Here is a 72089-nt window from a genome sequence, read left to right as displayed (position 1 = left end):
CTGCTCAACTTGCTGGTGGGTCAGCTCAGCCCAACCTACGCATGCACTGCGTTTACACCTCCAATGTGCATCTGGGTCGCTGGGCGGAAGTGGCGCATAACCGGCTGCGACACAATAGTCGAGTGCAAGAAACAACACAAAACCAAAACACAGAAGCCATCGAGGACGACTGTTTTTTTGTGGTGCTTCAGAGCTCACAACGCAAGGAGGATCGCCGCGGCGAAGAAAAGGACAATGTTTTGTCATCAGAAAGCCCTCGAGGCTATACAAGCTGATAGCTTATAGATAGATTTCTGAGGAAACTTTCACTTACATCTGCAACAGACTTTGGCCTGCGATGGAGCTACAGAACACAAACTTCCGTCGCTGTGTGCCCTTGAATCAAAGAGTTGCTATTCCGCCCTGGAAGCTTGCCACAGGGTCAGAATATTGAACTATTGGACATCTCTTTGGCGTCAGCACAACTACCGTGTGTAGATGTGTGAATGACTTTTGTGCAGCTGCAGAGACCCACTTGGTGCCAGAGCAAATCACGGTGCCTGATGCCGACAGGTACAAGGACATGTCCACTTTTGTTGAGAACAAATGGGGATTGCTAGAGTGTGTAGGTTTTAATGACGGCTCCCACATACCCATCCTCGCGCCACACAAATTCCACAATGATTACTTCAACCGCAAAGGGTACCACTCCATAATTCTACAGGCAGTTGTTGATGGACACGGCGTCTTCTGAAATGTGTTTGCTGGAATGGCCGGTTTCTTTACTGTGGGAGCTGGCCAGTGAGGGTCGCCTCTTTCCCCCAATTACTAGGGACATTTCGGGGGTTAGGACTGGGTATTATCTTTTGAACCGGCCTCTTTACCAACGGAACAAACAAATCCACAACATACTCACAGCAACACGTAAGTGGCCGTTTATGTCATAAACTAGCATCACAGACAATATTAAAGCCTCCAAACAACATCAAGGCGGCTGGCAACCCACGAACTGAGCCGCATAAGTTGCGAGGCAATACAAGCTAAGAAAGGATACGAAATAACCTTACCATCACTAGCTAGTTGTATTAAAAACAAAATCAAAGCAACCGTAGGCAAGACGGCAACAATTGCTGACTTACACCCAACGTACTCACGAACTTGATGCTGCACTCAACGATGAGGCGCAGAAAACATGGAAAGGTGGAAGGGGAGCTCCAGCGTCCGTTAATTTATTCCAAAAGCTATAAAATACGCCGAGCTTTCCTCCACACGCATGCGTCACTCGAGAAAGAATTCATAAAAGGACATTTCCAGGGTTCCGGCTGACGTGATCCTCATGTATAAAAGAGGATCGCAACCGGAGCCTAGTCTCTCAGAACCTTCTCGCACAAACCAACACGAGGGCTCTGAGTGACAAGCAATGCTGGCGGTCGTTCGGGACTCTATTTGAAGGAAGGACAGACGAAGCCGAGTGAGATCCACAGACACCAGCCTCCACCGATTCAATGACCTGAGGAGCAAGCAGATTGTGTCTGAGTTTCAATAGATGCTGGTGTGGTGGATCTGGCATGCATGAAAATCTCCACCAAAGAGGGGAGCCGTCAACCCCTGCCAGGACAGAGCAAGCGCAACACCTCAGGGCCCCCCAGGCCGCGGCAGCGCCAAAGGACGACCCCCGGAGAGCAAACCCAGGAGCAGGAGCGCCCCCCAGTCCAACACGGCCCGCGCCCCCGACCCAACGCAGCAGGACGGGGCACTGCAGGCCCGCCAGGCACCCCACCGGCCCACAACCCTCGCACTACCCCCCCACCCCCCATCCACCCCCGCCGTCCACCCCAACCCAGCCCCAGCCGCCCCCAGACACCCCCCACCCCAGCACCCCCCGCCACCCCCCCAACAAAGCCGACCCCACCCCGACCAACCGGCAGCCCCCCAACCCCCGACCCCCAGCCCCCGGGGACCCCCCGCACCCAGGCACCGGCGCTGAAGAGGGGCCGGACAGCGGAGCGGAGAGGGCAGCCGCGCCCACCCCACCCCCCGCCGCGTGGAGGGACGGAACACCGGGGGCAGAAGGGGAAATGGGGGCACCGGAGGACGGCCGACACCCCCGAACCCCAGGCCCAGCGGGGAAAGGCCCCGGTCGTCACCCCAGCGTTCTTTGTGAAAGTTAACCCCTGTTACTGAGTCCGCCAGCTCGCCGACTGGCGAACTCTACCCCTAAACCGTGAATGTGACCCCACCCAGTGTATATACAAGTGTGTGTGTGTGTGTGTGTGTGTGTGTGTGTGGTGCATTAAAATTAGGAGCAGGTGAACCGGAGCTGAGGGAAATGATATTCCCACGCTCCGATCCACCCGCCTCCCAAGCATGTCACTGAGTGCATGTGGTGCATTAAAAAAAAAAAATAGGGGGGGGGGGGCGGCGGGGACACGGACAGGGGACTGCAGCACTGCTCTATACCGCGGTCCCCAACCGATGGCACCCCCACAAGCCACCCCCCCCCCCCAGTTGTGTGGTGCATTAAAATTGGAGGGGAGTTGGAGGGTGAAGATGGTGTTTCCACCCTACCCCACCCCCCCCAAAGTGTGTTATGTGCCCTATATGTCTATAAAAGTGTATTGTGCAAACCTAGTGTAGTGAGTTAAGAGGAGCGACCAGCGGGGCGCCCCCCAACCGGGTGGTGGCAGGAGGCGCAACCGCCCACCAAGCCCTCACCCACCCCACCGGGACCCTGGCGGGCATATAGGACCAGCCCAGCGGGGCGATAGGGCTCGCCCCCCGGATACTGGGGCCCGCCCGAGGCGCCAGGACGCCCACCGGAGCGGGGCGGGCACAACACCAAACCCCAGCCACCCCCGCCGGCCCCCGGAGCACCGAGACCCGGGCCATGGATGGAGCCCCCGGCCCAGGGGAGGGGAAGGAAGGCGTACCGGGTAGGGGGAAGGGAGGGGGGAAGGAGACGACAAGAAGGGCAGGGGGCAGCGGCAGGGCCGCAGAGAGAGGGGGAGAGGAGGAGGAAGGGTGACGAGGGAGAAGGGACAAGGAGGCGGAGGACGGGCGGGGAGAGGCGAGGAGGGAGAGGCAGCAAGGGGGAGGAAGGGGGAGGGGAGAGGGAACCACGGGGCACCCCGGCTGCCCCAGACACCAGGGAGAGCCCCGCAACGCAGCACCCCCCAAGAGACCCAGGGAACGGCCAAGACGCAACCGCCACCCAGCAGCCTACAGAGGGGCAGACCCGCCCACGCCCAGCCAGGGGGGGACAGCACCCACAGAATTAACCCACTGGCATGCCGTGAATCCGAATATCAACCCCTGGTGCCCATCGGAAGTGAATCCGCTCGATCCCGCTGGCAGCAGCCGGGTTCCTGACAAAAAAACACAACCATTAGTTACAAATTGCCAAATACAGAAACATCAATGCAAGTTATCACGCTGCTGTGGCTCTCGCTAACAGGCAGAATTAAGTAACCAGGTTTAGGTTAAAAAATTCTATATACGTAGACCATGTTTCTTTAAATTTTGACATTTGGTTTTTATTTGAGGCTAATATTTTTTCCATTAAAATGTGATTTATGAGGAGGTTAGACCATTGGTCGATATTCAGAGTTTGTTTATTTTTCCAGTTAACAAGAATTGTTTTTTTTTGCAATAGTAAGGGCTACAAGTATAGATTGAAATTGTTTATGTGGTAAGTCAGTTGTTGTTAAGTCACCTAGCAAACACAAGTTTGGAGAGAACGGTGTCCTACAGTCCAAGACAGCGCAAAGTTTTTCTAAGACTTAAGTCCAGAAACACATAACCATAAAGCATGAAAATAAGTGTCTGTAGTGTTTTGTAAACACTGGAGACAAATGTCGGAGTCTGAGAGTCCCATTTTCTTCATCATATATTGAGTAATGTATGTTCTATGAATTATTTTATATTGGATAAGTTGTAAATTTGTGTGTTTTGTCATTTTAAAAACGTTTTCACAAACTTGAATCCAAAAGTCAGATTCCGGAGCTATATCTGTTTCCCATTTCGAGATGGGTAAAGACGTTTTATCAGTATATGAAAGTAATTTATATATTTTTGAGAGTTTTTTTGTTGTTGTCGGAGAAAGCTTGGTAATATCTTTAGCTAAAACAGGCGGTTGGAGCGTACCCTGAAGTGTTGGAATTTGTTTCTTTATCATACTTTTAACTTGCAAATAATGTAAAAAAATTCCGTTTTTTATTTTGTATTTTTGGAGCAAGGATGTATATGATATAAACATATTATCTGAGAAGAGATGGTGGAGATGTGTAATTCCTTTCTGCTCCCACACACCCAAATAAAACAATTGGTTGTTAATTTGAAAGTCGGGGTTATGCCATATGGGAGAAAGCCCACAGGGCTCCACTTGGGCTTTTGTAATTTCTAGTGCCTTACACCAGGCAGTCAGGGTGGCGGAAATCATTGGATTTTTAAAACAGTTATGTCGCTTAATCGATGTTGTAATAAAGAGTAAATCTAGGAGTCTGAGGTTATTACAATCCTTCTGTTCTAGTTCCAGCCAACAGTTAGTATCTGTGTTGGGTTGTGCCCATAAAATAATATATTGTAGCTGGTTGGCTATATAGTAGTGCATAAAATTTGGTGCCTCTAGACCTCCTTTGGATTTATTTTTCTGAAGAGTAGATAGACTAATCTTTGCTTTTTTTTATTCCAGTAAAATTTTGTAACGGCTGAGTCCAACAACTGGAACCAGTTAGCCGTAGGTTTAAATGGAATCATTGAGAAAAAGTAGTTTATTTTGGGTAAAACTTTCATTTTAATAGTGGCTATTCGTCCTATTAGAGAAATAGGAAGATTATTCCAGCGCTCCAAGTCACTATAAATGCTATCCAGAAGTGGAGTAAAGTTTAAATGAATTAAATCAGTTAATTTAGGTGAGATTTTTATGCCTAAGTATTTTAAATTACCTATAGGAAATGAGTAGTGTGGGTCCTGGCTTGCAGGGTTCCATGAATTTTCTGTAATAGGTAGAAGTGTTGATTTTGTCCAGTTAATAGAATAATCTGATAACTGTGACAATTTAGTTATTAAGTTGAATACTTCCCCTAACGAAATAGCAGGCTTTTCTAAATAAAGTAAAATATCATCGGCATATAGATTAATTTTATGTTCTGTTACCCCAGAGTGAATTCCTTGAATCCTTCTTTCCTGGCGTATGGCTAATGCAAGCGGTTCAATAAATATTGCAAATAATAAAGGCGACAGTGGGCATCCCTGTCTTGTGCCTCTCTGTAGAGTAAAACTCTAGTAACAGTAGCTTTAGGAGAATCATATAATACTGACACCCAGTGAATAAATGACTTCCCAAAGCCAAATTTATTTAAAACAGCAAAGAGGAAGGACCAGTTAACTTTGTCAAAAGCTTTTTCTGCATCCAATGATATAATAACTGCCTTTTTATCATGCCGCTGTGACATACTAATAAGGTTAAAGAGCCTTCTAATATTATTAGTAGAGTGACGCTCTTTAATAAAGCCTGTTTGGTTGCTATGAATGATTGTCGGGATTACTGTTTCTAATCTAGATGTAAAAGCCTTAGTGATAATTTTAATATCAGTGTTAATTATTGAAATCGGACGGTAACTTGATGGAAGGGTGGAGTCATTTTCTGGCTTTAATAAAAGTTTAATTGCTGCTGTATTCATGTGTGGGCGTATGTGACCATTAGTTTTAATTTCTGTTACTACTCTTAAGAATAGTGGAGCAAGCATTGACCAGAAGTGCTTTAAAAATATAGCCGGATAACCATCCGGGCCAGGTGCTTTGCCATTTGGCATACTATCTAGAGCACTGTACAACTCGTTTATAGTAAGTGGTGCATCTAACATATCTTTATATTCAGTAGTTAACTGAGGTATATTTAAGCTACTGAGGAATGCCTCAATATGCTCTGGGTTAGGCTTATTAGTTTCTGAGTATAGGTTGTGATAATAATTATAAAAAATGTGATTAATTTCTTCTGGTGGTTGTGTACATTCACCAGTTGTCCCTTTAATAGCCGTTATAAGCGAATTTTCCCGATTACGTTGAAGTTGGTTTGCAAGAAATTTACCTGATTTGTTATTATATTCAAAGTTGTTGTATCTCAATTGTTGTATTATAAACTCTGTCTTTTTAGTTAACATATCGTCTAACTGTATTTTTGTATTTTGTAAGTCAGTCCATATTTGGTTATTTGGGTTTATTGCGTACTCATCCGTCAGTTGTTTAATTTTATCTTCCAAGTCTTTTTCTAATTTTTGATCCTGTTTCTTTTTATAAGATGAATATGATATAATTTTACCTCTAATTACTGCTTTCCCAGCTTCTCAGAGAAGAGATGGAGATAGGTCTGGAGAGTCATTTATTTGCAAAAAGTCTGCCCATTCTTTTCTTATAATTTTGTCAAATTCTGTGTCGTTTAGCAGTGAGATGTTAAAACGCCATGTCGGTGGTGGTTTAAAGGTATAATCAACTTGTAGGGAAAGGGAGACTGGTGCATGGTTGCTAATAATAATAGGATGTATTTTTGTAACAGTTTTATCAGCAATAGAGTTATTTGTAAGAAAAAAATCAATTCTTGAAAAGGACCGGTGCACAGCGGAAAATAAGGTAAATTCCTTCTTATTTGGGTTTTTAAGTCTCCAGCTGTCGACGAGGCCAAAGTCAACCATATATTCCCCTATTACTTTTGTAGATTGTAATCGCCTTATACATGTTGTTTTATTAGAACGATCTATTAATGTATTTAAGACTGTGTTAAAGTCTCCTCCAATAATAATAGTAGAGTTCGCTGCTAATTCAAACAGCTTAGAGAAAAATTCATGGAAAAAAGGCCGGATCATCATCATTATTAGGGGCATATAAATTACCAAATGTATATATTTTATTAAATATAGTCACCTGAATAATAATGTATCGGCCCTCTGGGTCTGTTATTGTATTATTTAGAGTAAAGAGTAAATTCTTATGTATGAGTATACAGACTCCCCTTTGTCTACTGTTATAAGGGGCAGAGCACGCTTGGCTAACATTCTTATCAATAAGTAATTTTTCTTCAGATTTTTGTAGGTGGGTTTCTTGTAGGAGGCAAATATCTGCTTTTAATTTTAAGAGATGGTCTAAAGTTTTTATTATTTTTGCCTGTGAGCGAGCGCCACAAACATTCCAGGAAACCAGAACTAATTTATGCATACAAACAATATAAACTCAGTCCTGTGTATATATCTGTATAGGCCATTTGCCACCACTGGCATGTTATAGGATAGAATCAAAGTGGTTAGGTGATTTATGTAATTTGTGTAAAATATGAGGTAACGTGTAAGTAAATAAAACAGTGCAAAAACGAGTAGGGAGTGAAATGATCATTCTTAACACTTGTAAACATACACATTGTCAAATAAAAATAATGCAAAAGGGGTCGAGGTATTTTTGGTGCATTCACAATTCACCATGATGTATAAAGATAGTATGGAGGTAAATATGGTACAAAAGTAACTTGAAAATAAAAATAATCTAAAAAGACCCCATGAACTGCTGCTTCGTGCTTAAATGTGAAAATTACTATAGAGCTACAGAACCCTATTGAATGTTTTACAAGATAACCTAAACCTATAACGAAAAGTGGACAGTACTCAGCTACTTGTATTTGAGTAACTTTTGAAAAAAATAGTCTTTATTTTTTCTTGTACTTGAGTAATATTATTTTCAAGTATCTGTACTCTTACTATCATAATAAAATAAAAACAAAATGTTTTTACTGCGAGTGAATCTTTAAGCTGCTACAGGTATTTTAACCGCAACCCTTCTGTATTTAATCATTTTATTTTAAATATTCCAATTTCTTGATCAATGTCAGTATTTTTGCAATGTATGCTTTGCAAATACAGTAAAAAATAAAATAAAATAAAAAGCTCCTACACTCTTAGTTTACTCATCACTCACAGTACTCAAAGATTTGTGCAAGTATTTTTTCTGCGCTTTTAATTTCTACTTGAGTTTAATTTTCCAATGTAACATGACTCTTATTTGAATATAAATATTGGCTATTCTGCTTTTGAAATGCTAGTCTATCTGTGTCACTAAGATGTGAGCAGTGTCACTGTCACCTAGCTACTTTAACAAAAGTAACTAGGTCAAATGTTAGTTTATTTATTTTTAATTAAATGAGAATAATCTCATAAATTTCAAATGCTTGCTCAAAAGGTGGAGACAACTGCTGGAGACACTGCTGAAGCATCAGTGAAAAGGATGACCCACTTCATCAGCAAGCAGCCAAGAGACAGGAGATGACACCTGGGGAGATTCCATCAAGCCTATCTTATTTCGCTGAACCCGGCTTATTATTTATCAGAGTTCCGTTCCATCAAGGTGGGTTATATAAATTCCCACTCAGTAACCATGGTAATTTATGCTGCGGAAAAGGCTGGGCCATTTAAATAAACCTGGCTCATTTTAAGTCAGTGTTCCATTCCATCAATGTGGTTTATGTGAATGCCAACTCAGTAACCATGGAAATTTATGCTGCAGACCTAACCTTCTCCGGAGCAGGTTAACTGTCAAGCTTAGTTTAGCTGTGTGTCAAAAAAACGCCAAAAGACTGTTCCGTAACGTGGATTTTTGCGCTTGTTTAGCACCTAAAATGGTATATTTGCTTTTGTATGACATTGTATTTGATTAATGACATTTCGGCACATTTAGTTATTTATAGGATGTAATTTAGCACACTACCCTAAAGGGTAGGCTTGCATCACTTATTTCACGTGATAAAAATAAAAATAAAAAGTCCATGAAAATCATATCTCACCACTTTCACTGTTTACAAAATAAATCGCTTTAATTAAACTAATTCATATAGAAGTCTTCAAGTCACACATCAAATGTAACTCCAAGATGCCTTATAATTATTATCATCATTATAAGTGCTCTACATGAATAGAGGGAAATAAAGTCAAATAAAAAAATGCCTTCCCACCCACATGGGTCAGGGTTCCCCCCTCTATTCCCTCAATCGGTGCCCACCCCAGATTGCTGCTCAGCGCCAGATCTTCTGCTGATGTGAATGTAACAGGCAAAGGTCCCCCACCTGTGGCAGTGGCCTCAGTCTTTTTTCTGGTGGCTACAATGATGGGCAACATTTATTTACAGCTCAACACCTATTTAGTCTTATTTTTTATATATATATATATATATATATATATATATATATATATATATATATATATATTGTTATAGGCTACTTGCCGACTTGTTGCCATGATCACTTTTGGCTACTGTTGAGATGTAACAGTGAAGAATGAATATGTAGGTCAATTCAAAGTGCTTTACATTTAATCAATAATTAATAACACTATTAATGTGAAATACACATCTAACATAAAACAATTATAACTTATGCATTTACCGTGATTTGTACTCGCAGAAGAAGAGGGCGGGCTCTGGAGGATTTGGGCGGGCTAAAGCTCAACCTCACTGGTTCAGCGAACGACAGTGGGTTGATTTCAAATTACGCCACGTTTTACCCAAACAGGGTAGCCACACCAGTTTACGCGTCATTTTTGAAGAAGAGGACGTCCCTGGCGTGAACATTTCAACATGGTTCAATATACAAACACCGTGTGGAACAGCTTAAACGTTGGTTGAAGTTATAATTGTTTTATGTTAGATGTGTATTTCACATTAATAGTGTTATTAATGATGATTAAATACAGAGGATAAAGGGTTGAGGTTAAAATACCTGTAGCAGCTTAAAGATTCAAGTTTTTATTTTATTATGATAGTAAGAGTACAGATACTTGAAAATAATGTTACTCAAGTACAAGAAAAAATAAAGACTCTATTTTTTTCAAAAGTTACTCAAATACAAGTAGCTGAGTACTGTCCACTTTTCGTTATAGGTTTAGGTTATCTTGTAAAACATTCAATAGGGTTCTGTAGCTCTATAGTAATTTTCACATTTAAGCACTAAGCAGCAGTTCATGAGGTCTTTTTCGATTATTTTTATTTTCAAGTTACTTTTGTACCATATTTACCTTCATACTATCTTTATACATCATGGTGAATTGTGAATGCACCAAAAATACCTCAACCCCTTTTGCATTATTTTTATTTGCCAATGTGTATGTTTACAAGTGTTAAGAATGATCATTAGAATTTCACAGCAAAACTTGTTTTAACAACACATGGGATACTTTATGTACAGTATAGGACTTTAAAATAAAAACGGCAAATATGTCATCATAAACTTACATCATATGAAAGGGTGTCGAGTTTAATATATCTCAGTTCAAGTATACAGGTAGTTTTTGAAGACATTAAAGAAGTGCAGGGACAAGCTATTGTTTGTATGTTTACACTGTCTCAGCTATGACAATATAAATGGCCCAGGTAAAAGCAAATACATTCAGGACAGAAAGTCACAGTCCAAAGGTAGGCTTTAAATCTTTAAATGAAAATCGTGACTTCAATGTGTTCAGTTTTCGTGACAATTAACAACATAAGATGAGCTAGCTAGCACCGGATTGCGAGCTATGATCGTACAATAAATCTTACCTTCATACCAAAACTTATTTCTCTCTGCCCACTTTGCTCTGCATGTCAACCAACGTTTAAGCTGTTTGTATATTGAACCATGTTGAAATTTTCACGCCTGGGACGTCCTCTTCTTCCAAAATGACGCGTAAACTGGTGTGGCTACTCTGTTTGTTTGGAATTTCGGACTTGCATATTAATGATAAAAACGTGGCGTCATTTGAGCTCAACCCACTGTCGTTTGCTGAACCAATGAGGTTGAGCTTTAGCCTGCCCAAATCCTCCAGAGCCCGCCCTCTTCTCTACGAGTACAAATCACGGAGCTCTACAAGTACGAATCTGTTTTGCACCATCTGTAGCAAGAAATTTGGTGCAAAAGTCACGTGACTGGAGAGCAGCAAAAAAAACACTTGTGACTCCTAGTGGCGACTTATTTGACTAAAAGTTGTCGTTTCGACTTTTACAGATACAAATTTACACTTTTCTACAGGCACAATTTTTTTTGTACACGTACAAAAAAATTTTTACTGGCACATTTTTTTTTTTTTACAGGTACAAGTTACTTTTGCACCATATTTTTACCAACATACATTTGATGTCTGTCAAGTACACAGAGTTCGTTTATGTCCCGAATTATGTAGACTTTCGATTAATTACTGTACAAGCGGCAGGATTCTTTAGGGTAATATCGATGGGCACTGTTGTACTGTATAACTTCCGAGGGGTGTTTCGACCCCACTGTCTCCAGGAATGTTGAAGATAAAACGCATGGCTGATTTACCTGTCTTCGGAACAGCAATAAAAGTGGACTGGACTGATAAGCTGTTCTAATGCTGGTCTGCTTGCTAAACAAGCGTTTAGATCTCTACAGGGGTTGTAAAAACGAAATTCAGTCCCTTGCTGGAGGATTCAGTTCAAATAGTTTTTCCTTCTTGAACTGTTTCTGGTTGGTTTGAGGAAACACAGCGTATAATCCATCAAGGCACACACACACCTTCCCCGGGGGACATTTTTAAAAAGGCAAAAAAATATAATAATTGAGGGTGACGGGCAGTACTTGTCACACTGTTATTGGCCATTTATGTCAAGTCATATCAAGGAGTGGTGCAAACATGTGATGCAAGACGTCCCACACCTCAACATCGAGCTCCAATGAAAACCATCACTGCTGCTGAGCCATTCCAAAAAGTTGCAGCTGACATACTTGAACTCCCCATTACAGGCCGTGGAAACAGGTATGTGCTTGTGGTTTAAGATTATTTCTCAATGTCAACCTCTACGCCATTCCGGATCAGCGTTCCACAACAGTCAACACAACAAAAAATGTCTGTTTGAAAAGTACATCTGTGAAAATGGCATTCCAGAAATGTTGGCCACTGATCAAGGCCGCCAATTTGAGTCTGACCTTGTGAAACACCTTCGTCAGCTACTTAGCATCTAGACCAAAACTAGACTGTATCATCCACAATGTGATGGCATGATTGAAAGATTCGACAGAACTCTCATCGATCAGTTAGCCAAGTCACTTCTTCAGTAACCTGGTGAATAAGATGACTGTTTGAATCAAGTCGCCCTGGCTTCCAACACAAGCCCTCACTCTTCTACCGGATTCATTCTTTCTGACACATGGTCATAAAGTCCGGATGCCTACTAAACTGCTGTTGTTAAGCAATACACCATCTTTGTCTACATCAGGTTCTCCTGCTGACTATGTTTCACAGTTGACCCAAAAACTTCAGACCACCTTTCATTCTGCTGCCTTAAGCAGAGACTGTGCCCACAACAAGCAGAAGCAACAGTATGACAAAACTGTTAGGCACACTCTTTATGTTTCTGGAGACCGTGTGTGGTTACATTACCCCACTACATCCAAGCAAAAACTCGCTCCCCACTGGAAAGGTCCTTTTGAAGTTTTGGAGTGCCTTGGATCTGATGCGGATTCCTTTGGTGTTACATACAGGATTCATCACTTCCTTGATCCAACAACTCCAGCCCACAACTTCGCCCTTCCTTCAGTCACTGCTCCAATTACGGACTCTACCTCCACCCCAACCAGAGGCCCGATCCACGTCTCTCTCATCGCCTGCTTCATGGACTCAGTCTGCCACTGCTTCCCCTTTTGGTGATGTGTTGGAACCCCAGCCTGGTCCTGTCCCTTCTACTAGGTCAAGCCAAGGCCCTGCTTTTTCACTGCGCTCCAGATGTGTAGTGCACCCTCCTAAGTACCTCAGTGACTATGTGTTTTTTGTTAGTTTTCTCCTTATTGCCAGCTGACTGTTACTCCCTAATTTTTATGAAATGGGGACGTTTCTTTTTGTGGGAGAGGAGAGCATGCGCAGAACATACACAAATGCTCCGTTCAATGGAGGTATCCCGATACACGTTTATATGACCAAATATTCAGGTTATAAAAGCAGTAACCCAGGGATCATATTTGGGTTTTTAAAACTGGAAAATTAGCATAGTAGTATTTTTGCGGTTGTTTACATGGCCTTGCGTAACCACAATATTGCTAATAATATGGTTTTAAAAGGGTTAATGACTGCATGCAAATGTAGTCATTGTTGTGTTGAATATCTTGTAATATGTGGAATAACACAGGGTTTAAAATATCTCTAAAAGTAATTAAAAAAAAGAACACAATCATTCCTGTCTAAACACTGAAAAATTCATTTCTTATACAGAGGTCACATCCATCCATAGTTTAATTAACCTTCGCAAGGGGAAGTACATGGTTGCTGTGTCCAGCAAAGACACATTATCTCTATTGTTCATATTGTCAACACAAACGTAGACTAATCACAATATTAAAAATGCTTTTGGATGAGAAAGAAAACAAAATATTTGACACATGCACTCGTGATATGGACACCGTATGCAAATTAGTATCTTCAGGCATTTTTACAGCTCAATGTTAATAGTGATATTTTTATTAACAATAAAGAAATAATCTACCGTATATTCAGAACCCAAACCCAAACCCATCACCAGAAGGGGAAGCAGTGGCAGACTGAGTCCATTAGGTGAACATTTGTGAGCAGCAGTATGGTTTCATGCCAAAAAAAAAAAGAAGCGTACCACAGATGCAGTATTTGCTTTGAGGATGTTGATAGAGAAGTACAGAGAAGGTCAGAAGGAGCTGCATTGTGTCTTTGTAGATCTGGAGAAGGCTTACGACAGGGTGCCCAGAGAGGAACTGTGGTTTTGTATGAGGAAGTCTGGAGTAGCAAAGAAGTATGTTCAAGTGGTACAGGACATGTATGAGGACTGTAAAACAGTGGTGAGGTGTGCTGTCGGTGTGACGGAGGAGCTCAAAGTGGAGGTGGGACTACATCAGGGATCAGCTCTGAACCCCCTTCTTGTTTGCTGTGGTAATGGACAAGATGACAGATGAGGTTAGACAGGAATCTCCATGGACTATGATGTTTGCAGATGACATTGTGATCTGTAGTGAGAGCAAGGAACAGGTGGAGGAGAAGCTAGAGGCGTGGAGGTTTGCCCTGGAAAGGAGGGGAATAAAGGTTAGTCGTAGCAAGACGGAGACATTCACTGTGTGTGAATGGGAGGGACCTAAGTGGAAGAGTGAGGTTACAGGGAGAAGTGACCAAGAAGGTGGAGGAGTTTAAGTATTTAGGGTCAACAGTCCAGAGCAATGGGGAGTGTGGAAAATAAGTGATGAAGCGTGCGAAGGCAGGCTGGAACGGCAATGTTGTTTGGTCTGGAGACAGAGCCACTGAGGAAAAGACAGGAAGCAGAGCTGGTGGTGGCAGAGATGAAGATGCTGAGGTTCTCTTTGGGAGTGACCAGGATGGATAGAATCAGGAATGAGTACATCAGAGTAACAGCACATGTTAGAGGCGTTGGAGATAAAGTCAGAGAGGCCAGACTGAGATGGTTTGGACATGTCCAGGAGAGATAGCAGAAGGATGTTGAGTTTCCAAATGCCAGGCAAGAGGTCTAAAGGAAGACCAAAGAGGAGGTTTATGGATGTAGTTAAAGAAGACATGAAGGTAGTTGGTGTGAGAGCAGAGGATGCAGAGGACAGGGTTAGATGGAGGCAACTGATTCGCTGTGGCGAACCCTGAAGGGAAAAGCCAAAAGGAAAAGAAGAAGATATTCAGAACTTTTCATAAATATAAAAAACCTAAGCATCCTTTTTTTTACTACACTATTATGCTTTATTTTACTTCACTTTCTCCATGGCAATAATCCCTCAATGCATTCACTACTCCCTTCCCTGTCTCCACATAGACATTGTGCTACACACTAAACTCATTCTCGCCTCAGTTTGCGTTAACATATGACATTGCTTTCTAACATTACAACAACTTTATGCGACTTATTTCTGTTTTGCAAGATGGCATAAATGATGAATGGCAAGGACAATCACCTTAATTACTCAACACATCCACGTTGGACGCCTGTGCGTAGCCTACTGTTCATTCACAAGAAAAACCTTCTCAGGCAACTCAATAGCCTGATATGGGTGGCCAGGTGACCAAGGGCACCACATGGGCTGCCCCTCGCATAAACTATTGGCCTGAATGCATTGCCTTAAGCTGAATGAACTTTGATAGGCTCTGATGTGAAAGTAAATTTGTTAGGTTGGCACTCAATGACCACACATTAACTTGACATGCCTGAGGCTTTGTTTCTTTGTGCTCTAGTGATGTTGAAGTGGTGGAAACATTTGTGAATCTTTAAGTGTGTATGTGTGTGTGTGTGTGTGTGTGTGTGTGTTTCATGTTTAATCCCAAGGGCAACAGAACTGTGGTCTTCATGAGTCTTCTTTCAACTCTCGAAGGCTATTGACCTCTGAGCGCTACCTGTGCGGGAAATATGTTTTATGGTGACTTTTTATTTTTGATATACATCAATTGAGTTTTAATATATCAAATGTAATTAAGAACAGTTATTTTAAATTCAAAAAGTTAATTTGATTGTAAATAAACCAGTGTTTGTTTCTTTGGATCTTACATTTTTCTGACTTTGTTAATTTAGTGTTTTGATTATTCCATATGCCTTGTTTGCTTTTTTGTTTTTGAAAATAAGTAATTTTTTTAGATTGGATCTTATTCCGTCAAATTAACTTGTGAGAAGTTTCTTACAAATACATCTAGAGCAGATAATTTGTAAAAATTTGAACACATTGTGTACTTTGTTTTTGCAATTTTGCATGGTGATAGGCATGGGCAAAAGGTTTTCAAAAATCACCACATACAAGTTGGGGTCATACCTGGTGACCAATTTGCACAAAATAAAAAATGGCCACCACAGAAAAATGCATTCATTCTCTGTTAGCACCAGTGTTGGGAATAATGGAGTTTAGACTAACTGCGTTAGGTAACTCAGTTTTTTTTCCATAAACGGACTCATCTAACTATTTATTCTCCCTATATTCGAAACGCCGTTATCGTTATTGTATGAGAAATGCGTTGCATTACAATTTATTTATTAGATTCAAGGCTCGAAGTAAGCTTACAAGACATTTTGCGGTGACTCGCTCTGAAAATGTCATTTGCATTAGAGGCACTGCTGTTGTCGGACCTCGTCAAGATAAAAGTGTCTTGGCAGCTGAAATGTAGAGTAACTTTTATTTTGGAGGTGCCACAGGAAGCGTGTCACGACGTGACGGATGTGTCGTCCTTCTTCCTTCTGGACCTTAAGGCTTAGCATATTTTAGCATTTTAGCAAAGAATCCACATCCTCGCCTGGAACTGGTTTGACAACTTTGATAAGAGTGACATTAATCAAAAGCGCCAACAATTGTATTTATCTTATTTCACGAGTGCTAAACATGTGAAAAGTGTTGAAAAAAAATGAGCTCACACTCATGGAGGCGATGGAGTGACATTTGTATGTGAATGATGCATGTTAAGCCTGGAGTTAGGCAGTTTTCTGACGTAAATCAATCATTAAACACGTCTTTATACGTGTAGAATTATAAACTGAAGATATATCACCATACTCTCATATTTGAAAGTGTACAGAAGTATATGTTTTTCAGAGAGATCAAGTGGAAGTTGATGATTCTGAGGAGTAAATATAGTAGTAGTTATGGCTATGATTTTGGCCATAATAGCATTAAGCACTGTATATTTTAATATTATCTATTTTTGATTATTTTAGCCCCGCATCAATCATAAAAAATGCCCGGAAAATCCTGGAGGGACTGGCTAGGACTGTCTACAAATTACCTAAAGATGTAATATGTGCCACAAATCACCATCTATCCAGCATTTATTTTATTTATATTATTATTCTGATTGCTGTAGTAACTGGCAGGGCTACAACATACATCATGACTCCAAATTAAATGAATTATTATTATTATTATTATTTTTTTTTTTATTGTATGATGTGTCTATGTGTGTGTATGATATTATGGAGTGAGGCATTTGTGTGACATAAATACTCACACAAATAAATGAAAACACCCTATATAGCCTGGACGTAATTTGAATTCCTTGTATAATAATAATAATAATAATATATGTAAAAAAAAAAAAATAATCCTTATTGTTTGATATAAAACTTTTTTTTTAAGTAGTGAAAATAGTTACTTTGCCTGTTACTTTTATTATGAAGTAATTCAATTACTAACAGTTACTTTTTTAAGCAAGTAATGAGTATCTTTAACTAATTACTTTTTTAAAGTAATGTTCCCAACACTGATTAGCACTAATCCTTCTATCACACCCTATTTCTATGGTCTTTGGTGTCTTGGATCCATTTCTGAAGTCAAATTTCTGTTTCAAGATCCTTTTTAAGGTCAAAGACTATTTTGAAGGTAATTCTGCCAAGAACACCCGTAAATGCAGAACTACAACAATGATGATGTTTAGCTCTATACAATGTGAAATCAGCTAATAAATAAGAGTTACATTATTTTTTATTGTACTTTCATGCATTATTAGTGCAGCCCCCTTTGCATCTGCACATTAGGCTACAGCGGACTCCGGTCCAACGGCACATAGCGGACCCCTTACAAGACACTACACCGTGTTGTCATTGTCATCTGATTGGCCAACAGCAATGCAGCAAGGAACTCCGCTGCAAACAACTTTTTTTTTTTTATGTTTCTCTCCGGTTAATTGACCAGATCAACTTTGTATTTGCTCGGAATAGTGTTTTGACCTTCATGATGTTTAAACATGAACTTTGTCATTTTTCGTGAAACTCTGTTGCCATGGATTGCTCACAAACAAGAAAAGAAAAAGGACTAAATAGTTCACCAATACATCAAAATAGGTAGATTCCATTTCACAAAAAATAAGAATGCAGGAACCCCTTAAAAATTTCTCCTCCATGGATGACAAACTTTGATGGCCTTGATTTATTTTTTTTAATGTGAAATGGGTGCATTGGCTCAAGGGTTACGAAATGCTGACTTAGAGGACCATGATAATATTCATTACCATGCTGCTTGATGTGCTTGCACACGACAACAATGCTGAGTCATGCAATTATGGTTCACATTAGGCAAGTTGATAACTGCCTCATAGCAGTGGCAATAGACAGAGATGACAGAAGTCACACCTGTAATCATGTGGTAGGCTCACAGGCCATTGACACACTGATGAGTGTCCACAGATAGTCGGGCAGAACGGAGAGGGGCTGATTCCTTGTTCCTTATTTGGAAGATGGAGTTAGGTTGTCATAAATGGTGCTGTCACACAGAGTCATGCTTCAGTAAGCAAGCACCCCCAGTCACTGTGAGATGTATTTATTCACCAGGGCTTGTTCAGATGTGTTAGATGTAAAAAGGCCATCACAAAAGTCGAATGAATGAAGAGTAGCTTTAGGGGAATGTGTCAAATTGTGAAGAGCAATAAGAATAACATATATACTGTGAGATTCATTAAACTACAGTATATATGCACACATGAAGAACTGTGTGGGAGTATATTTGTGTACTGTGTACCAATTTAAATGTAATTCCGATCAGAGTTTAAATTTAATGGTTGTCAGTTGATCCTGAGACAGGTGTCAATTATATATTAATTGCGCCTTCATCAGGAAAGCCAATGAGATTGCTTGAGGCCGTATCCCACTGAGCTCCGAACGTTAAGAATGTTGAACTCACCAACTGTGACGTTGTCATCTCTGTCATTTTGCTACATTTCTGCGATGTTTTAATAACATTTTAGAACGCGCTAATTAATCTGAAATTTGAGTCAAATTGACCCACACGACAGATGAAAATGATTATATTTCGTTTTATTTCGCTTAAACATCACGTCAAACATTTTGGCTTTCTGCCGGTAGTCATTTTTAATGTCTCCTAACACAGGACAATTCATTATGCAAATGTTATACGGTATTCCTGGCAACATTGTGATTTTCATTAACATCCTGCATTTAAAAATCTAATCAGAATTGTTCTCATCAACCTAAATAAAAAAAAAGAAGAAAAAGAGATTCACGCTATCTCAAAGTCATATGTCGTTGTGTGCTTGAGCAAGCCACTCATTGTTACGGTGTGGTCACGGAGCGGCGTGGTGTCTGTCGGCGTGTGAAGTGGAGGACCCAAAATGCAGGGAGGCAGGAGAACCACAGCAGGAGTGCGGGCGAGACTGGCGTGCTTTATTTTACAGAAAACACTAACCAGGGTACTGGTTAATGCTAACTAAACAACAAACTGAAAAGATACAAAATCAAAATGACAGCCAGAACTCCGGTGTTGACCGTGACAAGCGGCAATGATCCCACGCCGACTGATCACCACCCGGGAACTAAATACACCCACACTAATTGGGTAACTAGCCACACCTGGGGCCAGGCACAAGTGGCTGAGGGCCCGGATTGGTCAACCCGCGGAAGGGCTGGAACCCACTCAGGACCAATCGGGGCCCTCAACCAAAACCAGATCTTCTCAGACATGACACTCATGTACGGAATGTGTAAATGTTTAGTTGTGTTCGGAGGGGCCGTAGGGTGAGTGTAATAAAGCAAGAGTACCATATAAATCTGAGACATTTTTATCATTATTAATTTACAAACTGGCCACTTATTTTAGGAAAATTAACAAGCCAATTGCAAAAGTAATACATTGAAAGAAATAATAAAAAAAATATTCTGCGACTAAGAATCGAAAGAACAGCAAAAAATGCCACCGGCACAATCAACAGCTAAAGTTTACCACAAAAAAAACAATGGTCGCGTATGGATGCAGAAGAGCATGTAAGTGACACTGGGCAGAGGTAGACAGTAAGAATAGTGACAAAATATTTTCTGAATTAAACTGGGCAGAAACTCAATGGAGAAGTTCAAAGAGAGGTGATAAAAATAAAAATCCTCTATTCTGATTGTAAGTGGCAAATTAATAGATGTTATTTATGATGGACATATCTAGGCAGCTCATTCAATATACTGCAGACCGACTATTAACTAAAACATTTAAACTCCAATTAACTGGTCTTCAGTGGCTCTTCATAAAACAGATAATTGATTTTAACATAGTACTTGCGTTTAAATCTTAGAATGGTTGCTCTCCCTCCCAAATTCCCTTGGTGGCTCAGTACAAACATCACAATCCTTACAAAACCTCAAAAAGGTAGCTGACGACAATCAAACACCGCAAATAAATAAAAATGAATATGCTTTTTACCTCCTTCGGCCATGATACTGGAATTTTCCCAAAATATGTCTGTCGTTGTGGTGTCATACTCATTTAAAACACTTTATTCCATGTGTAATTACATGCATTTAATATGCATGTGGACTGAAATGGAGTGTTTTACATTATCCTTGTTTTAATTTGTATTTAATTATGTGGGTCTGTTTTTACCACCAGAAACATAAATAGACAGTTAAAACAATAGCTGACCTACTTTACGGATTTAGAAAAACGTATAAGAGATCAACCAGGGTCATGTTGCAAAAAAGCTAATTTCCCCAGTGTTGTAAACAGATTTGTAAATAATGATTAAACTTAACTATATTATAATGCTAATTGTTGCAAAATGGAAACAAATAGAAATGTATTTTCCTGATGAAAGAAGAGACTCGAATCTTTCTTTTGGTAGGATCCATGTTTATAGAGCAATAGAACACAATATTCTCGCCGCTCCGCTCCGCTGTCCGGCCCCTCTTCGGCGCCGGTGCCTGGGTGCGGGGGGTCCCCGGGGGCAGGGGGTTGGGGGGCTGCCGGTTGGTCGGGGTGGGGTCGGGGGGGCGGCTTTGTTGGGGGGGGGGGGGGTTTGCGGGGTGGGGGGTGCTGGGGGTCTCCCTGATTTTTTATTTTTTGGGGGATTTGTTGGAATTTAGATGTTTCTTGGGTTGGGGAAGAATTCTGGTGGGTGACCTGGTGGGTGGTGTCTGGTCGGTGCTGGATTTCACCTTCCTTGGTTTTCTTTGGTCCCCTCGGGTCTCCTGACGGCGGTGTTCGGTTTAGGTGAACGGTATGGGATTTTTTCTAATAGGTTTTTGGTGAGCTAACAAATACACGCACGCACGCACGCACGCACGCACATACACATACTCACCCACATACAAAAAAAATAAAATTATATATATATATATATATATATGTATATATAAAAAATAAAAATAAAATAAATAAAGAGCAATGATGATGACATTTCCGAATGAACAATACTGAGCTCTTTATAAAGAGAAAAAAAAAAGAACACAATATTCTGTGGGCCTTCCAGTAAAACAACCGGGAACGAAGGGGGTTGCTTCAGTGAAAATGGCTGGGAGTGAATGAGTTAAATACTAAATATTATGGCATTAAAACTAATTTCTGTGTCAAATAGACAATACCAAAATGTATATGAAGCTATAAAATCTCAAATGTAAAACAAAAGGGAAATCAAATACTTACTCTTGCACCGCTACAAAAAATGGTGACTGCTGTTCACCTTTGAAGAACCTTTCACGGACAGGTTATTGAAACTACCCATGCGCAGACTTCGGATATTTGAGTAAATACGAACTCTGATTGTTTCAGCAGAAACTATTGACTGGATCTGAAAACAAAATTAACATAATAAAAATTAAAAACTAACATTTCCACTGTCAAATAGCAATACTATGATCGAGTGTACATAAAACAAACAAACCACAAAAAACCTCCAGAAGTAGAAAGGGAGACTATTCCACTTGGCTAATAATTGATTACCTTTTTCTGAAGTAGGTTAAACTGTATTTTCATGATATGCTATATCAATTGCTATCAAGTTTGGGGGTGAGGACCCAAATGCAGGATTCAGGGAGGCAAGGCAGGCTTGCATTTGTTCAACAAAAAGGGATTTATTTCCAAAAGAACAACCAAAAGGCAATCAAGGAATGTGGAAAAACTTCTCAATTAACAAAAGACCAAAAAGTAGATGCAAAGTGTTGACAGTCTTCTGCCCAGATTTAATTATAACTGTTTTGATTTAGTTATAACTGTTTAGATTTAGTCATAACTGCTTTAGTTTTCTCAGTAAAGCTTGGTGAGTGAATCACACTTAATTTGCCATTTGGATGGGGGAGCGAATGTGTTAAAAAAGGATTCCTTTGTAAGTTTTATTTGCTGCAAAGGTGCCATTTTGTCTGAGACCTACTATATTTCCACATCAATCGGCCATCCGTCAATGTGTATTGAGTGCTGTCTGTCTTGGGAGAGGGGGCAGGAGTGGGGCTTAAGGGCAGGGCTAGTGAAAAAGGGGAGAGGGGAGGGGTTTGGGGGGACCGCTATGCTGAAAGTATAAGACGACTGCAATTGGGAGGAATCGACACACTTGCAAGAGGAACTGCAGCGTTTTGTCTGTAAACTTGTCTGTGTCCAGAAATTTCTGTAAAATAAATCCTTCGAAGGACCTGTTCACCGAGCTCCAGTCTGTATTCAGAAATCAACATTCTCATTACCCGGAACAAAGGGAACACGCGGAAAACCAAAGGATCGTTTTCCAACAAAAGTAACAAAACACACGGGCAAGGACAGGACGACTGACATAGACTGTGGCACAAACGAATGATCCAACAGAGAATGCAGGAAAGGAGGGAACTAAGGACCCGTCCACACGAAAGCCAGTTTCAATGTATCCTCACAAGTTTCTTACCGTTCAGGCTGTTCGTCCACACGATGGCGCGGTTTCGGACCTTGAAACCGATCACTTTTGAAACCGGACTTCAGAGTGGAAAGATTTCAAAACGCGTACGCGTACGCGTCCGTCTGGACACCATATGCAGGATACTCCTCCAGTGATGACGTAATGGATGCAGCTCAATGATGACACATTGTCGCACATTGATGACGGTATGCGCCATTTCTTGCGCGAACCGTCAGTCTGTCAACAACAATGGCGGATAGCTCCTTGAAGACATTGAATGTTTTAAGACACCTTAAGGCATATTTCCTTTGACTTGAGACATGCACATCTTAAGGTGTCTTGAGACATGATATGGTTAAGCTATCTTGTTTCAATGGCAGCATTATGATGATAATGATCTATTGATATTTTGCTGTAAACCCTTATATAATGTTATTGGCGTGTCAAATAAAAATTAAATGCCCCCGCCCCCCTAAACATTTAACTTACACTATTTACAATTTAGAGCCCTGTGTAATGGAATTATTATGGTACAAACTAAGAATAATTAACTAAACAAGTTATGAACAAACAAGCAATGTTGCTTCACATGGAACAAGATATGGTGATGTAGTATGATTTTTTTCTGCAACAAATATTCTCAAAATAAGATGAAGATAAACTAGACTAGACTAGACTAAACTAGTGCTTAATGAATAAATGATTGAACTTAATGAATATCACTCAAAGAATAATCAATTTTAAATATACAATAACAATACATTAATAATGATTTCAACAATACGTCATAATAAAATGTTGTCATTTAACTTAAAATATAGATTGGAATAAATTAATCTATGTAATACCATAGAGATTTGAGAACAAAACAAAACACAATCAAACAAATTCAAAAAGTCTAACTATTAAATTATATTACATTTTAAATTTCGACACGCGCACGCACGCGTGCGAGTGAAGCCGGGGGTGCGCTTCCACAGGTGGACGTCGGACGACATCTGATGATCATCAGACGCGTCAAGGAGGCAGCAGTTTTTTCTTTTGTTTTTCATGCTGTTCGACAATCCAGACGGCAACTATACGGCGAATGGAAAGGTGAGTAAAATAATTATTTATTTGTACTGTGTATCTGTTTCAAATACCCCGGGATAACAAAGTGCAAGGTACAGCTGCCATCACTGTTGCGGCAGTGTCGTTTGTTGAAAAAAGTTTGTCAAAGCACCACCGTGGCTGTTCGCTAACTAGGTACAGTATGCTATTTCAGTGTAAAAGTGAGTATGTCTATCTCTTTACCATGGGCTACAAACAAACAAATTTCAATTATTGTCGTTAGGTACATGGTTTTTAAGCCAAGGCAGCAGCGAGGGAATCAAAAAGTGAATATCCCCCCCTCTGCCTAATAGCTAGCTAACAACGATAGCTATTGCAATATAAAGTAGAGCATTTCTGTCGTGTTACTTTGAGTTACCCTCAAACAAATGTATGTTTTGGGTGTTATTTTATCTCACATTGTACTTGTGCGCGTGTATGAGGGAGCAGGTTTAGTAAGATGTTGTGTGTTGTACTCCGGGCAATTGTCCAACTTTTTGGTGTTCACAAAATAGCAGTGCTGCTTACATTGCATAAATCTGGCCAATTTTGATGACTGTAACTTATGCCAGTAGGCTGAACTGATGTGATTATTTTTTGGTGTTGTGTTATACATGTTATTTTAAAGTTACAGTGAAGTATGAGGATGCAGTACTAGTAAGTATTTCTCAATACAGTTATGACAAAAGCCAATATTCTGAACTGTTGTTGACAAAGTAATTAATTATTTTTGTGTGTGTGTGTTGAGCTGCACACATATTTTATAGGTTTAAGTTAGAGTGAAGTTTGAAAAATCGGTATAAGTGTAAGTATTTGTACATATATTTTTGCTAAAAGCCAATACACGTAACTGTCGTTGAGTGATTGTTTTGTATGTTACAGTGAAGTGTGGAGAGTGTGAGCAATATTCAGAGAAAAAACAGTTGTCTGAACTGATGTTGACAGTACGTGATTGTTGTTTCTTATATGCAATATATGTGTATTATTTTGTACTGTGTATTTTAAGCTATTTTGTGTAATATTTTATATTTTTTCAGTTGATAATATTGTATTTTAGTTTCTCCTCTCTAATATGTTTTTTGTCTAAAATATTTATTTTTGACTAAGTTGTATTTTCTGCACATTTTTTTAATTATTTGTTGCATTTTTATATTTACAAATATCTAATATTGGTATTTTTCTCACTTTCTTTTGATCAAACTTTTGCACCATAGCTAGCTAATATTTTTGACAAAACACACATGAAGCAGTTTTGCTTTGACTCTCATTAGATATATTATTATTATTATTGTTGTTTTTGTTATTATTGTTGTCGTTGTTATTGTTATTATTGTGAATGCGTATCACAGTTTTTAGGGTTAGATCCGGTTTAACCTTGCTTTCAATGTGTCCAGTAGTTACAAGGTAGAGGAGAAAACATCTTGTTGGATTATCTGTGTTCATACCCTGTCAGGTTGAAAATGTTGCAATTAAATAAATGTTAAATTTGAATGTGTTGATCGTTAAATTTCTTTCTAGGTTTAGCCTCAATCAGAATACATTCATTCTTTTTTTTTTACATTAGTCATTAGTGTGAGGATTAAATGTATTTCATGGTATCACTATTCACTGTTCCTCTTGATCAGTTAAATTTAACATTTTATTACTTTTGTCAGTTAAGCCCATGTCTCACTCAGCAGCTCAGGCTTGCAAGGGTGCGCGCACGTAGCGAGAGTTTGTTTCCGTCAGGTTTCGTTCAAGACTGCAAAACGTTGCAAAGACGTCAAGCAGACTTTCCGAAACCATTTTTATGCTCAGTTTTTCTTGTCGCCATCAAATTTTGAACATGTTAAAAAATTTCTTTGCGACTATAAAAACGGTTTGCAAGCATAAAAATGGGTGATAAGGTCTTGGCAATGTTTTGCAGTCTTGAAAGAGACCCGACAAAATGCCATCACTTGCAATGTGCGCACCCTCGCAAGCCTTTGCTGCTCAGTGAGACATGGTCTTAACTGACAAAAGTACTGATAATAAAATGTTAAATATAAAGAGGAACAGTAAAATAGTGATACCGTAAAAGACCTCTTCAGACGTGTGAAGATCTTGAGACAGCTTAAGATAATCTTCGTATTTCCAAAACATCTCAAGACATCTCGAGACATCTCGAGACATCTTGAGACATCTCAAGACATTCATATTTCCAAGACATCTTAGGGCATCTTAAGGCATCTTAAGACTCGAGTCTATAGAGGTCTTGTAGACATCTTGATTTATCAAGACGTCTCAATACATGTCTGTAGACACATCTTATAGACGTCTTGAGTTTAGAAGACGTCTAAAGACGTCTCAAAAATACGTCTTAAGACATAACTTAAGATGTTTAGGCACATTGATGTCTGAGTATGTTTGCAGCAAAATATTTTGCTTCTTTATTCCCAAGTTCAACAAGCGGTGTTGTACTTGAATCACCCGCCATTGTCACTTCTCCTGTGTTTGTCTTTTCCATGTTGTTTTGATACATGCAAAGCTATGTTTGTTCTGTAGATTGCAATAAAGTTAGGGGGAAAAAAGTGTTCGTCTTTGAAGGGAAAAAAACTGCATGGTTTGATATGTCCTCATGTAACCTCTTATATAAGGATATGTTGTTGTCCTGAACTGTTGTACGAATCCAGGTGCCCAACAATTTGTAAATAAAGGGCGGGATCAGCCTGGGAACTCTTCCTTGTTTTACACTACATTCTAGCAAATCGAGTTGTGATTGTTGCTGTTTGCGGGGAATAAAAGGTATAATCATTCTAGCACAGCGTAGGTGTTGATTACTGTTTGCGGGGGATAAAACGTACGATTATCCAAGCACAGTATAAATGTTGATTGCTGTTTGCGGGGAATAAAAGACACAGTTGTTCTAGCAAAGCATATCAAGTCTCTGTGAATTCATTGTTACCGCCGACCACTCACGATCCTGCATAAAAATAAAAAGGTGAAGTAGTGTTTTTCACAAAACAGTCTTCTTCGCTGATTCTTCTTCTACGCTTTCCGTTAACGCCCTGTGGTTGTGCTACAGCGCCACTCCAGACTTGGCATATACATTACAGCCATTAAACGTCCTCTGCGGTTTCTTTTGGACACACGCAAGTCTTGAAATGCTTCTGTGTGTACGAGATTTGTTTGAGGAACGAAGACTGCTTTGCTTCCGTCTGGACAGGGCCTAATTAGGAGCAAACTAACGAGACAATGACAAACACCTGGACATGACACAAGGGGCAGAGGGTGCTGATTGAAAGGCACAAGGGGTATGGCGAGCACAATGACAACAAGGAAACACGACAATGAAAACCAAACCCAAACAAAACACAGATCATGACAAAAGACAAAGCAACAAAACTAACCAAACCCAAACCATAACAATTGCACATGTTGTTGTTGCATGGTGTCAATAATGTGAAATGTGCTTGTTTATAAAACCAGGGGCATGTTTGTCATGCTTTCAGGTGTTATGTTTTTTATTATGTATGCGCATGTGCGGGTGTGTGCGTGTGCATGTGTGCGTGCGTGTGAGTGTGTACTCATTAATTCACCTAAAACCTATTAAAAATCCCATACCGTTCACCTAAACCGAATACTTCAGAATCTAGCTAGTCGTGAGGTTGTCAGGAGACCCGAGGAAGGATCAAAGAAAATAAAGGAAAGTGAAATCCAGCACCGACCAGACATCACCTACAACCCACCAAGTTACCAACCAGAGTCTTTCACCAACCCCAGAAACATCTAAATTTCAACAAATTAGGGAGACCTCAAGAGACCAAAGGAAAGACTGAAGAAAGGAAGGAAAGATAGATAAAGCAGAGTGAGATCCACAGACATCAGCACTCGTTTTCTGTGTTTTTTTTGTTACTCCTTTTCTCCTTGCAGTGCACAAGCATTTTCTATTTGAACTTTGTATTGTGTGCTGTGTAAAATAATTTTTTGTGAAACTTGATTTGCTGTCCGCGTTTCTGGGATCCACTTTAAATCCTGACAACCTTTGCTGTAAGGTCCAAGTCTTAGCGTTCAGAAACTGATGGAATTTTGCCACTGGCATCACACCGCACCCCAGACACGTGCAGGGGGTGGGGGGAATGGGTAGGGGGGGTTATGGGTTGTTGGGTATGGGCCCTTTTGGCACTGATTCCCAAAGTGCCCCTTTGTCCATTTTTTTTTTTTTTATATATAAAAAATATATAATTTGGTTTGTGAAAGTAGTTTTGTTGCCGTTCAAAACAAAAATAAAGGGCGGGATCAGCCTGGGAACTCTTCCTTGTTTTATACTACATTCTAGCAAATCGAGTTGTGATTGTTGCTGTTTGCGGGGAATAAAAGGTATAATCATTCTAGCACAGCGTAGGTGTTGATTATTAAAATTCAGCAACACAAATTTCATAAAACATATTACTATTATTATTATTATGTTATCCTTGGACGACGTCATACTACAAGACGCTGATAGAGTACAAGTATTTTTGTACTCTTTTGCGTGTTCCAATAAATCAGAGTTGAGATTCTTGTGAAGAGGTTCCTTGCAAGGTTTATTCAGAAATTTCTGATAACACAATATGAAGTCACCCAAGCAGTGATCCGTCCAAATTGTGTGTGTCCCAAATCGAGCACACGGCACATTTATTGAAAAAACAGTGTTCACAGGAAATCGCCTCTCCCTTCCCTCATCAAGTTCCCGTAGGTGCAAAAATCAGATTAGACTTCGACAGCAGTATCCGAGCTCGTCCTTGGACTTTCATTGACCGAACAGAAAGTCCTCAAACTCTACTCCCTTAGATAAAGAAAATAAACTTTTCTTTAAGAAAAAAATAAATAAATAAATAAATAAATAAACTTATTAATTTTCTCTTTTCCAGGCAAGAGAAGAAAGATAAGAAAACAAAAACAAAAGCATTATGCATCAAGCTATATTGAGTTAACATAATTACACCTACATCTACACAGCTATAACTAAATTCAAATCAGTTAAAATATAAAATGAAACAGTAAAAATGTTAACAATGTTAACATTCCTTCAATTGGGCTCTAAAGAGCCCAAAATAAACATAAACTTTTTTACAGAAAGATTCCAGCGGGATCTTCATCGGATGTCGTAACAGCAGGCACGAATGGAGAAGCAACAGACTCAACCATCATATAAGAAGACGTATTTTGTACGTCCGGTTTTTCAATAGCCGTGGTAATAATTATTTGGCAAAGAGAACGAATACATGGAATACAGCAACACCCGCACGTGGTTAACAAAGCAGCAAATACAGCGACAGATATAAAAATTGAGGAAACTAAAGTTTTATAGCGCCGAAATACATCCATCCAATTATTCCAAACAGAAGTATCCACACCGGAATACTCTTTCATTTTCTTATTGAGTGTCCGCAGTCCTTCAATTGCAATGGTTAAACTTCCATCTGGTGCAGTGTTGTTAGGAATAAAAGTACAACACTAATCTCCAAACATAGAGCAAACTCCGCCCTTTTCTGCCAGCAACATATCTAGTGCAATTCGATTTTGGAATGCCATCAAAGATGTGGCAGCTAACTGGCTGTGTACAGCCTCTAAACCAGATTAAGTCCAATTTCCTAGCCTTTGTACATTATAATGTACATAATTAATTCTATCTACGTTTTTGTTAATGGTGCACCACCAACAAATTAGAGATTCAAATCCTGAGAGTACTTGATCAGCCAATTTGTACTCATCTGGCACACCTCTTGGTACTCCAATTGCATCAATGTAGGTGGGAACATTGTGCTCTTGCCAAGAAGATCGTTTGATTCTCTGAAAAGAAGGAGAAGATTTTGGTTCCCAAGTATCAATCGTTTGTAGAAGGTTATCAACAGAGGTGGGGAAAACTTGTACTGGCAGAAGGAGGGTGATGAGAGCACAATATCCTTTTATATTCAAAGGTAACTTATCAAATATTCGATTATCACCACACCACCACCAAATGCCAGCTCTAGATTGAGGTTGGAACTTTTGTCTCACATCTATTGCTGAAATGCAGTGAGTGATGTGATTTAGTTCTCCCAATTGTTCTCCAGTACCTGTCATTTTAATACATGAAAAATTACCAACCGCAACTTTATTTTAAAATATTGGTTTAGTTGTCTGCCAATTTACGAGTGGATACACCTTATCCCATTGAGAGCATTTAACATTAGGAACAGTTTTATTCATAAATTCCATTACACAGTAATCCTCTATTTTAGCAGGGATTACTCGCGATAAAGGTCGTGGTCCTACACATACCACACAATCTTCGCCAGAGGCACGCGCTGCTTCGTTCGCCAGCAGTAGCCAATTGTTACTGCTGTCGGACAATCCTGTCATAACACGAAACCACTCAACTACACCATCAATCGGTACACTTACAGCCTCTACCCCGGTCTCCATCGTGTATTTAGTAATTTTTGGTTGTTCTAACTTACTCATAGTCTTATTTACACAAACTAAAATGGGAAAATAGGGTGTGTCAAATACCACCAATATGTCAGCCCCCTTAGTCTGCTTCCCACTTCTAAATCCCTTCAAAGATTTAATGGGAATTTTGACAGAGGTGTTCGTGTTTGGGGCAACTGTCACAGCAATTGAGTCATTATAAGTCTAGGATATGATCCAGGGAATGTGTGGAGAATCAATATCTCCCTTAATACGATGTGTTGTAGTTACGTTCAAAGTTGTATCGAAGGGGCTTGCAGAAATACCAGATCGGCATAAAAATCAATATGAGAAAAAATGTCGCGATGCAGTAGCAGACAGAGATGTGTTCCCGCTTTGAAGCCATCTCGTGATGAAGTTCTTTGTTGAATGAAAAGAGTGTGTTAGTTTTTTTTTTCTTCTTCTTTATGACCCCGGGGTCGACTGCCAGAGATTCAAGGATTGGTCACCGGGATTGTCTTCCCAAAAGGTGACTCAATCGTTGTGGAATGATGCCCAGAAAAAGGGCACTTGACTCAATCTCCATTGAATGATGTCCTCAGAGGAGGCAGCTCGACACTGGACACTGGATCAGCAGTTGTGGCCCTCAGGTTGGGTCGGCAGGTGGTCCGTAGGTGGTGGGATCGCTGAGCCAGAGGCGGATCCGGCGGGCCTGGTGATGACAGGTGGTACCACGTGTCCCCCTTCTTATGCAAGCGCACTGCACAAGAAGTTGACCTTGTGGGGTCCTGTCCATCTAGGGGCAGACCATTTTCTTTTAGTCACTTTTAACCACACATATTCGCAATCATTTATTTCTAAAGGAGCAACTGGCCACTTTTTTGTTAGCTTGGAGAACGTAGATACTAATTGTTTTAGTACTGGAGGTCCTGCAATGTGCGACTCTCCCAGCGGTGCCGTAGGAGCTGGAAATGGTCTGTTTTTGTGACCTTCAAACGGAGTCCAGCCTTTGGCTGAGTTTAGTGACATTCACACATTCATTAATGCAATAGGAAGAGCTTGTAGCCAATTCAAATTTGACGAGGCCAGTGCTTTAGCTAATTTTTCTTTAATATTTCTATTCATTCGCTCAACCTGTCCTTGGGATTGGGGATGATATACTGACCCAAATGTATGTCTTAGCCTCAATGCTTTTTCTACTTCTTGGAGATGTTTGTTTTTGAAATGGGTTCCATTGTCTGATCTAATTTTTCTGGGAAACCCATGTGATGGTATGTAATGATTAATCAAATGTTTTACCACGACCTCTGCTGTTTCAGATTTACATTGATATGCCTCCGGCCACCCTGAAAAGGAATCCACTATTACCAACAAATATCGGTATCCTTCCACTGGTTTTATCATGTCGGTAAAATCCATTGAAATGACTTGTCCCGGAGCAGTCACTTCTGGATTGTGAGTGCCAGGAGGAGGTTTAGATGTCATTTTACTGTTAAATTTATTACAAACACTACAGTCCTGCAGTTCATTTTTAACAATGTGTCTCATGTAAGGATGCCACCAATTGCGTAATCGTCTCATTGTTTCCTCTGTGCCAACATGGCATAATCCATGGGCTTCAGAAATTAGATTTTTTAATTGTTTCTGCGATAGGATATATTTACCTTCTTTCCGCCATATTGCCTTTTGCCAGCCACACACTCTGTTCTTCCGGACTGGCCTTCTCCTGCCACAGCTTAATTGTTTCTGTGGTTATTTCTTGTCCGTGTCCTAATTCACCTTCGCTCACCATCAATTGAAGTGTTGGGCTGTAACCCGCCGCTTGTTTTGCCGCCTTGTCTGCCGAATCATTTCCTACTGACACAAAATCATTCTTTTTTTGAATGTCCTTTACATTTTATCACAGCTACTGCTTTAGGCAGTAGTAAGGCGTCTTTCAAATCAAAGATGTCTTGATGGTGTTTGATAGGTGTCCCTGAAGCAATCATGAAGTCATTTCTTTCCCATTCTTTTATGGCTGTATGCACAACCACATGCGCATACGCAGAGTCAGTATAAATGTTCACAGTCTTATCTTTTGCTATTTTTAATGCAGTTGCCACAGCCACTATTTCTGCTCGTTGAGCTGACTGTGGCCCTGTGAGTCTGTCTGCCACTATCAGGTCAAAAGTTATTCCAATCATCTGTGTTACAGCAAAACCTGATTGGAGTCCTTCATTTCCCTTAAAACAACATCCGTCCGTAAATAACGTCAAGTCTGGGTCGTCCAGTGGGATGTCGTAAAGGTCATTTCTCAGTGAGTTATCTTCCAAAATTCGCTGAGTGCAGCAGTGGGATTGTCCCTCCAACATGCCTTCTGCCATGTTAATTCCCTCATGTATAAACAAAATGTGAGGTTGTGTCAGGACTAATTCAATCTTTCTCTGTCGTCCCCCTGTCATAGTAAATGCTTGGCGGGTTACGTACTGCACTGTACTATGTGATGTACGTACTGTCAGCGGGTGATGTAACACAATATGAGATGTTTTCTGAATCAAGCGAGCTAGTGCCGAAGCAAAAGCTGCACAAAGAGGGTGACGCTGTTCATATTTTTCAAGAGGTGTTGATGCATAAAGGCAAACATGTCTATTACCATTCTCCCCTTTTTGAAAAAGAACAGCCGAAACACTGGTGGATTTTTCAGAAACATCTAGAAAAAACATCTTAGTGTAATCAGGGACGACAAGAGCCGCAGCTGATGACAAAAACTGTTTCAGCAGAACAAAAGAGTTCTCAGCAGCTTGAGTCCAATTAAGAACATGTGACAGGTTTCTAATTCCTTTTTCATTCACTAATTGTCTGAGAGAATGAGTCAGTTCTGCAAAATCCGGAACATGATGTCTGGAATAGTTGCACAGACCCAGAAAAGCCAACATTTGTTTTACATTTGTCGGTTTGGGATGGTGCAAGATGTCATCTTTGTGTGACGGAGAAATACCTGTTCCATGCTTCGATATAAGTCGACCCAAGAAGGAAACCTGAGGTCGGGCAATTTGGAGTTTGCCTTTGGAGCACTTCAAGCCCACCGAAGCCAGGTGGCTCAAAAGGAGCTGTGTAGCTTGTAGGCAGGACTCCTCAGATGGTGCAGCTAGGAGTAGATCGTCCACATACTGCACCAAAAGAACATCAGTAGGAAGTTGGAGAGGTGACAGCAGCTGTGGAAGGGAAGCATTAAAAACTCCAGGAGACAACACAAAACCCTGTGGTAGCCGGATATAGGAGTAACACTCATCATTCCACATAAATGCAAAATACTTCTGCATAGACAGGTCAAGAGGGATGCAGAAAAAATGCATTTGCAAGGTCAATGCAGCTAAAATGCGTATGTAATGGAGTAATTTGTGACAGCGCAGAATGCGGATTTGGCACCGGCAGTGCAGGTGTCAAAACTTTAGCATTAATAACTCTGAGATCATGCACCATACGAAATTGACCAGTATTTTTCTTTTCTACTGGGAGAATAGGAGTATTGTAGCTAGACCTATCAATTTTACAAAGAACCCCCGCTTTCAGCAAACCATCAATTGTTACTGAGATGCCAAGTCGCCTTTCATTTTTCATTGGGTATTGCGGCACCCAAACGGAGTCGGGTTTTAATTCAAAAGTTACTGGAGCAACATTACACAGGCCCACATCAGTCGGGTCAGTAGACCACAGTGCAGCAGGCAAGGTTTTTAACATGTCACCAGCAAGCTCGCTGTCAGATGTCTCCCTTCCATGATGCCGGTCCAAAAGTTGATGTTCTAAAACAGACATGGAGGCAAACAAATCAGATTTAATCCAATAGGCATCAAGAGATTTGGAATACAGTAAATCTGTGTGTATAGAGTGTTGCCAATCAGTTGCTCTTGTGCAGGCCAGGACAAATGGGCCTAAATCTTTCACCGTGTGCTGGGATGACACCATCAGTGAAATATGAGGATGACATGCCAGCACAGATTCATCAGGTGGTTCCGCCATCTCATACCACCGAGATTGTTCTTCAGTCAGATTAACAAAAAAAGCCACGCCGGGTTTTCCTGCAAACAGATCACCTACACGCAACTCCCAGGCGTTGTCAACAACTGTACGGAATGCTTCACTGTATATCTCATCACCACACCTGTCATAAAATAATGTGCAATGCATACAGTCCGATACCATATCATATGATCTGAGATTACGAACCCAAGAAGACCAAATAGTCCAAAAATTCTCAGCATCCCTCCAGCCGGAGGAATCAGTGTCAATCTTTGCCCAGTAGATGTCAGCAGTGGTACATGTCATGGCGTGTTGAGTTACCACTGGAGACTGGGTGGAGACGTTGGAGGCGGATTCACCATTGCAGTGATAAGTATGTCCATCTGGGAACTGAAGCGTGAGTCCGTCCGGCCCACACTGGATTAATGGAGCAGTTCTTATGAGAAGATCCCTTCCCAAAAGATTCACTGGACAGTTCGGGGCATACACAAATGCATGTAAAAAAGTCTGTGTGAAGCACTGCTTATGTATCGGAGATGTCAGATGCAGAATAGTTTGTTCTCCCTTGAATCCAACCAGCGAAATGCCATCCGCGGTGAGCGTACTTTCAGGTGGCAACGTCATAATGGTAGAGTGCCGAGCTCCAGTATCTACCATTAATGATAAAGTAGTTCCGCCTACCGTCATGTCAATCATCGGCTCCTGTGTGCCTTGACATGTGAATCCAGGGTCCAGTCATTGCGGAAACTGTCCACCAGGTGGCGGCAGGAACTGCTGATTTGGCACAGGCGGATATTGTTGCTGTTGTGATGACGTCGGGCGTGTGGAAGGGCCCTGTGAGCCACGTCCCCTTTGCTGGTAGTAGCCGCGTCCTCTCTGTTGTCGTCTCCCTCTGCCCCTCACACGTGGGTGTTGTCGGCAGGTATTTGCCCAGTGTCCAGAACGGCCACAGTTGAAACACTGGTCTCGGTTAGGAAAAGGCACTGACTGATACAGAACACAATCTCCTACAACATTATTAGGTGATGACATATCAGTAGAAGCCGGAAGAACAAAATCCTCCCCTTTTTTCTTCAAAGTTTGCAATTGCATAATCGCAATTTTTTTTTCAGTATTCTTATGTTTTTCAGTTTTTGATTCGATATCTTTTGCATACCTTCTCAAATTATGTTTAAGATGAGACAACCATCTGGCATGTTCGGCTCCAGGCAAATCCGGATTCGCGTCCATGGCCTGCACAACAGACTTAGGTACACCCTTTAGCACTGCAGCTCTAAAAACTTGCGAATACAGTGCAGAGTCAGTTGGCAAGTGTCCAGTTTTCAACGAATATTCCACAAGAGCACGGTCAATGAACGCCGCAGCCTCTTCGTCAGCTTTTGGAGCAAACACCAAGTCAGATATGACAATTTCCGTGATTGGAAACAATCCACCGAGCACCTCAAACAGTGTCAAATAATTATCACGTGATAGTGCCTCACTGTCACACAAAGATAGCATTCCTGAATTTGTCATCAACACTTCGAGTTGAGAGAGAGGACAAGCTTGTGTTAAGAGCGCACGCACATCCCCCGCTGTTAAAATCTGACCTATCACCTCTGTCTGCAGAAACCTCAGCCAGTTTTCACCCCCCGCCGGCAGTGGGGGAAGTTTCTGCAAAAGCACGCATAAGTCAGAAAGTAAATAAGGCTTATACACGGTAGCAGAATTCCCGGTGGCTGGATCAACTTTTGTCAACATTGGTGCTTGCAAACCTGTTTTCGAACGAGTCACAGGTTTTTTAGGAATACTGTCTGGGAGTCTGTCAGTCACGCTAATGTCACGAGTCGCCATAACAGCCCCAACGGCACATGTCGGCCAGCTTTTTCTGAATTTCTACAATTTGATAGCTGTTCGCCAATACATTAGAAGTTTCATTAGTCATCTCACGTTCACGTTGCCGAAACAATTCGTCTCGTTCAGCCTTCAATAAACGGTTCTCTTCTGTCAATTCGTCATCTGCAGCTTTTTCAAAGCGAAAAAGAATCGTACGCCATTTACTACGAACAAACTGTGGCACTTCAGCGTGTCTAGTCAATTCCAATTTGAAAGTTTCCGCCTGGTTCAATTTTTCCTGCGGGTCATCCTTCATAGTCAATACTTTGTCTAATTTTTCCTCCAATTGTTTCACAGAGGCGGTTACGCCAGTTGCCAATCCGTCAGCCGCGGCCTGCAAAACAGAGTCGCGTCAAGGATTCTTATCACAATTTTCACCATTCCAATCCACATTGAGATTACCGCCATTTACACCTGCAAATTTTGCAGCATCTAAACAGCAGTACTATATGGTAAATCCGTAAACGGGTTTATAGGCTCCGCGTACTGTGGAGCTGTTGGATTAGCATCCAAATTAGCCTCTTTGTCATCACCAGATTTTATCACAGCCATCCGAGCGATCTTTACAGAACTACCCAAAGCCAACATTCTAGCATTAATCATCATTTGATCCACTTTCTTACAATTTTGTCTGGCTTTCCTTCCATTTAAAGAAAATTCAAATGTCTCTCGTACCATTTTGTCCAGTGATCGCCGTTTCCATACACATGCAAGCTCAACCGCCTTCATCAAAGATATCAAGCAAACCGTAGATTGTAACGGTGGGAACCAACCTTTTTCACAACAAATCTGCATCCAGTCATTCAATAATACATTCTTACCACGTCTATCTTTCGAAGGCATGGCTCCAATCAATACCTCGCAAGCAGTCTTAACTTGTGCATCCAACAACATGTTCCGACTATGAACCTACTTTTAGGTCAAACCACTCAGTGTCGCGGTCAAAACCGCCCTCCATTACTTATATTAATTATTCACCTCTTTTGTTATTATTATATTCAAGTCGTATTAATATTTATCAATTCAGTGACGTCTCACTTGTAGTACCACAATTCAATTATTCGACAATATAGCTCATTACGCCCCCCCCCCAAAAAAAATAAAAATATTAATAATAAAAATAACCACAGACAAACATAAAATATCGCTTCCGCGACAAATAAATAAATATCCGGATCTATCGATTACTTAGTAGTGGTATAATAAAGCCGCTACGTCAACCTGTTCCTCTTAAAATTCATAAAATACATATCATGATCTATCGATTTCTTGGCAGTGGCGTAGTAAATCCACGGCGTCAACCTGTTCCTCTTAAAGTTCCTAAAATAAATATCATGATCTATCGATTACTTAGCAGTGGCGTAATAAATCCACGGCGTCAACCTGTTCGTCTTAAAATTCTCTTAATACTTCTTCAGCTGCGCATAAACCAACGTGACGGTACTTCTGTAAACAAAGACCCTCGTCACCACGTACGTGTATCCAAAATCAAGGACTTCACATCCCTCCGTAAACCGAACGACTTCAAACTCTACTAATATCTATTCACTCAGATCTCATATATAATTTAGTCAATTTAGAAGACGAAAACCGTCTGTAGCGCTTACAAACAGACTTTCTCTACGTGGATAAAAATGTCCACTTACCGGAATTAATATGGTGCCAGAAATTCCGCCCGTCCGGGAACGCCGCAGCTTGTAAAACGTTAAAACGTCGGGCGTCACCATTTGATAGAGTACAAGTATTTTTGTACTCTTTTGCGTGTTTCAATAAATCTGAGTTGAGATTCTTGTGAAGAGGTTCCTTGCAAGGTTTATTCAGAAATTTCTGATAACACAATATGAAGTCACCCAAGCAGTGATCCGTCCAAATTGTGTGTGTCCCAAATCGAGCACACGGCACATTTATTGAAAAAACTGTGTTCACAGGAAATCGCCTCTCCCCTCCCTCATCAAGTTCCCATAGGTGCAAAAATCAGATTAGACTTCGACAGCAGTATCCTAGCTCGTCCTTGGACTTTCATTGACCGAACAGAAAGTCCTCAAACTACTCCCTTAGATAAAGAAAATAAACTTATTAATTTTCTCTTTTCCAGGCAAGAGAAGAAAGATAAGAAAACAAAAACAAAAGCATTATGCATCAAGCTATATTGAGTTAACATAATTACACCTACATCTACACAGCTATAACTAAATTCAAAACAGTTAAAATATAAAATGAAACAGTAAAAATGTTAACAATGTTAACAACGCACTGTCATTCTGCCAGGTCGCTCGCCAGTACACCTGCGGTCGGTAAGTTGGTCGCTCCGTTTGTATTTATGTAGTCCCACTCACAATAAACAAAAGCTAAGGTCATAGAATGCAGAAAACTCAAGCAAAACAATGCCTTTATTTGATGGATCTTGTAGACATGATCACAGAGCATACTACATGCTAGTGTAGCTTCTATTGAAATGTGACACAAGTTGTAATGAGCTTAGCAATTATGATGAAGTCTGACATTTGGGCGCTGTTGGCTCTGAGGACGCGGGGAAGATGTTTCATAAAGACCACGATCTTTTCCATCCACTTTCACCACGGCAAAAATCTCCGCCTGTAAAACTAACGTTCTCTTCCATTGGGACGGGCATGGAGCTTGTGTAGTGTTTACAGCTTTTGCTCCAACTACTGATGCATTCAAGGTACACAGAATATGTCATATTGTAATTCTCACCTATAATTTTAATAAACTTTTCCTGAAGACTCCAACTTGTAGCATGTACTGAATGATAGCTGAATCAAAATACATGTGGAAATTGCAACATGATCTTAGTTTTTATTTTAACTAATAGCTCGTTTTTGAGGGTTTGCGGTCGCAGAGTCAGAGCAATGGGTGGGCATGGGTGTGCACAGGCCCACCCAGATTGACAGAGACTGCCCAGCCAGTAAGATTCATTAAAAAAATACATGTTATATTGTTACCAACAAATGCATTGTCTTGTGTTAGAAAGCGCTATATGAGCTAAATCCATTCACCATTTACCATGCCATTAGCATCTATTCCACGTTGCTGTCTTGTTTCGCAGCAAGGTAGTAGTACTGAATGCAGCGCGTTCGAGAGAGTGAGCTGGCTCACTCGGGATTGTTGCTCTCGCAGTCGCAGCTGCAGTTACGGCTAACAATTGCAAGAAGGGGAAATCACCAAATGACCAAACCAACGTCTGCTGTCAACATTCTTGAGAGACGTCGTTACCATATCTTTAAAATTATAATTACATTTAAATTATATTAAATATTTTTTGCATTTATTGTATTTTATTGAATATGAAGAATATAGCCTACTACACAAAAATAAGACAAACTTTATGTTTAATTAATTATTAATAATTACTTGCAAGCCTCACGAGAGTCGGGAGAGGCGGGTTGCCTGCTATGCTAGCAGAACAGTTTGAGGTAAATCATAGCTATATGGACGTAAGCAATGGCAAAACAATTGAATTTGAGTCACTTTTTCAAAAAAATCACGCATCAAAAATTTGAGTAAAGCTGCACCAGCTGGTTCGGTTGATGATAAGTTTTTTGCCTCGGGAAATGAGGGAAACACGTCCTCGTCGGCGTCTGCGCCATCCCAGGAGGAAAGCGTTTAGGCTAATGTTCCAGCTCCGACCCAGAAATTATCGTTGACGGTGTCTAATGACACACCTTTTGATTTATCATCGATGGACGAACCAGCGACTGGAGGCTCTAGCTGAATGTGCAGAAATAAGTGGACAAACAAAAATAGAAGCAGAACAACTATATTGCAATGAATGCTAACAAAAGTTTGTTTTCATGCTCCGTGTATTTTTAGATTTTTGCCACAAAGGGGCTGCAGAGCTCCACACTGTGTGTAACAGACTGCATATCCCTGAAAGAAACGCTGAAAGATACCAATGCAAACTTCCGGGATGATTCAGATGGCAACTTTGAAAAGGTCCTGAGGCAGACCGAAGAATTAATGCAAAGACATGAGATAACCAACTAGGATGTGATTGTGGCTGCCTCTCGTGAGCGCAAGCTGCCCTCAAAGTTTCACACTTACATTGTCACATTGGGGAAGACATCGGCAATCAAAAGTAACAGTAATTCGAAAGCTCTTGTCCAGCATCCTGGACTGGCAGATATCAAAGTTAAACCAGCGATTTAAAGAGGACTCATACGGAATAATGAGAGCATCGGTCTCCTTTGCATCTGAATCAGCCACTTTTGGTGACAAAGACATTTTAAAGGCTCCGTGTGACTTGTATGAGATTGAGATAGCTGATGCTGAATACACTGTTCACATCAGAAGAAAAACGGATCAGGACAGCATCTTTCTTACATTGATGGAAATACTGAACAGCTGCCTATCGGACATTTTTCCAAATATGAACAGACTGTTAAGCGTTGAGAGACTTTTCTCTGCAACAAACAGGATCCAGACACGCCTGAGATCATCCATGCTGACCGGATGCCTCAATAATTTGTCACTTTTGTCATTTGAAAAATAAATGATTGACAGTTTAGATTATGATGACATAATCAATGTTTTCAATTCAAAGCCCAGAAGACTCCGCCTTCTGTAAGGTAAGAGTGTTTTATTTTATTCTGGTACATGCATTACTGTGGCATAAATGTGGTTGTCTAAAGATCTAAACGTAATTTTATTCTGTTTGTCATTTTATTTCAATATACGATGTGTCAGGACGGGAGGATTGTACTCAGTGAGAGAAATATTCAGGCCCATCCTGATTTTTCTAGGCCCACAAATTAGCCATGTTCTGGCTCTGCCACTGTAAGGTCCTAATAAGAAACAGTGTGTTCAGAAATTAGGGGGGCAATGAAGAATCAAAAAGCAAAAAACAAAAACAATCACAGTGTTTTATCAAAAACAAACAATGTTACTGTAGCTTGCTGAGATGTGGCAGTTACAGTAATTGTTGGGTACAGTCCCAATAATAAAATATTGACATCTACACCTACTGAAAAATAATAGAAGGCATTTGCTCTTACCTGAATCAAGCTAAATGTAAAGTAAGACATTTGTATGCTACTTGCACTATAGGAAAATCGTTATTTAACATTTAAATTTAATGTACATTTTACATAATCATTTTTATTTACATAAATTTGTTGTTCATAATAATGATTCTTCATACACAAATTTCAAAATGTTTTTATGGTGATTGCCATTGGCATTGCAGACAAATAGCAGTTTCATTATGTGTGATTTATTGTTTAGCCATAATTTCAATTAATAATTTTACATTGGTTACCCCCCACCTACCCCCCCCCCCCCCCCCACACACACACGTAGTCACGCACATATCTTCATACACGTGTAATCAATTTCCTTAGCTATTCAGCCACCCCCGCCGGCCCCCGGAGCACCGAGACCCGGGCCATGGATGGAGCCCCCGGCTTACCGGGGAGGGGGAAGGGAGGAGGGAAGGAGACGATACGAAGGGCAGGGGGCAGCGGCAGGGCCGCAGAGAGAGGGGGAGAGGAGGAGGAAGGGTGACAAGGGAGAAGGGACAGGGAGGCGGAGGACGGGTGGGGAGAGGCGAGGAGGGAGAGGCAGCAAGGGGGAGGAGAGAGGGAACCACGGGGCACCCCGGCGGCCCACAGGCCCCGAACCGCGTCGCCGGGCCCAGAGCGACGGACCGCGCCTGAGCGGCGCCGCCCCAGACACCAGGGACAGCCCCGCAACGCAGCACCCCCCAAGAGACCCAGGGAACGGCCAAGATGCAGCCGCCACCCAGCAGCCAACAGAGGGGCAGACCCGCCCATGCCCAGCCAGGGGGGGAGGCACCCACAGAATTAACCCACTGGCATGCCGTGAATCCGAATATCAACCCCTATTGCCCATCGGAGGTGAATCCGCTCGATCCCGCTGGCAGCAGCCGGGTTCCTGACAAAAAAACACAACCATTAGTTACAAATTGTTATCACGCTGCTGTGGCTCGCACTAACAGGCAGAATTAAGTAACCAGGTTTAGGTTAAAAAATTCTATATACGTAGACCATGTTTCTTTAAATTTTGACATTTGGTTTTTATTTGAGGCAGATATTTTTTCCATTAAAATGTGATTTATGAGGAGGTTAGACCATTGGTCGATATTCAGAGTTTGTTTATTTTTCCAGTTAACAAGAATTGTTTTTTTTGCGATAGTAAGGGCTACAAGTATAGATTGAAATTGTTTATGTGGTAAGTCAGTTGTTGTTAAGTCACCTAGCAAACACAAGTTTGGAGAGAACGGTGTCCTACAGTCCAAGACAGCGGAGAGTTTTTCTAAGACTTTAGTTCAGAAATACATAACTGGAGTGCATAACCATAAAGCATGAAAATAAGTGTCTGTAGTGTTTTGTAAACTGAGTCTGAGAGTCCCATTTTCTTCATCATATATTGAGTAATGTATGTTCTGTGAATAATTTTATATTGGATAAGTTGTAAATTTGTGTGTTTTGTCATTTTAAAAACGTTTTCACAAACTTGAATCTAAAAGTCAGATTCCGGAGCTATAGACAAGTCTGTTTCCCATTTCGAGATGGGTAAAGACGTTTTATCAGTATATGAAAGTAACTTATAATATTTTTGAGAGTTTTTTTGTTGTTGTCGGAGAAAGCTTGGTAATATCTTTAGCTAAAACAGGCGATTGGAGCGTACCCTGAAGTGTTGGAATTTGTTTCTTTATCAACTTTTAACTAAATTTCCGTTTTTTATTTTGTATTTTTGGAGCAAGGATGTATATGATATAAACATATTATCTGAGAAGAGATGGTGGAGATGTGTAATTCCTTTCTGCTCCCACACACTCAAATAAAACGATTGGTTGTTAATTTGAAAGTCGGGGTTATGCCATAGGGGAGAAAGCCCACAGGGCTCCACTTGGGCTTTTGTAATTTCTAGTGCCTTCCACCAGGCAGTCAGGGTGGCGGAAATCATTGGATTTTTAAAACAGTTATGTCGCTTAATCGATGTTGTAATAAAGAGTAAATCTAGGAGTCTGAGGTTATTACAATCCTTCTGTTCTAGTTCCAGCCAACAGTTAGTATCTCTATTGGGTTGTGCCCATAAAATAATATATTGTAGCTGGTTGGCTATATAGTAGTGCATACAATTTGGTGCCTCTAGACCTCCTTTGGATTTATTTTTCTGAAGAGTAGATAGACTAATCTTTGCTTTTTTTTTATTCCAGTAAAATTTTGTAACGGCTGAGTCCAACAACTGGAACCAGTTAGCCGTAGGTTTAAATGGAATCATTGAGAAAAAAAAGTTTATTTTGGGTAAAACTTTCATTTTAATAGTGGCTATTCGTCCTATTAGAGAAATAGGAAGATTATTCCAGCGCTCCAAGTCACTATAAATGCTATCCAGAAGTGGAGTAAAGTTTAAATGAATTAAATCAGTTAATTTAGGTGAGATTTTTATGCTTAAGTATTTTAAATTACCTATAGGAAATGAGTAGTGTGGGTCCTGGCTTGCAGGGTTCCATGAATTTTCTGTAATAGGTAGAAGTGTTGATTTTGTCCAGTTAATAGAATAATCTGATAACTGTGAGAATTTAGTTATTAACTCTTTGACCGCCATAAACGTTATAAAACGTTTAGCATAAACCTACGGAAGGGCGCCGAGGACGTTAAAAGACGTTCACTATGTTTTTTTTGGAAACGGGTGGAGGAAAGCCTTGGGCAGCTGTACTGAAAGTATCAGGCAGATCTGGTTAGTATAATGATTCGTTTTGGCCCCTAGATGGCAGCGATGACTCTCTTTGCACAAGGTTGGATGGGCCGCCCACTGTGGGCGTCAGTAGAAGACGTGAGGCGGAGCTAGAGTGTTGAGGGGACAATGGCTGATGAAGCCACAATGGCAACCGGTTGCAAGCAGCTCACGCTTGAGCATTTTTTTCAAAGACGGAAAGCATCGATCAATACTAAAAAGCGCATTGATGTCGACGATGATGATGACTCCGAGCTTGACGCCAAAGTTGGAAGCCTTGACGCGACCGTTATGATCACGTAGTAAGCCTCACCGGCTAAGCGCGGCTAGCGCTGCTAACGCCGGAAAACGCGCACAATAACCGACCGGGTACTTCTACACAATCGGACATTCGATCGGGCGATGGAGAGACCAATGCACATTGATGATGATGGTGAATCCCGAGGTTGACGCCACAGTTGGACGCCACAGTTGGACGCGGCCTTTATTCTCACGTCATAAAGCATCACCGGCTAGCTCTGCTAACGCCGGAGCTGCACATGCGGACATTTTGTCGGACAATGAAGAGTACCCCGAGTCCAATGCATATTCATCGGAGGAGCGGGTACAGTCTGATCACGGAGAAGACACTGTTTCTGGACTACGATGCCACCATGAATGGAGTGGATAAAATGGATCAGAACATCTTTTACCACCCGGTATAGCAACTGAAGGACATGAGGAAGCCAGACGTAACACCACCGTAACGTAACCGTAGCATGATCCTGATATTAGACTTGATGGCAACACACACTGCAGTATATACTTGCTATTCCCCGGAAAAAATGGCCTGCAAGAAAGTGGAGCTTTTGCACGCGAAGAGGCAATCTGTTGTGCAAATGCTGTTGCGTCTCCTTGCACGCAGGGGAGAAAAAACAAAAAGAAAAACTGTCGTTGAAACATCCACATATTTGTAAATAGCACCACAGTTGCACACATTTGTAAATAGTTTGCCAAATTGTTGTAAATACGGAGAAATCAAGCTTTTAGTGAAACGATATTATTTCATGCACTCTAGTGAATTTTACACTTCTTTTTGTCCATGAATGATGCCACAAACACCTAAATAGTGGTTTACTTCTATAAAACACTACCACGAAGAATGAAAAAGTGTTTTTTGATAGCAAAATACGTTTATTTACATTCAACAGTGTAACAATTTGACAACAATTTGGCAAACTATTTACAAATGTGTGCAACTGTGGTGCTATTTACAAATATGTGGATGTTTCAACGACAGTTTTTCTTTTTGTGAAACACTCCCCTGCGTGCAAGGAGACGCAACATGATTTGCACAACAGATTAGTTTTACTGCGATTGCCTTTTCGCGTGCAGAAGCTCCACTTTCTTGCATCTTGAATCTTTCATTTGGTATGTGTGTTTCCATAGTCCAAACAGAAAATTTTCTGTGGACCTTGAAAGATCAGTCAAAATGCTTAAATCGGCTGGCACTCACAGCATCCCTTTTCTGAAAACGTCTGGCAGTCAAAGAGTTAAATATTTTTGTAATAGCCTTCAAACTGTGGCTACAAAACCACACTTAAATACTCAAATTAACTTTTTTATTCTTCTTAAATAATATTTTTTGTATTTTTATGAGCTATTAAGCGCCTTTATAATGTTACTGTTTCCATCATTCTATTTTTATATGAAAAATACAAGGTTGTAATTTTCTAAAAATGTTTTAATGAATTGTGAATATAGTTTTTACTTTAATGATTGTGTATTTGAACTCAACTTATTAACTTTGTTGATGAATTGGAAGTTTTGATTGTGTACTGTCATCACCAAATAATCAATCAATCAAATCTCAACACTGGTCCCCGGAGACCCCTATCCAGCCTGTGTTGGCTGAGAGAGACATGGAAAACAGGCTGGATAGGAGTCCCCGAGGACCAGGGTTGAGAACCACTGGTGTAAAGAACACATCCAACTGACAGGGACTTAAATGGGTCAAGGATTGGGACAAGAAGCCCGTACAGGAGTGTCTGTAAGCGAGGGGAGCCAAGGCAGATGCAACTCTGACATTCGATTTCTTTAAAAAATTATGACCGGCGGGCAAAGAGCTCAATTTGGATGTTTACATTCTGAACAGATTTGCAAAAAACAAATGCTGTTGCTCCTGCTGATGATAGCAAGCTTGCTAAGATTGCACTGGTGTGTCATTTCCCCTTATGTCCAGGTCAGAGACTGCCTCCAGAGCGCACGTGTGTTCGAGGGGTAGGAGAAGTATATGACAAAAATAAGGTGATGTGCATGCATTCACACTGGGCTGCGAATGGATCATGTGGAATTGCTGTCTTAAAAAGTCAAAGGTGGGTACACTCTTATCTGAGGTTTGTTGCAGGAGATGAGAAGGTCCCCATCATGATACTGTGCAGAAGGACAGGCCCACTGATTTATTAACCTGCAATTCTTTGGCGGTCTTGAGAGAGGAAGATTGGCCTGTTTGAGAGTTACTCGCCCTGCTGCATTAAAAGATGAAGAGAGACGCTCATCCTTCTCTGCTCTTTGACATGATGTTGATTCAATAGAGGGGATCTTTTATGAATATGAAACATAAAAATTCACCGCAGTGAGTCATACGCAAGCCGGTATACTGCTGCAGCCTCTCATGTAAATGACACATTAGATGACACCTACCTTTTTACAGCCCTACTCTGTCTACTTTACTCCAATTATACTTAACAAGAGTGCACACTGAGGTCATCATTATGCCAAAACACTCCCCCTCCACTGTCTATCCTTGTGTTCATTGTCATTTTAAGAGCATCAATTGAGCGGCAGAGTATCACGCACCTGCCTTCCCGCAGCTTGCTCTGTTCTTTACATGTGACTGACTGGATGAATGATCAAACCAGTAACAACACAAGCTACCTAATTTTCCAGGCAGTCTGCTCTTTTAATGTAATTGTGTTCACCCACTTCGTCTACAACACTGTTTCTTAGATTTCATCATCTATAGCCCAAAGCAGCACACAGATGATGACTGGTAAACTGCTACTGCTAATTCTCCACATCCACTTCAATTTGATTGACCAGGCAGATACTGTTGGAATCTAAAATATCATTAGCATGTAAATGAAAGTCATTAAAAACATTAGGTTGTATGTACAATCTAATTATGTTGACAGGTGAGTCTAAAATATATGATCAAACATACTAATCATTAAATTTTTTATAAGCTCTATTTTTACTGGCATTAGGTCAGAAACCAATAATATTGGATACAATCTCATGGTTGCAGACGGTGAAGATTTAGAGATTCATGACTTCAGAGTGCATTTGTTTTTATCACATAAAGGGGGCACATCAGAATAGTACATGTAATTAGCTGGATTGCTTTTATTTATGAGCCCTGAGCAACCTTACTGCCATTAAGGTGCCAACATTGGAATGACGTGTTTTGTCACTGTATGATACTAGCTGCGTGAGCATTGTCATAAAGGAAATGCCGGTAGTATGTTTTCTTTTATAATGATCACTAAACATCACACACTCAAAGCCCAATCTAGCAACCTCTAGATGGATATGGACTATATGCACAAATCACTTCCGCATTCGACGTATAAGTGCACCCAACCTTCTGGTGCGGGCAGACTTCAGCGGAGCGCACTGTTGATGTGATGTAAAACTTTCAGCCTAAATCTTTAATTCACTGAAAAAGAACACAAGTCGTTCCTTGCTTTAACACTATGTCTATCAGAATTTTAAAACTACTAATTAGATCACCCAGAGCCATAATTTTATTGGTTTGAGCTCTGGTAATGATGCCATTGCTTAAAATTATTATTACACGTAAATACAAGCCGTTTGAGTATCTACTAAAGCTACTTGTTTATTACATTTTTTAATGTTAATGTAAATTATGTATTGTAGCTCCTCTCCCAGGACTACTGGAGTCCACACAGTACCCCCCTCGCCCCTAACAGACCAGTCAGACGGTAAGGTTGAGGTGTTGGATCTTTCAGATGGAACCTGCCAGCTAACCGTTCATAACTTGTTCATTTTCCTTTTTTCTTTTCTTTCTTTTTTTTTTACAAGTTATTGTATAAGAATATATATATGTTATTGTGCTTCCTACTCCTTTTGAACATGTAAATTATGACATTAAATATTTTCTTTCTTAAAATTTTTATTTTTATTTTAACTTATATTTTATAATGTGCTAATATCAATATGTTCAATAAATCAACCAGCCAACAACTCCTCACTGGTCAGTAGCCTCCTCTTCGTCCAAGTCTTCTCTTCCTGCCTCTACTGTTTAAAAAAAATAAATATTATTATTTTTATGTCAGCCCATGGTGACTCTTAATGCCTTGCTGCAAAGTGGTTGCTTTAGAAATCCGACAGCGTTGTAAGAATCACTCATATAAATATTTTAATGTTTTTTAATACAATTAAATGGCAGCATATGAATAATATACACACAGGCACATGACAAGTCAAAACGCCAGAAAGGCAGAAACATTAGATAATTTTGTAAACAGAGTAATAAAACATCAAAGTTCAAGCTTCAAAATACAGCTCTGTTGTTAACAAACGGCGCTCCTGTGTGTACTGTCATCTCTCCTCTTCTTTGATGCCTTAACAAATGCAAGCAACCACACTAATAAAAAAAAATAACGAAAAAATACTCCAAAACGCTGACAACTGGTCGAGGTTCTCTGAAGGAAAACAAACAGCGATGGCATTCCCAGAAAAGGCGGTGAATTATGAGGAAATATGTTACGGCTATTTGTGCATAGACTCCATTTGGCTCTAATGCCACTTTTCCATTACAGATTTCAGCCCCACACCACATCACACGGCAAGCAGTGTCATGATCTGGTTTTGGTTGAGGGTCCCGATTGGTCCTGAGTGGGTTCCAGCCCTTCCGCCCTCAGCCACTTGTGCCTGGCCCCAGGTGTGGCTAGTTACCCAATTAGTGTGGGTGTATTTAGTTCCCGGGTGGTGATCAGTCGGCGTGGGATCATTGCCGCTTGTCACGGTCACCCCCGGAGTTCTGTCTGTCATTTTGATTTTGTATCTTTTCAGTTTGTTGTTTAGTTAGCATTAACCAGTACCCTGGTTAGTGTTGTCTGTAAAATAAAGCACGCCAGTCTCGCCCGCACTCCTGCTGTGGTTCTCCTGCCTCCCTGCATTTTGGGTCCTCCACTTCACACGCCAACAGACACCACGCCGCTCCGTGACCACACCGTAACAAGCAGAGATGGGAAGTAACAAAGTACTGTACTTGAGTATTTTTTTTTTCAGTACTATGTACTTTTCTGAGTATTTTCTTTGACTACTTTTTATTTTTATCCATACAGGTGGGCGATCTTACAAAAATTTAATATCACAATTTTTGAATTATAACGATTTTGATTTTATAACTATTTATTTTAATAACTATGAAATAGATATTAAATTAGAGTAGTATTGAAAAAATACTAGAATAGTAAGGCGACACTTATGAATTTGTGAAAATGAACACTGTACTAATACCCTTTGTAAAGAAAAAATTATTTTTAAGCAGCAAAACAATAACAAAAGTCAGAGTTCTGTTTTCAAGTAGTGTACTGTATTCAAAACAGCAAATGTCTTAAAGTGCACACAACTTGGCTGGTATAAAGTCATGTTAAAAAAAACAGGAGAGAGTAGAGAGGAACATGCACTGTAAACACAAAGTTAAAACAAACTGCAAAGTATAAAGCACCTTTTATAAATAAAGGTCAATATTGTAACAAGTTAACAACCCTTGTGAGTGCATCGCGAGTTATGAAGTTTCCGATGGCCTGAACGGGCTTTGAATGCAACACCAACTTTTTTTTGGCTAAGCTACGCACATTTGCGTGCTGTGTTCTGGCTTGGACGGGTAACTTTTGCAAATTGGTAGTGTTATGTTCGCCGCTTGACCTGATCATTTCACAAACGCTACAGGTCGCTTGTAAAAAACAAAACAAAAAAACCTGCACATTTTGTATTTTTTGTGCCACTGTTTCTCTACAATTTGCATACATGCAAGGAATGGCGGTGTTTGGGGGAAAAACAACAACTTACGACTTGGCAGATCGCAACGTGGATCCAATGTCATACGGCGTTAGTTTGGTGAACGCTTCTGTCCTGTCTGCTGTTTGGAAGCGCAGGTAGGAGCTGTTGTCGTTGCTTATTATTAGCTTGGCTCTCATTGTACTGTGCGGGACGCTGCCTTTTCAGGTGATGGAAGTTCGTAGTGTTGTCATAACTTATCTATGCACACTTAGCATATGATTTTCGCTTGATCTTTGTCGTTTGGTGTGAAGCCAAAACAGTTATATTCTGTACGATGAATGAAAATGAGCTGACAATCAAATTGGGCTGAAATGTTTTACATCACAATCAGACGATTTCACAGAAATGACAGATCGTGAGCCCTGCATTTCTTTGAACGATTTAATCTTGTCATATCGCCCACCCCTAATTTCTATACATTTTAACATGAGTATCTGTACTTTTTACTCAATACATTTTCAAAACAATGTCATTACTTTTGTTTTTAAATGCATGAAAACAATTAAAATACTTGACCTGGAAGAAAAAGCAGCCATCAATGAAGTGTTACACACGGCCCCCTACATCCCAGCTTGTGATTGACTCTACGACATGCTGTCACATGACGTGCAATTGGCTAGATTTATGTGACAGGACCTGACTTGCCTTGACTTGATTTGCTTTGGAGTGGCTATGACTTGGCTGGGGCTATGGCTTCTTGGCTGTGACGAGGACGACTTGGCTGTGACGAAGACGACTTGGCTGTGGTGTTAACTTGGCTGTGGCAAAGGCTTTGGCGATGACTTAACACACGAACTTTCACACATAACCTAGACAATGCACCCGCACTAATGAGACACACCTGGAGAAGAGAAGACACACACAGGTGGATGTGGTTAGACATAACGAGACATGGGAAGAAACCAGGAACACAAGACAAAAAACACCAACCACAGACAAAAACAACAAGAACACCCATAACAAACAAATACCCAACCCTCACAGAATCGAAACATGACAAACTTGACGAGGCTGCCGTGGCAGAGGCGAAGAGACTTGACGAGGCTGCTGAGGCAGAGGCAAAGAGACTTGGTGCGGCAGAGGCCAGGGGCTGCAGCGGCACAGGCGACGAGGCCAGGGGCTCAAGTGGCTGAGCAATGGCTCGCACTTTAGGCCGATGAGGACCAGGGACTGGCTTACGGGTAGCTAGGATGGGGACATGAAGCTGCCGTGGAGCCGGAACGGGGACATGAAGCTGTCGTGGAGCAGGGACGGGGACATAAAGCTGCCGTGGAGCCGGGACGGGGACATGAAGCTGCCGTGGAGCCGGAACAGGGACATGAAGCTGCCGTGGAGCCGGGACGGGGACATGAGGCTGCCGTGGAGCCGGGACAGGGACATGAGGCTGCCGTGGAGCCTGGACGGGGACATGAAGCTGCCGTGGAGCCGGGACGGGGACATGAAGCTGCCGTAGAGCCGGAACGGGGACATGAAGCTGCCGTGGAGCCGGGACGGGGACATGAGGCTGCCGTGGAGCCGGGACGGGGACATGAGGCTGCCGTGGAGCCGGGACGGGGACATGAAGCTGCCGTGGAGCTGGAGACGGGGACATGAAGCTGCCTTGGAGCTGGAGACGGGGACAAGAAGCTGCCGTAGAGCCGAGACTGGGACATGAAGCTGCCGTGGAGCCGGGACGGGGACATGAAGCTGCCGTGGAGCCGGGACGGGGACATGAAGCTGCCGTGGAGCCGGGACGGGGACATGAAGCTGCCGTGGAGCCGGTACGGGGACATGAAGCTGCCGTGGAGCCGGGACGGGGACATGAAGCTGCCGTGGAGCCGGGACGGGGACATGAAGCTGCCGTGGAGCTGGAGACAGGGACATGAAGCTGCTGTATAGCCGGGACGGGGACATGAAGCTGCCGTGGAGCCGGGACGGGGACTTGAGGCTTCCGAGGAACTGAGACAGGGACTTGGGCCTGCTGCTTCCAACAAGGAGACTTGGGCCTGCTGCTTCCAACAAGGAGGTACGGGCCATGTGCCTCCCGCTGGGTCCTTACTTGGTGGGTGCATTCTGTCATGATGGAAAGTGAGTGGATGAGGGATGGTGGACACAAAAAAAAAGGGAAACGGGAATCAAGTGCAATGCATGGTACTTTATTTAACCATAGGGATTAGGGGTGGAAGGTGAGATGCTGTGACTATCGCGAGACCAGGAATACCCAACATGGCGGCGCCCTGCTGTTAAGATAGAACTAGCTCTATTTTGCTAAACCAAATCCGAATTTAACCACCATATAACTTTGCTTTTCTCTTCTCTCTTTCATACGGCAGATTTGGAATACCACCCAATCTGGAGGACCTCGAACATTTTATCGACGGTTACTTTTACAGCTGCGCGATGGAGGATCCTTCCCATGAGAAACCTTCCAAAAAGAGAAAAAATGACTCCTGGAATGTGTGTGGCGCTCGCTCACAGGCCAAAAGAATCATAATTTTATACCATCTTTCACCATTAAAAGCAGATATTTGTCTCCTACAAGAAACTCATCGACAAAAATCAGTAGAAAAAACATTTATTGACAGGAATTTACTCTGCCTCTTATAAAAGTAGACAAAGAGGAGTCTGTATAATCATACATCAGAATGTATTCTTTACTCTAAATTATACAGTAACAGACCCTGGTCATTTATATGCCCGCAATAATGAAGATCCGGCCTTTATCCACGATTTTTTCTTTCAGCAGTTTGATTTAGCAGCGAACTCTGCTAATATTATTGGAGGAGACTTTAACACAGTCTTAAATCCATTAATGGATCATTCTAACAATACAACATGTATAAGGCAATTACAATCTACTAAAGTAATAGGGGAATATATGGATGATTTTGGTTTCGTCGACAGCTGGAGACTTAAAAGCCGACTAAGAAGGAATTGACCTTCTTTTCTGCGGTGCACTGGTCTTTTTCAAGAATATATTTTTTTCCTTACAAATAATTCTATTGCTGATAAAATTGGTATAAAAATACATCCTATTATTATTAGCGACCGAGCACCAGTCTTCCTCACCCTACAAGTTAATTATACCTTTTAACCATCCCCGACATGGCGTTTTAACATCTCACTGCTAAATGATGCAGAGTTCGACAAAATTATAAGAAAAGAGTGGGCAGACTTTCTGGAAATAAATGACTCTCCAAACTTATCTCCATCTCTTCTCTGCGAAGCTGGGAAAGTGGTAATTAGAGGTAAAATTATATCATATTCAGTTAGATGATATGTTATCTAAAAAGAGTTTATAATACAACAATTTTGAATATAATAACAAATCAGGTAAATTTCTTGCAAACCAACTTCAACGCAATCGGGGAAAATCTCTTATAACGGCTATTAAAGGGATAACTGGCGAGTGTATACAATCACCAGAAGAAATAAATAATTTTTATAACTATTATCGCAACCTATACTCAGAAACTAACAAGCCTAACCCTAAGCATATTGAGGCATTCCTCAGTAGCTTAAATATACTTCAGTTAACTACTGAATATACAGATATGTTAGATGTGCCACTGACTATAAACGAGCTGTACAGTGCTCTAGATAGTATGCCTAATGGCAGAGCACCTGGCCCGGATGGTTATCCGGCCATATTTTTTAAGCACTTTTGGTTAATGTTTGCTCCATTATTCTTAAGAGTAGTAACATAAATTAAAACTAATGGTTACATACGTCCACACATGAATACAGCAGCACTTAAAGCCTTTGTTAATGCTACGTTCCACAACGCCAACTTCAAAATAAAAGCCTACAAGTAAAACCATACTTGCCATTGATGCCTTATAGTCTTTTATAATAAAGTTAGCCCAATGAGGCAATTGTTGTGGCTGCTGACTGACTTGACTTCGACCTGCTGGCCTGCCCACAGTAAACTGAGTTGCAAGATTCTTTGGAACTCAAAAACACATTGGGGCAACCAAATCTGGCACGGCTTGTGGGCACCCCAGCCCTGTATAGATATACATAAAAGGGGTTTGAGTGATAATGATAGTGTCAATATTTTACATTGCTTGTTTGGACAAATCTGTGCAAATTTTTTGCCTCTTGCATTTGTTTGTTCAATGTTCTTTCAGCATGTCTGTCTTATCTGCTGACTTTGCGATTGCTAATCTGTTGTTCTGACTGTTCATGATGCGTTCATCAAGATCATGGAAGAACACGTTACATGTTAAAAGGGGGACAGGGAGAACAGGTTTGGAATTGGGGTGGTGACCTTTGACTACGAAATGTTTGTCAGTTTTTCTCTATTAACTGGACACATGAGTGTTTTTATTTGTTCGTCTGTGACTACAAATAATATAAAAATGCTTTGAGATGAATTTGCCATTGACTTTGCTTTTGCTCCTTTATCTTCTAAATATATTACAACAGCCTTGAGCAGTGTCTGTCAGGTCTTGTGAGATTTCCACGAAAGACTGGTAGAGGTCAAGAGGTGCAGCAACTATGGTGTGTGAAGGAGTTGAAATTCTGTGGTTGCTTCTTTTCCCGCAGGCCTTCTTTCACGACCTCCCTCTCCTTCAAACTTTACCCATTTCTTTGTGTTTCCTTTTGTCTGCTTCTCTCACTGTCCCTCAATTTTCCTCATTTTTTAATTGATTTAAAACCACTGTTAACAACTCTTCTACCTCCCTCATTCAAATATTACAGAATAATATATGCAATATTTTATTCATAAATGCTTTCATGGCACTCAAGGTCAGCTTACAACACATAAAATAATGACAATTAGGAACCCCGTAAAAAGAAATCAAAACTCATGATAGAGTATGATGATAGCAAAAATGAGTTTTTAGACCGGACTTAAAATTTTAGAGAGCTGGTATCTGAAGAGTGATTGTGGAAGTGAGTCAGATATGAAGAGCTGCACAGCTCTGGATCCAAAAGAAGATGAACAAGATGAAGATATGAAGAATAGTGGAGAGTATAGAACAATTGTCAACAGAGCCTAAATTTACATCTCGAAGTCTTGAGCCTTTGGTTATGTAATGTTTTGCATATATATATATATATATATATATATATATATATATATATATATATATATATATATATATATATATATATATATATATTAGGGGTGTAAATCTCTCCAATCAAGACGATTCGATATGCATCTTGATACATGGGGTGCGATCCAATACAAGGACGGTTTGATTTAAAAATGAAACGGTTCAGTTCAATTCAGTAGGATTAGGATTAGATTTTGTTAGATTTGGTGCAACGATTATTTGATTACTTGACAACTAGTCAACTGCCAAATTCATTTATAATTATTTTGATACTCCATTAATCGTTTGAATATCTTGTTTAATTTAAAATGATCTAAATCTCATAATTTGCACATTTGCAAGCACTGCTTTTATTTTGAAAAACAGATCAAAATGTTTGCATAAGTAATGCTCCGACATGTTACAGACTAAATTATTAAGTATCAGTCTTTCAAAATACTATTTTCACATGCATCTGCCTAATAAAATGCAACACTTGTAAGTATTGATGGGCGAGTACCAGGTATCTGTGCCAATACCAGCCTTATTTTAAGGTTCTTTGATGTTTAGGCAATTGTTGTTTTTTTGAACATTTATGTGAGTATGATTTTTATTCAATATTTTCCAATACATTCATTCAAATGTAATTCACACTTAACACTTTTATTTTCCTACATTCAAGCACAGTGTTAATGTTTGTTGCAGTGGCCTACAATAATAAATACTAGTTTATTTTAGGAATAAATCCTTTCCATAATTTTTAAGAACACTCAGCTCCACTATGTTATTGTATTATGATGCTGGTCCAAATGGTGGTAAAGTGACATTTTTATTTTTTTATTTTTGTGTCTGTATACAGTGTTCCCTCACTATACCGCGGTTCACTTTTCACGGTCTTGCTGTATCACTGATTTTTTTAATGCAATTTTGCATGCATTTGGTTTTTTTTACAGTAATGTACATATTTTTTTTAATTTATGAACATTTGAACATTGAGAATATTTAAACAAGAGAGAAATGTGTGAAAATGTAAATGCATCGATGAAAAAAGTGTACGTGTGGTGAGGGGTTTTAGAGCCTTAAAACATTTATAATAAATGTAAAACATAAAGCTAATTACTTCGCGGATTTCATTTACTGCAGGTATTTTTTGGAACCTAACCCCAGCGGAAAACAAGGGAACACTGTACAGGTACTTACCCCTATATTTTCCTCATGCCATTTTATTACAATACACATAATAACAATAATGTTTTGTCATGATTACTGCATTACAACTGCAGTTGCAACTGTAATACCATTAATACGACAATCAATTACAATTATGTTACGTAAATCAGTGCTGAGTTTTCAATGGTGAACTATGTGTACTCAACGACACAAGAAAAGAAAATGAAACGGGTTCCGAAACAGTTTATGACCACGTACCTGTTGATGTTCTACCTTCATACTCGTCATCCCTCCGCGATCCTGGCTGACTTACCGCTCGTGAAAGCGTCTGATTATCCTTCTTTTACACACTTAAGTAAAAAAAAAAAAGTTTGTGTATTCCTCGTCATGTCAAAGCCAGGGGACGCTGCCAAGCCATTATGATCTGACAAGGGTTCGCATCCTGGACGGGCTAAATAGTTGTCTGCCATGTCATCATTCGGTTTCCCCCCCACAACTCAATTCAATGATGGCTAATTCAAAGTTGTTTTATGCGACTCGGGGCAATATAGTTACGTTGCACTCCCATGTTTATGTCACAGGTAAGGACGAAAAAAAAACGTATTTTATATATTACATTACATATTTCTATGGATATAAAGTACTTTTTACTTTTCTATTTTATTAATAACTCTTTTTTGAGTCATGATCAAATATTTGCATGAAATCTATACTCGCAGAACAGTTATGATGGTGAGAGTCATTGATGGATTTGTGCATTTTAAAATTCAGTTTCTAATTTTGAGATGTGATTTGTATGTGCGTGCGTGTGTCCTCCCACTCCAATTTCCACGTGGGCTTTTTCTTCCTTGGAGGGCACAACCGCCAGTTTCCATATACAGTCTTCATATACAGGTTGTTTCCTCAGTGCTCCTACTAGATTACTCATTAGGGTTGCTAATATTTAACACATTACTGTGTACCAAGAAATTCAAAGGAAACCAGAAGAGTTTCTTAAATGTGTGCTAAAATTGTTGCAATATGCACCAAATTGGCTCGAGTAACATTACAGGTCCTAATTCAAGTGTAATACCAATTTTGCATGTCAATTCATGTACAAGCCCCAATTCCAAAGAAGTTAACATGCTGTGTAAAATATAACAGCTTTTTTGGAACGTGTAGCAAGCATCAAATTCAAAATGAGTAAATATTTGCAACAAAAAAAGTTTCTCAGTTTTCTCACAGTAGTGCCTCCTGTTCATTATACAATTCTTAAAACATGTGTGGGTGGAAAAAATTGATTATTTTAACACTGCAATTTGCGTCTATATTGCGACATGCACATTTAAGTTTAAAGCGCAAATGTGAAGTGAGGTTGGCTAACCATGTTTTTGAGTAATATCAATGGCTAAAACCATTTTAAGCATATTTTTGTTATTTGTTTTAACGCAACCCTCCCAGGTTCTTGGTTTGACCCATAGCAACGCCCTTTACAACGAAAATGCTTTTCTTCGACAATCTTCGGAAATCTTACAAAATGACAACACACAGGCGTTGCGAGGGCAATCAGCCATTGTACTGTATAGATAGTTCCCACAAAGTCAGCCGGTGGGCGTGTCCAGCTCCCTTTCACTATATTCTCGGGATCGTCACCGTTGCGGCTCAAAGCGAAGCTAAAGCAATAGTATAAACGACGCGTATTAAAACGGCTAAATTGACTTCAATATGCACGAAAAAGTCCACATTGTACCGGGATATCCTGCAGGCAAAAGATTGCCAGCGGTACAATGTAAAAATGTGATTGATTGCCGGGAACCCTATACATTGAAGAAGGTAAAGCACGCCAGCCACCAGTTACATACATGGACATCGTGAACTACCTTATAAATGAGAAGAGTGCGTAAACCTTTAAACAACTAAAGGCATATAAATCAATGGAGGTAATCAACCAGCTGTGTTATGTATGGGTGCGCGAAGTGCAATGCATGACCGTGAACTTCAATGTGTAACAATTATAGACCAGTCACCCTAAAAAAAAAAGTTTGTTCTCTTCCTTTCCTTAAAATTTCACTCTAGAAAATGTGCGTTCAGTCAACCTTGGTGGGGTGAGATGTCTTCGTTCTCCCCCTTTCACCTAAACCAGAGAAAATCCAAAAGAGATTACACTCTTTTGAAGTCAACCACAGGCCATCTCACCAGGATGTGAATGTTTGTTTGTCACCAGCCAGAACCACAAGTTTATGGCATCAAAGTATTTTATCGGAAAGCATCATCTTCACACCTGCTTACATCGCATACTGGCAGTCTGCAAACTCTTATCAAAGTCATAAAACAACATGGGCCAAAAGGTCCGTTGGAATCCTGGTCAGTACATTCCCGCCTTCTTGGAGGTTACACGTGACCAGAGTGTTTCCAAGTGGTCACGATCGGAACTGCCCTCACATGAAACACCTATACTCCACAAAGCAATCTTACACATTTCACATAAAAATTCATCACATACAAGTGAACTTACGCGCAACTGAATGTTTCACGTCATGTTATGTCTATGAAAAAGGAATGTCATATGTATTTCAACAGAAATTATGATTGTAAACCCAGAGATTATTTAGTTACTCCGGAAAGAACGAAATGATCTCATGATGCGTTATAGTTGATATGTGTAACGATAACATGTTTTGCTTGGAAAAACTTGACTTACCAGCCTGACCAAATTAAAATCTTAATGATTAATTCTTAGAAAATTTGGAGTTTAAAAGTCTCAGACTTGAGTTGAGCCAAAAGAGGGACGGCGCCCGCATCCCCTTTAAAACAGCTGGCGCGAACTTCGTTCAGAGCTCTTGCTTCCCCATTTTCACCTTGTCTGGCCCAGAACTGACAAAAGGATTTCCCGGTGCCGTGCCACGTTTTTCAATCACGTGGCATCTCTGTTCCCTGAACGACCAAGTGTCTCTGACTTGGCGATCGCACCGAACCGCTGCCGTGCTCCAAACCCCGGCACGCGCCCCACCTGCCAGACGGACTTTTTGCTCTTCCTTTTTCTTTTTTTCTTTTTCTCTTTTTTTGTGTTCTGTCTCACTTGGGTGGCACAAAGTCGCAGACGAATTTTCCCATGACTCCGTGTGTCACCCAGTGACCACAGTTTAGACTCTTCCGGTATCCCCAAGCTGCGTCGCACCTCATCGAACTGTGGAATATTTTTATTTTATTTTTCCCTTGCCTTTTTGGGAGCATTTTTTTTTCTTCAGTTGACCTTCCCTCCGCTAGCTTGATTAACTCACTCCAGTAAGTTGCACGTCTCATAGCCAATTTGACATATCGCTGGTGCAACTTCGATTCCAAATTCAAGACAAACCATTCCTTTCTACCTCATTAAATTGTTCCTTTCTTATTTATATTAGCTTTATTTTTATCCCTTTTCTTTTCACCATATGATAGTTAGGTAGGCAGTGTTTTGATTCTGTATGTAAAACCGTAGTGAATAAATGCATGTTTTTCTAAATTTAGTTCAGTCTCAATCGTGCTTGTGTCAGAGTGGATTAGTAATCTTTTTATTAATACAAAGAACCACGAACATTGAATGTGGCGACTTTAGATTATGAATAAATAAATGAGGATTTGGATTTTATTGATTGAGGGAATTACGACTTCCTCAAGCGCCGATCAAATTACTAATTCGTCCAAAAGACAACATCAATTATTGCTACAAATGTTTTGATAGTGACGGCAAAGTGACTAGCTACGTTATAGCTAGCTTATCTTATATGCACTTACAGTTGTGCTCATTAAAGTACAATGGCGTAATGTTTTTGCATGTGTGCACGCTATTTTACAGAGTATATCCATGGTAACAGAAATGCCCTTTTTCCACTTGTGCTAAGTGGTTGTGTGAAGCCATTTATTGTGGGGGTAAGTCATTGTTTTGCAAGTCACAAGTAAGTCTCAAGTCTTTGCCCTTAAGTACCGAGTCAAGTCCCAAGTCAAGACTGACAAGTCCCGAGTCAAGACTGACAAGTCTCAAGCGATTCACAATCCCACACTTTGAGTTTCAAGTCATTTCGAGTCATTTTAACATCGTAGATTATATTATTTCAGGTGACCATCAAAGTAGTCGTGAACCCAGAGAGGTGCAACAGATTGCCGTGTTTGCATTGTGTTACCAGTGAGTTTACAGTGCCATTAACTACGCTAGCAATGATAATTAGCCGATAAAACAACTGACATTAGCTTACTTACTGTTCTTTGTGCAACTTCAGATGTTGAACGAAGTTTGAAGTTGTTGCCTCTCTGTCAGTGATCTAGTCTTGGACATGCTGCAATTCATTTTTTGTTGACCACCTCATAGTTTTGTACCCAAACAACTAGTGGTGCACCGGATCACAAAAGTCACAGATTGGATTGTTTGAAAAAAATGTAAATAAAATGAAATCAGATAAATAGAACTTTGTCTTAATTTATTTTTATAAAATGCTTTTACCCATTAAATTTATATATATATATATAATTTTTTGTCAAATATACAATCTATAAATTATTATTAATCACTCTAGAGCGTGAACACCACCGAGTGCTGCAAAAGAGACAACAGAAAACTGTGTTCCACCGCATCGAACGCTGCAGTCAGGTCCAACAGAACAAGACACAAATCATCGTATTCAGTTTTTATTTACTTTTTACACTGCGTCCCAACTTCATTGAAATTGGGGTTTGTAAACATTTTATCCTAGTCATCGTGATAGTTCTTGTCAGGCTTCCCAATCATGGTCCCCGAGGGTCGGAGTCAGCAGGTTTCCGTCCTCCAACACACTTAATTCATATAATCCTCTCATCAGCAAGCTCTGCAGGAGCCTGGTAACGAACCTCATATTTAGAATCAGGTGTGTTGGAGGATGGAAACATCTAAAACCTGCAGGATCCTGGCCCTCGAGGACCAGGATTGGGGAAGCTTTTTTTTATGTGAATCTGTAGCAATTTAGAATAAATTATCTGTTGTTAAAGGTTATTTTTAATGAGCGGCTCTGATCAACTGGCCTTACATGCCTTGGAACTTAAAGCGAGAACCTCCAGTGCCTGTGCCCCCTATGGCCAGCTCTACCAGCTTGGCAACCACCATCTTCATGCAAGTTAAAGATAAACCATTGTTAAAGAGCCTATCTGCTGCCTCTGAACAAAAACACATTTGAAAACAATTCACACTAATTATAAATATTTTCAGTTATGCACAGGCTAAGCAATGGCAAGAAATAATTTCCTTTGTTGATTTAAAACACAAATAGATAAGTAATTCAACAACATCCTCTTTTCAAGGTCGCATACTTAGTGAGGCAGGCAAATGTGCCCCACTTCTTTTTGGCAGTGAGGATCACAGAGGAAAAATAAAATGAACAAATTCAATCCGGAATATCTTTAGATGTTTTTTTTGTTTTATTTTTTAAACAACATTGTCCAACTGCAATGAGGAAAATAAAGGTGTAATTATCATTTTTAATGGCTTTGGCTAAATGAGAAAACAACTAAGACACTGAAATGTTCTCTCTGCATCCGAGAGACAGATTATATTGTAATAATTACAGGTGACCATCAAAGTAGGCGTCAGGGACTCAGATAGACATATGTCTATCTATCACTCATCACTTATCACTCACTTAAAAGTCTTACATTTTCTAAAAAATCAAGCCTAATAATGAGGCGCGCTTTTTGTGTGCGCCGAGTTCCGGAAACGTTTTCCTTCCAGCCAAGCCTCATTTTCTATCTCTCCCATCTGGATGCGCAACAACCAAGATAGTGAAGTTCGTATGGCGCTGCATCAACAGTGACCTCCGTCAATGGGCCAAAAAGTCAGCACGCACACGGTGTCCGGTATCAGCCAGTTTCCTCAACCACGGGGCCATTTCGGTCACATCCATGTGATGTTGTTGGCCCCTTGCCGCCATCTAAAGGCCACCAATACCTCTTCACGTTGACGGAAAGATCAACACGATGGCCAGAAGCTGTACCCGTGACAGGAGCCACCGCCCAGCAATGAATCAAGGCCCTGCTGAATAGCTGGATATCCCGTTTTGGTGTACCGGACATCACCTCGGACTGGGGCCTGGCCTTCATTTCACAGCTCTGGACTGCTCTCGGCTAACTGATGGGTACCAATCTTCACCATATTACTGCCTATAACCTTGCCACGAACGGCATGGCTGAATGAACTCATCGTACACTGAAGGTCGCCCTGATGGCTTGCTGCACCGGACCTGACAAGAAGGCCCAGCTACCATGGGTCCTGCTCGGCATACGGACAACTCCAAAAGAAGGGTTCAGCATTTCGCCTGTTGAGATTTTTCGGCGAGAGAATAGCCGTTCCAGGAGAATTCTTCCCTTCCTTTCTCCGAGATGGGTGACGTGGCGGCCATTGTCGAAACCCTCGCCGACCTTTTGTTGTGGTTGAGATGCATTGCTACAACCGTCCTGCACGGGTCACCAAGATTTTTTGTTTGGAGCCACTTCGTGAGATTTTGAAGGAGGTACAACAGCTGCGGAGAGATATGGAAGAAAAAGATCGGCGCATTGTTGGTTTGGAACAAAGAGTGGATGACCTGGAGCAGACCGTTTGCATGAATGATGTGATAATCACTGATATAAATCAATGTATAATTTAAGGCCTAGATAATTGATGCGTATAAAATGTATTTTGGAGACGGGATTTAATGAGCCACAGCTTCAACTCATCAGCCCTTTTTCTTTTCGGATGTTTTTGATGTAAATGATGTGTTTGTGAGGTCTGTTGTAATAACATGTCCGAAAGGAAAAATAAACAAAGAGAAAAAAGAAGTCCTTCGAGTCCAGGGGTGTCAAACATAGGGCCCGCGGGCTGGATCAGACCCACAAAGGGGTTTGATCCAGCCCGCTAGATGATTTTGTAAAGTAAGAAAAATTAGTGATGTCGGACTAATTAATCAGCCGACCACAATCAACAGATATAAATTAATAATTTCACAAGCAATCCTCAGATGAGCAATGCAACTTGTACATGAAATTGCCCTTGATGTCATTATTTTACACACAACCTAAAGTTACGGTTTGTTTAAAATAAATAAAATCATAGACAGACATAAACGTGTTAAATACGACAAAAATTCAATTACTGGTAACATAAACACAAATGACAAGGATTAATGTCCTTAGAACTTCATTAACTGCGCCACACAATGCATTCTGGGAACAATATATACGCAATATAACACATCTGGAACTCATACAGGCAAAGTGCTGCTGCGTGCCATTTGTGTTATTTTTTCGAACAATATAATAAGAGTTGAGCCCCGTAATCTAGGGCTGGCCCAGAAATAGCGAAAATCTGAGTATAATTGACGGCAATTGTTTAAAAGTTATATACCTTGATTTTACTGATCCAGCCCACTTGGTAATATATTTGCCTCCATGTGGCCCCTGAGTTTGCCATCCCTGTTCTAGCCTATGCCCATCTAAATGCCATCATTCAGTGTTTCTCCTATCTTTTGACAATTTTCAGTGAGTGCCTTCTCATCCATCATTGGGAAATTGTAAAGAACTTGAACTTGTCCCTCAAATTCATGGTAGTTTCAAAGCGATTTTGAATTGACTTTATGGCAGCAGCATCAACAACACTCAAGAAAGATACTTCTTGCCTCTTCATAGCATCTGTCACTGCTTCATCTGGGGCTTCATAAGTAAAATGTTTTTGTGTTTCTGAGGCATTTTAGTTTCAAGACAGTCTCTACATTCATGGTCTCACAGTTAACCTTAGCTTTTGATTTGGCTTCAATAAAGCCTGTCTTTCTGTAGTCTTAAATAGCTTTTTGTTATCAATCAGGTTTACAGTAACATCAAGCTGCATGGTTTGAGACTGCTGGTTTTGTTAAGAACTGTGTCAGAATGTTTTGTTAAATCACAGTGCAAATCTGGAATCTGTAAGAGCCTATTACTTCAGCAAGAGACTGAGCTTCAGTGCTGAATGTGGAATCATTTGGCTTGCCTCTTACGCCAGTCAAAGCAATCTGCCTCTGATCAGTGTTGTGGCCGAGAGGTTCTATGCTATTCAATCTACTCTCGCACCTGGTCTATTCCCAGGAATTCTGAGCGATAGTAAAATGTTCTTCAAAAATAGCCCATCTTTGTGTGGCAGCAGAAAAGGAAGTATACAGTTTGAACAATCGCCAAAAAGCTGAAAAGTATAAATTTATTGTTTTGCCGCATCTGCAACCATGAGATTAAGGGTATGGGTCCCGCATGGGACATAAAGTGCCCTACAGTTTTTTTTCCCAACAATCTTGCATGTACATCTATGTTCTGGTTTTTCATATTCGAGCCATTGTCATAGGACTGATCTCTGCAGTCATCAAAGCTCATGCCAAGTTCTTGAAGCCGTTTTAGAATCAAAGTTGATAGGCCAAGGCCAGTTTTATCAAGTGCAGGCAAGAAAGTGTTACAACCACTGACATCTGCTCTTGGTGACACAAATCAGGAGTGCAGTCCAAGATAATTGAGTAATATTTAGACTCCTTTATTTCATTGACAATGCTGTTGAGAATTTTTAGATAAATGAAATAAGTTCATTTTGTATTGCTTTACCAAGGCAACAGGCACGTACAGGTATGGGGGGTGTTCATGGGTGCCGGGGCACATGCCCTTTTGGCCATTTATTTATTTATTTATCTATTTTATATATTTTTTAAATAGTTTGTGAAAGTAGTTTTGTTGCCTTTCAAAACTAAAATTCAGCAACATAATTTACATAAAACTAATTATTATTACGTTATTCTTGGATGACGTCATACTACGAGACGCGCCCCATTCTGCCAGGTCGCTCGCCACTACACCTGCACTCTGTAAATTGGTCTCTCTGTTTGTATTTACGTAGTCTCACTCACAGTAAACAAAATCCAAGGTCATAGAATGCAGAAAACTCAAGCAAAACTAATGCCTTTATTTGATAGATCTTGTCGACATGATCACAGAGCATGCTGTGTGCAAGCCAAGCTTCAATTGAAATGTAGTGACACAAGTTTTAATCAGCCTCTCAACTACGATGAAGTCTGACATTTGGGCACAGTTGGTTCTGAGGACGCGGGAAAGATGTCCCCCTCAGTTTCATAAAGACCACGATCCTTCCCACCCACTTTCGCCGCGGCAAAAATCCCCGGTAAAAAAAATTATTATCTGAAACTTCAGGTTTATAAGCCACTGTATTTAACAAACAGGTTGCAGTCTGTTTCATGTTTGAACAGCACTGAAATAAAATATTGAGGCTGAATGTTCTATTAATATAACATTCTTCCATGAATAAAGTGTTAACCCTAACCCAAAGTAAGACATTTTGTTGAATATTTCCATCAAAAAGTGATGTTTGAATTGAATTGATTCGGCCGCATATTGAATCGATTCGAGAATTGTGCACTGTAATATCGCGATATATTGCAGAATATTTTTTTTTAAACAACCCTAGTGCATAGTTCAGGCACGTTATATGTGCCCCTTTTTTTTTTTTGCTTTGAGCACCTGCCCCTCTAAAGGTCCCTGCACGCCCCTGCAAGGCAAGTTGTGTGGTTGTCTTCTTGAATGATATGCCGAACATGTTCCTTCAGAACAGGATAAAACCTTGAAAGAAATTGGATCCAGCAATTAATTGTAGATTGGTATATGGCAAAGCCATGAAAGTAATGTCCCTACACTGACAATATAATTGACTATCTATGCTCCAAATGCATATAATCCCAATACGAGACCAAACATATTAAAGTACCATTTCACATCGCAGCCTTCCCAATAAAACCACCATAACCTGCTAAATGTGCTGTGAATTGGAAGGAGCTTCAAAAATATATTACTTGGGTTTTAGTAACAGGAGCAAACAAAAAGAGAGACTCCACCATGCAATTTGAAATTCATCCTTCAACAACCTCTCTTTTCTATGAACACATAGCAGAAAATAGCTTTGATGAGTCCATATTTCACGTTGTTTTGTGAGGTTATGTCCTCTGGGAGGAAGAGGAAGCTCAATCCAGATTGTTACCAGTGTGAAGTTGGAAAAAGAAGCATCTGTGATGGTAAGGGAATGGGGGTGTTATTGCCTATGGCATCATATGTAACTTGCACATCTGTGATGGCACCATTAATGCTGAGAGGTTTTGCAACAACATATGTTGCCATCCAGATGACGTATTTCTCTGCTTGTCCTAGCATTACATTGCCAAGTCACATTCTGCATGTGTTAGTGCAGCATTTCTTTGAGAAGAGTGCAGCTATTAGATGGGCCTGCAGCACAGCTGACCCTTTGTAAAAAGATAAACATGCAACTCCTTGATTGCGTAGGCAACACAAGCTCATTAGTCTAGGGGTGGAGTGTCCGCCCTGAGACTAGGAGGTCATGTGTTCAATCCCTAACCAGGTCATACCAAATACTATAAAAGGGAGGGGCTGGAGAACTCGCCACCAAGTTGACTCTTCCGTGCTCTGTCTGTCCTCAGTCAGGTCCACCTTTCTTGTATATAAGCAATGTGTGCAAGAAGTCCTCTCACACAGTCAGATTTTGGACTTTGATCCACACACAATGTGCACCTCAGTATTAGGCGCACCGTCGATTTTTGAGAAAATGTAAGACTTTAAAGTGCGCCTTATAGTCATTAAAATACGGTACTCCAGGTATTACATTAGATTAGGGTCGTTATATCCGAGAATCAGATATTTTTTTTTTTATATTTTAATATGATGTTATCAAACAATCATGTATATGCCAAAACTAACAGCTCCTCGAGTCAATACATATTAACCCAGTATTTCATGATTTTATTTTATTTTTCTTATCCTTTCGGCTTTTCCCTTCAGGGGTCGCCACAGCGAATCAGTTGCCTCCATCTAAGCCTGTCCTTTGCATCCTCTGCTCTCACACTACCTCTTTAACTACATCCATAAACCTCCTCTTTGGTCTTCCTCTAGACCTCCTGACTAGCATTTGGAAACTCAGCATCTTTCTGCCAATATACTCACTATCTCTCCTCAGCCTCTAACATGTGCTGTCCCTCTGATATACTCATTCCTTATTCTATCCATCCTGGTCACTCCCAAAGAGAACCTCAGCATCTACATCTCTGCCACCTCCACCTCCGCCTCCTGTCTTTTACTCAGTGGCACTGTCTCCAGACCAAACAACATCGCTGGTCTCATCACAGTTTTATAAACCTTTTCTTTCATTTTAGCTGAAACTCTTCTATCACACATCACCTGACACTTTTCTCCACCCGTTCCAGCCTGCCTGCACACGCTTCTTCACTTATTTTCCACACTCTCCATTGCTCTGGACTGTTGACCCTGAATACTTAAACTCCTCCACATTCTTGGTCTCTTCTCCCTGTAATCTCACTCTTCCTCTTGGGTCCCTCCCATTCACACACAAATACTCCGTCTTGCTACGGCTAACCTTCATTCCCCTCCTTTCCAGGGCAAACCTCCACGCCTCTAGCTTCTCCTCCACCTGTTCCTTGCTCTCACTACAGAACACAATGTCATCAGCAAACATCATAGTCCATGGAGATTCCTGTCTAACCTCATCTGTCATCCTGTCCATTACATAGCGAACAAGAAGGGGCTCAGAGCTGATCCCTGATGCAGTCCCACTTCCACTTTGAACTCCTCCGTCACACCTATAGCACACCTCACCACTATCTTATAGTCCTTATACATGTCCTGCACCAATTGAACATACTTCTCTGCCACTCCAGACTTCCTCATACAAAACCACAGTTCCTCTCTGGGCACCCTGTCATAAGCTTTCTCAAGATCTACAAAGACACAATGCAGCTCCTTCTGACCTTCTCTGTACTTCTCTATCAATATCCTCAAAGCAAATACTGCATCTGTTATACTCTTTTTGGGTGGGGGGTGGGGGGGCATGAAACCATCTGCTACTCACAATTGTTCACCTCTGCCCTCTGTCTAGCTTCAACTACTCTTTCCCATAGCTTCATTGTGTGGCTCATCAGCTTTATTCCTCTGTAGTTGCCACAACTCTGCACGTCTCCCTTGTTCTTAAAAATGAGCACCAGCACACTTCTCTTCCATTCCTCAGGCATCTTCTCAGTATCTAACATCCTGTTGAAAAACCCTGTCAGAAATTCTACTGCTACCTCTCCTAGACACTTTCATACCTCCACAGGTAGGGATGGGAATCGAAACCCGTTTCTTGTGGAGAACCAGCTCCCAGTGTTTCAATTACTTGGCATCGTTTGCCATTTTTGCTAACGATTCCCTTATCGGTTCCATGTGGGGACGATGACACCTCATGCGCGACGAGCAACCAATATGGCGCCACATTCTAAAGTTTGTTGACATCTTCCAAGAAAAGCTAACAACAGGGCAACTTGCAATATTTGCAAATTGGATATTTTGTCTAAGGGAGGAAATGTATTTAAAAAAAGAAAAAATATATATATAAAATATATATGCGGTATAATATAACATAAATAAATAATGTTATGAAATAATGTAAAATAAATAAAAATATATATGCTCTATAACATTTTGTAGCATCCTCGGTTGAAATAAAGGTGGTCTCTCCAACTGATGGTTCACAACTTTTATTAAACCTTCTTTTGTGTGAACACACTGTAAGAGCTACAATACAAATAAACAAAAATTGCCATTAATAACTCAAACGATATGTTTTGTGTATCGTTTTACCGTATTTAAGCCATATACTTGGGTGACCATATTGCCATTTCCCCAAAAAGAGGGCACTTGCCTCGGCTTTGAAATTGTGGTACCAGTCGCAGCTACACAATGTATTTCACCTCCTATTAGGCACGCAATGCCAAACTGACATTTTCATGAATTCATAAAACCCCAGGACGCCCCAACTGGACGTAAGAAAATGGTATGTCCTCCCAAAAGCGGTCACATTTGGTCACCCTACCATATACTATAAATGAATTGCCTTAAATTATTACCCTTGACAATCTCTTGAGTACAATTTAAATTGTAAATAAACATTTTAACCTTGCCTGTTGCCTTTATAAATACCTTAAAACAAAAATAAACCATACAGAAATACAGATTCTTAGTCAATAAAACAGAATCTTGAGCAATAGCATTGCTAAATATTTACCAAGGAGCGTTAGCACACTCAAGTGGACTAAAACGGTAACGTTTTACTATGCAGAAAATTATACAATGAACATGAAATATAGCAACATTAGTTAAACAATGAAACATTGCTCCAACACGAACCTCGTTCCCTTCTCAGCCAGGTGCTAAAGAATCGTTCACTGAATTAGTTGTAAACTTCAGTTTTCTCTAGTGTTGTTCCGATACCGATACTACGGCAGAGGCCCCGATACTGCATTAAAACTGTGGTTACGGTATCGTTGAGTACTAACAATTAACATGCCAATACCATTAATTCTGACGCTAATATATGACTTTGGATGCAGCATCTTGTGTCTTGCTCATGCACGACATTCACTGATGTGTGACATGTTCGCTGCATGCCGAGCTAAGATATCCCATTGGCCCTTGAATGCTTTGAACCAATGGCAAGACAGCTTTTTCATGTTGAGAAAAAAAAAACTTAGTTATTGGTATGGTATCGGGATCGGCGGATACTGCAAAGCTGGGTATCGGAATTGGTGTCGGGGGCCAAAAAACGGTATCGGAACAACACTCGTTTTCTCTGATTTCCTGTGGCGCGTACACGTCTTCTCTGCACTTGGAAGACGGCGCTACTAATGGCACAGTACGTCGGTTATTTACGTCAGTTCCTGCCGGTTTATGAGACCTTTTCCTGTATCCTTCAAAATAAAAGTATCAACTATATAATAGCACAATTGCAATTCTGCAATACAAAAATACAAAAACTAAAATAATAGCAGGGTCATTTACATATTTTATTTGAGAAAACCTGAGGGGGAAAAATATTTTGTATCTTTTTATTTTTTTTTGCCCTATATATTTGATCCGCATGTTTGATTTGGCCAAAGTTTTACCTCGGATGCCCTTCCTGACACAACCCTCTGTATTTATCTGAGCTTGAGACCGGCGCAAGAAGACACTGGCTTCCGACTCGAGTCATAAATTTTTGTTTTTTTTGAGAGAGCGCTCAGAATTGTTCATTCGATGTCATCATTATTGCTCTCTGTTTTTTTTTCTCTCTTTTTTTTTTTTGAATGTGCGTGAGTATGTGTGTATGTGTGTGCATATGTGCATGCGTGTGCTCATTAATTCACCTAAAACTCCATATCGTTCACCTAAACCGAATACTTCAGAATCCAGCCAGAGTCGTGAAGTTGTCAGGAGACCCGCGGAAGGATCAAAGAAAAGAAAGAAAAGTGAAATCCAACACCGACCATACATACTACCCACCGGGTTACCAACCAGAATCTTTCACCAACTGCAGAAACATCGAAATTCTAACAAATTATAGAGACCTCAAGAGACCAAAGGAAAGACTGAGGAAAGAAAGGAAGGATAGAAGCAGAAGCAGAGTGAGATCCACAGACATCAGCCTTCACCGATTCAACGACCAGAGGAAGAAGCAGATTGTGTTAGAATTTCTGTAGATGCTGGTGTGGTGGATCTGGCATGCATGAAAACCTCCACCAAAGAGGGGAGCCATTGACAGAGCAAGCACAACCCTCCAGGGCCCCCCAGGCCACGGCAGCGCCAAGGCACAACCCCCCGGCCCCCACAGGGGCCACCGGCCAGAGAGCAAACCCAGGAGCCAGGAGCTCCCCCCAACCCGGCACGCATCCCAAGCCCAACGTAGCAAAACGGGGCACGGCAGGCCCACCAGGGACCCCACCGGCCCACACTCCCCGCTCTCCCCACGACCCCCCCCCCCCACACACACACACCACCACCACCACTACCCAGCCCTCGCTGCCCCCAGTCCCCCAGACACCCCCCCCCCCCACTTGGAATTGACCAACAATGACTTGTGACTTCCCTTAGACTTGAGCCCTTTGACTTGAAAAGACTTTCTTCTTCCACCAAAACAAAACGATTCAAATGTATGTTAACGAGTAAGTTCCTCTCGGTGTGTGCGCCCGTGTGTGTGTGAGCAGCGCCGCCATTCAGACACGCCTACACTAAAACAAACTTCAAAATAAAGCTGACCAAATAATACATTGACACCAATGCAACAACCTTGGTGGATTTTACTTTGAAGGCTGCCTGCATGGTGGCGTGAACGCCAGCTTGACTACTTCCCTTTGACATTTTGACTTGCATTATCGACGTTTTTTATTGAAATTACATATCTTTTACCTGCATTACCATATTGCCATCCCAAAAGTATATTAAATACCGAATTTAGGACGCAAAGAAACCGCAAGTTAATTACGTTGTCATTGCACGATACTTTACAAATCTCCGGCATTTGTGGCTAGTAGCTAACTGTTAGCTTTAGCATCGGGTGCCTGGCTAGCAACAGTAATTTGCAGAGCTGTTGCTTGGCTCACTTGCTTTTCTTATTGTGGACCTGTGCTACTTTGTAATCCACTCTCCCTGTTTAAATGACAGGAATGTGCCTTAAATTGCACTTAGATGTAATTTTCATTATTAAAAATAAAAAAATTGAACTTTACCTTCATTTATAATTATTTTATAAAACAAAAGCTTAAAAAAAAACATTTAAATGTCCAATATGGCCATTTGGATTTTAGGAACACAACTTCAAGTGCATTCCAAGTGCAATATAGCATAAGGCAGGATATCTTCACCTTGTTATTTTATACATGGACCATGTATAAAATAATTATGTATCTTGATTCTTGCCTTATATTGCACTTAAAATTGTGTTCCTAAATCCTAACGGCCATATTAGACATTTCGAGTTTATATATATTTTTTTAAATGTAATGGGGAAAAGCATTTTATAAAATAAATTAAGACAAAGTTCTATTTATCTGATTTAAAAAAAATATATATATATTTTTTTAAACAATCCGATCCGTGACTTGTGATCAGTTGCACCACTAGTTGTTTGGGTACAAAAACTATGAGGTGGTCAACAAAAAATGAATTGCAGTATGTCCAAGATTAGATCACTGATGGAGAGACAACAACTTCTAACTTCATTCAACATCTGAAGTTGCATAAATAACGGTAAGTAAGCTAATGTCAGTTGTTTATCGGCTAATTATTATTGCTCGCTGCCTAGTTAATGAGACTGTCAACTCACTGGCAA

The 72089-nt window shown here is 40.6% G+C and overlaps 2 pseudogenes; both read right to left on the bottom strand.

Moving 5' to 3' along the window:
* Nucleotides 1-30622: 30622 nt before the first annotated feature.
* On the bottom strand, nucleotides 30623-34742 carry LOC147171797 (uncharacterized; annotated as a pseudogene).
* A 39-nt stretch (nucleotides 34743-34781) lies between these two features.
* On the bottom strand, nucleotides 34782-36177 carry LOC147171796 (uncharacterized; annotated as a pseudogene).
* Nucleotides 36178-72089: the final 35912 nt, after the last annotated feature.

Source organism: Leptonotus elevatus, chromosome 6, assembly GCF_054856555.1.
Source record: "Leptonotus elevatus isolate MCC_2025b chromosome 6, RoL_Lele_1.0, whole genome shotgun sequence".
In the NCBI taxonomy this organism is placed as follows: domain Eukaryota; kingdom Metazoa; phylum Chordata; class Actinopteri; order Syngnathiformes; family Syngnathidae; genus Leptonotus; species Leptonotus elevatus.
The sequence above is the reverse complement of the archived record's forward strand: the minus strand, read 5'-3'. Positions and strand labels throughout refer to the sequence as shown.